The sequence below is a fragment of the Pezoporus wallicus genome, unplaced genomic scaffold, assembly GCF_028554395.1.
Source record: "Pezoporus wallicus isolate ANWC-B61680 ecotype Strahan unplaced genomic scaffold, APGP_CSIRO_Pwel_v1 contig_8088, whole genome shotgun sequence".
NCBI lineage: Eukaryota > Metazoa > Chordata > Aves > Psittaciformes > Psittacidae > Pezoporus > Pezoporus wallicus.
The window spans coordinates 115,378-184,432 of NW_026642341.1; the positions used below are offsets into that span (position 1 = coordinate 115,378).

Sequence of the window (69,055 nt, forward strand, 5' to 3'; positions counted from 1 at the left end):
TTGGGGTATGCATGGTTGCACCCATGAGGGTGAAGCCCTTGGGGCTCTGGCTGTCTCTGCTCTCCCCGAAGATGCTGCCCACCTGAGCCAACAGAGGCCGAGGTGGGACTGCTGCTGGTTCTGCCTCCAACCACAGCACGACAGCAGCAGTGCTTCTGGAGAGGTGCAGGGAGCACGGTGTCACTGCAGGGTGCAGCATCTCCCCAGGTCCCGTTAGGGTGCAGGGCAATTCCATCCACAGCAGATGCTCACACCTGGCCACCGGGGTGACACTGTGTGCCAGGGGAGCTACGTGAGCTCAGGAGCATGCACCTACCATGGAAGCACGCACCACAGGGCCAGAGGAAGTCCTGTCTCTTACAAGGCACTGAACAGACAGAACCTCTCCTAGCAGTTGAACAAGGCAGCCTCTTAAAGAGGGGATGGGGAAAGGACTGGAAAAGCAAAGCAATTAAAGGTAGAAATCAGACACCAGTGTTGGAAGGGGCTCTGAAAGAGCTTTTTTTGGGTTTAAACCAGACGTTTTGTAAATCTCTGGATCCAATCCTTTGGGGCTTGCTACCCACCCTTCTAATAAATATCATTTACCACCAACAATAAAGTCTCCCACATGAAAAAGCTTTCACTAACTAAAAACCTTCTACTGAAAAAGTTTGGCTGAGTTAGCTTGACAAAAATAAGGAGCTCTGACTCCTCTCCATAAATACATCAGCGGACAGACACCAAAACCTATTTAAGTTAAAGGACAATGTTGGCTCCAAAACAAACCAGGAACGAACCAGCCACGAATTAATTCAAACTAGAAATTTAAATAAAGATTCTAACCACTCAAAGGCAATGAATTTCTGGAATAGCCTTTCCAAGAGCAAAAGTGAAGGCAAGACATGGAACCAATTTTCAGCTGGGATTTGATTAGTTTGTGACAGAACGGTCTGACACAGCATTTGGCTGGAGTATCCAGCTCAAGAGTTTCCCTTCTAGACCTTGTTTTTTGTTAGAAAAGAATATTGAGAAGATCTTCAAGGAGTTGCATCACACAGCAACCACCCAAGACAAGATGGGCACATTAAAACTGTGCAGGTAGAGGGGAGCAGAAGGGTTAACTGCGCAATTTCCTTTGCTGTTTCACCAGAACTACTGCAGAAGGAATGGGGGAAATAAAATGGGGAAGGATAGGGAAGCCTGGAGCAAACACCTGAAGTTCCCAGTGCTGCTGCAGGAGGATCTATCATGTAGGGCGGCAAAGGGAAGCTTCCTGATTGCAGCAGAGCTGCTGCTGATCCCTTGGAGACAACAATCCTTAAACCTCTCACAGCAACGCTGAGTATTCTCTGCATTTGCTCGCTGAAGAACAGCTTGTTCTCTCTGAACAATGAAAAGATTCCAGGTCAGGATGGAAAAATTATGATGTGCTAGTTCTCAGTGATTAAAGGGAGACTTGGAGATTGAACAGCCTGCTACAGACAGTCTCCAGGAGCACAGGGGAAAGTATTCTAGCTGGCAAGGGAGAAATGACACCAAACTCCATCTCCTAGGATGCTTCTGTCTGGGAACCTGGTACTTACTGGAGAGTATGCAATGCTAAATCTAACCTATGCCTTAGGGATGAAAATCTCACTCAGCTCCCACTGGGCTTTAATACACAACTGGCAGTTTTCTTTTTAGACCCCTTTCCACACACACACACACACACACACACACACACCCCTGTGTGCCCACAAAGTGCTTCATTGCCAGGGCTTAAGGACCAGAAAGGGTGGAGAGGATATATGCAGCCATGCCAACCTTTAGAGAACAAACACCTTAACAGACAGATGAAAAAACCCAAGAAAAAAGAAAGAAATACTGTGCCATGATAGTCCATATCTAAGCAATGACCTTGTTTACACAACGTCTGAGATTTGTTACGCTTGTATAGGCAGCTGTAGGCATCGGTATATGAGTATGAAATCTGAAAGTCTGTCCACTGGAAAGCAACAAGAGCATCATCCTATTTCCTGGGTGCAGGCTGAGCCCCTGCCAGCTCTCAGCCATCTCCTGGGCTGGGCCACAAGAGCTCTGCACCAAGTTTTTGCACGCGTGCTCTCTCGTGTGCTGTGCTCAAAGGTCTCATTTATGGCAGTGCTTTACCACCACATCCTGCTCCTGAGGTCTGCATCAGCCTGGCCCATGGGTTTCTTCAAGACCAAAAGTTTCTTCTCAAGGGTAATAGCGGATCCTCCGGGGCTGGTGGTTTGAGTTCAGTCTGCCTCTGAAAAAGAACAGAGGGGTCAGAGATGCTGCAAGATGCAGAGGAGCCTGCTGGGTGGGCAGGAAGGGGTGCAAGAGTGCCTCGGGATGAGCAAAACTAGGAGGCTTGATGGAGTCAGCTGCAGAGAAAGGCTAGCCCCAGTCAGAGGGACCAGGAAACCCAAAATGCTCAAGGGAGCAGGGCTGGGCTGAGGGATGCAGCCTGCAGCAGTCTGAAGCCGTGCACCCTCGCTGAGCACCTCCTGCTTCTGTGCCACAGGGGGGTGGTGGGGATCACCTCACACTGGGTGGCATAAAGCCATGCTGAAGGGTGCTAGCAGGGGCATCTCTCTGCCATGGGCACAAAAACTGACCAAAGCCAGTCCTGCTGCAAAGCACATGGGGCAACACACATCCAGGCCTCTCAGCTGCAAGAAGGGCAGGGCCCCATTCAAACCCACGCACCATCTCCTTCAAATGAGACGGGGGAGGGAAGTAATGAATTTTAGTTGATGTTTGTAATGATTATCATTGTTTTTTAAGGCCTGCAGCCATGGCAGAGGTGTGTGGGAAGCTCCAAAGCAAGGCAGAGGGACTGGAGGAGGTCCCAGCTGCCCAGCAGGACAGCAAGGGGCTGCATGCATGGAGCAGGCGAGAGGCTGCAGAGCCCGCAGCAGGACAGGGTGAGCACTCAGCCATCCTCATATGGTGGGAGCCCGGCCAGGGAGGAAACAGCCCCCAGCGGCAGTCTGCAGAGCCCATGGAGGGCTTGGAATTCACCTCTCCTCATACACACACACACACACACATGCTTTCAGAAGTGAGCCCTGGAGGAGGGGTAGGGCCAGCAGCAGTACACACCAGCCTCCATCTCTCCCTCCTTGCAGCCTCCATCTCCACCACTGAGCGATGCCCCGCGGCAAACAAGGATGCTCACATCTGGAGAGCTGGCAGTGGGAAAGGGAAGGGAAGAGGCTCTTGCGGCACAGGCAGGGGTCACGGCTGCTGCCTGAGGCCAAGGGGAGGGTGGCAATGGACACAGCAGCCAGGCCCCTTCCTTCCCAAACACCAATCCCCTCCATAAATAGACCCAAGAGCCACCTGCCCCCGGGGCAGGTAGAGACCAGGCACTCCTGCTGGTTTTACTTTGGCTTACAATAAAGCAGGACTTGGCTTCTGAGTGGAGCCAGCATCCAGCAGCCAAGGCAGGCAACAGCACTTGGAGCACCTCACTGCACCCTCCTCATACTCCTTCCCTCACCCCCTCTTTCCCAGAGGGAATTCCTCCCCGTTTCCCCAGTTAAACCCCAAACGACAGACACTGAACCCTGCCCTAAAGCCTCAGTTCCCCACCGGAGAACACCCAGAGCCCCATCTGCGCCCACCCAACCTCTCACCGAGCCGCGCGGCGGGCGGTGGGCCCGGGGCATCGGGGGTCCCGGCGCTGCCTTCGCGGCCGCCCGGCTCCCAGCACTCGCTGCTCTCGGGCACCTCGGGGCCGGCTTCGCTCGGTGGCTTCCGGCTGCCCTTGCCGGCCGCGGGCTCCTCGGCGCCAGCCGCCCTGCCCTCCTCTTCTGCCTTCACCGCGAACCACAGCCGGAGCTGCTGCACGCCGAGCTGGGCGCGCTCGGCCAGGCCGGGCACGTCCTCCTCCCGCAGCGCCTTGTGCTGCTCATAGTACTCCTGCAGCACGTCGCGGGCGGCGGGGCTGAGCTCCGCCATGCCCGGCGGGAACACCCCACGCCTGTAGTTCTCGTACCACTTGAGCTGCCCGTTCTTGTAGCCGTAGCGGCTGTCCCCGAACCAGCGAATGACCTCTGCGCGCGGCAGGCCCGTCTGCGACACGATGGCGTCGTACTCCTGGTTGGTGGGCCGCTGGGTCTGCACGAACATCTGCTTCAGGAGGTGCCGCTGCTGCGCTGTCTTCTTGAAGTTGAGCTTGGGTTTGGGAGGGCTGGGTGCCAGGCTGCCCCCAACATCTCCCTTCTCGGTGCTGCCAGCCCCCACTGGCTCAGCTTTGTCGTTGGACTCGGTCACCCGCAGGTTCTTCAGGTTGATTTTGATGGGACTCACCTTCCGCTCCACGGAGTTGTTGCCGGAGGCATCGACGGAGCCGTTCTCCCCCGCAGCCTGCAGCTCATCCGAGGAGTCTTCCCCTTCCCCGCCACCGTTTTCCGCCTCCTCCTCCTCCTGCTGCACCGTCTCCTCCACCTTCTTGTTCTCCTCCGCCACCTTCTTCTTCCTCCTCTCCGAGAACCAGCTGTCGATCTCCCTCCGCGTCATCTTTGTTTCCCCCCGGAGCCGGTTCACCTCCTCCTCGGCGGGAAGGGGGTTCTGGGCAAAGCTGCTCTCCAGGGCCTTCAGCTGCTCCGGCGCCCGCTCCTTGTACTTGGTTGGTGTGAAGTCAGGCGCCTGGTGCCAGGCCTGCCGCCGCGGCGGGTGCTGCGGGGCAGCCGTGGGGCCCAGCTCAGCCCCCCTGGGCACGTCGAAGGGCGCCTCGGGCAGGGCATCTAGCGCGCTGTCCCCGGGGCAGCCGGCGCGCCCGCCTCTCACGTTCCTGTAGTGGTACCTCCTGTCGCTGAACCACTTCCGAATCTCCTTGGTGGACAGCCCCGTGAGCTTCGCCAGCCGCTCCACTTCAGCCTGCCCCGGGAACTGGTTCCGGCAGAAGCTGCCCTTCAGGGCCGAGAGCTGCTCGTGGGACTTCTTGTTTTTGAACACGTTAGGGTCCAGGAAGCTCTGCGAGGAGATGGCCGGGCAGGCGGTGAGCAGCGACTGCGCGCTGTTGACCACCTTCACCCCCGACGCGCTGCTGGAGCTCACGGTGCTGTGCTGCGCCGCCGGCTGCGGCTTGGGCACCGAACTCACCGCCAAGGTGAAGGAGGAGCTGGTGCCCTTCAAGCCGTTTGCCATGATGGGCTGCGTGACCAGCAGCCCCCCCGTCCCCTCCGGCTGCCCCACCACGTGGCCCGGTAGAGTCGCCTGAATGAGATGGGGGACGCTGCCGGGGTTCGCAACCAGCGGCGTGTTCAGAACGGTGATGGTGGGTTGTGGCACGGACTGAATAACGGTGTTGAACATCTTCTTCCTGGCATCTTCGATCTCCTCCGGGGACCAGCTGATGCCCTGCTTCAACCGCTGGGCAGTGAACCAGATCTTCAGCTGCTCTTCCGGGTACTTGGTCACCACGGTCAGGTAGCAGAGCTCGGCTTTGGTGGGGTAGGGGAACTTGTGGAAAGAGTTCTTCAGGAAGCTGTTGGAGTCCATGGCGGCGTTGTATGTTGGAATGCTGCTCAGGGGAATCATCACCTTGGGAAGGGACTTGGATGTAGGTAGCTGCTGATGCAATGGGGGCTGCTGCTGCAGGGACACAAGTTGTGCAACACCTGCCTGCAGAACAGGCACATTTCCTATGATGGAGCCATTCACTACATGAGATGATTTTGTTGAGCTTGCCGTGGGCTGGCTGACCGGCACGGACCCGTTGGGGAACGAATGCTCCCCGTCTTTCACCTCTGCCTCACTGCCCAACTGACTTGACATACTCTCCTTCAAGGTGTGGATTTTTTTGGCCTCGGGTTTACCCTTCATTATTTTCATGATGGGGGTTTTGGTAATGATAATTTCCGCCTGGCCATCCACCCCTTCCTCAGGGACCTCTCCTGGAACCTCGTGGCTGCTGGTGGTCTCACCGAGACTTTGCTCCACGGTTGTCCGGTTGTCCTGCTTAGCCACCCTCCAGACAAAGCTCGTTTCGCCGGCATGAGACTCCATGTTGTGGTGGGAGAGCCCCTCATAGCTGTTTGCAAGGAAGTTGCACGTGACACAGGCAAACGCAGGGTCTTTGCTGAATTCTGAGTGCTCAGAGTCCAAGTGCCCAAAGAAGTGCTGAACATCTTGAGATCCAAAGTCACAAGACTTGCAGATGTAAGTGTCGCTATCAGCAATGCCACGGTGCCCGTTAGACAGAGCTCCGTTATTAGTGCTGCTGGCACCAGCATCACCAGCTGCTGGCCCTTCCGCAGGAGCATCCTGTTGCTTTCCTTCCCTATCATCTTCTACAGCATCCAGTTCAGTCTCCTGAAGCACCAGTGTTTTCACTGGTATCATGCAGGGAGTTGTGGATTTTCTTTTGCTAGCCATCACTACAGTCGATCCAGATAATTAGTTTCCTTTCATGCACACGAAATTCAGATTGAAAAAGTGCTACTGCAAGTGCTCTGTGGTCTAGATTTCAGCAAACTCATGATGTCCCAAGGAGCCGATGCCAGATGTTGACAAATGCTCATATCTGCCGCTGAACCTGAGGACAAGGAGAGGAAGGACGGGGTTAGTTCCTTGCCATTAGACAAAGCACAACTGTCCTGGTATTTAACTGTTTCACTCAAAAAAAAATCATTTTCAGTCTCTTTTGATAGGAAAATTTAACTTGACCTTGGATTTACTGTATTTTCACACGTGCAACCTGTGAATTAGCTCTTTAGAAACCAACACACAAACACATCTCTTCTACAGCCTGCACCAAATTCCCATCTGAGGAGGAAACCCACCACAATCTCCCCACACCCTGCCCAGCCCAGATCCATCCCCGGTGTTCCCTGGGGCACAGCAGTGCCAGGCAGGGTCACCCTGGGAATGCTGCCTGCTTTCCACCAGGAAAACCTGGTGAAAACTCAACACATTCCCTGCAGAACATCTCCATTTCTTCACAACTGTACTTTTCCAAACATCCCGTCAGGAAGCTTCTCCCCAGCTCAAAGCACCGTGCCCACACCAAGGGCCTCTGCCTGCAGAGACACTGGGAGCCATGCTGCAGGGCGCCAGGGCCATCTACTTCTGCCCTCCCCACTCAGACAAAGCCTGCAGAGCATCTGGGAGCTTCCCTGCCCATCCCCTGCCACTTCACCACTGTTTCAAGAGCAGCTGCTGAGTCTTCACCTGGAGCTGCAAGAGGAACGGTCCCAGCACTCCATGGCAGCATCACACGTGTGTGCCAGCCTTCCGGCCTTCCCCTGCCACCTCCTCTGTAGCTCTTGGCATTCACACAACCCAGCACACTGGGGGTACCTCCTAAGGAAGTTCCATTTCTCTGTGACACAAGCCCATGCTGCTGCTCTGGGGGTGACCAGAGACCTCACATTAGAAAAACAGAGGAAAACAAGGAGGAAGAAAGGAATAATTCTTTTCCTTCTTTTTCCTGAAGCTAACATGGTTCTCAAACTGCTCCAGCCTTCAGAAAGCCAGGCCTGGCTGGGGCATTAGCCACAACTTTATCTGCAGCCTGATGCAGCTTCGCCATGTGCACAGAGGGCTCCGTGCCCCAGATCACAACACAAGGGCAGTGACGCTGGAGTCACTGCTCTGGTGACAGGGCAGGCAGCAACATCTCCTCCTTAACCTCTCTGTCAACGCAACCTTCTGTGCACCAACTCTGCTCTTCTCTCTTTTAAACACAGGGGTAAAATGGTATTTTCCCAGGTTGCAGTGTCACTTGGAAGCATATGGACACAGTGATTCATATTCCAAAGCCTCTGTGCCAGACTTTCCTGGGATTTACAGTAATAGCAATGGAGCTTCATGAAAGCACTCATAAAAACTTGAACTTACAAAAACCCCCAAGGCCAACTCCCTTCCTCCCAGCTGACTCAGGGGTAACTCCTATCAGTTACAGCACTTGTGCACCAGCAGCTTTCTCATCTCAGATATCCTGAGCTGATCTCATGCTCCCAGAAATGCAGATGGGGCAAATGACTTGGTGCTTATGCAATACCTCCTCTGCTTATCTGTGCCCATAGCTTTAACGGCAGGGGAATGTAAGGTCCTGATGCAAAAACATCACATGCAGGAAGTACAATTGGACCTCCCTAATTTCATTAGAATTTGGTTTTTAATTGTTCTGGAAGCTGACATCACTTTTTCCAGCGGGCAGAGCCTGGATGGTCAACTCCGGCCTCAGCAGCTCTCAGGCACCATTTAAAAGACTGATGGGAAAACGTGCACTTCCCGTTAATCCCAGTGCTGTGAATAGTGTTAGTCATCCCTGAACTTGGCACCAGAGCAGCCTGTTTGCTATGCTACAGCGTCAGGAAAGGCTACAAATTACAACTTTAATAAAAAATGCTAAGTTAAAAAGGTATTAAGGCTGGGAGCTGGATTTAGTGCGAATCTCAAGACCTGCTTTATGCCACCTTTCCATGACTAGTCTTTCCCTCTGCAGAGAGCCAGAAAGTTATTCATTAGCATTAACGAGTCAAATAGTTGGATGGCTCTGAATGGGCTTTGATATTCAGAGAGGACCAGCGTGCATTTGACACCAATCCCAAGCTCCTCATTTTTGATGCTACGTTAAATATTACAAAATCTAGCGGGGTACAATGACCTTTCCAACTCAAGTCAATTAGGGGAAAAAGCCAGTAAGACCAGCCTGAAGGCTACAAAATCCAGCCTGAAAGGCTGAAAGGAATTTCGTGTCAGGGAAGCAACGGTAAAAGAGAATTCACATTGAATTTGATTGTGCAGCTCTAACACTGGGCTCTCTGCAAGCTTTTTTGTTTCCATCAAGCTCCTGCTAGAGATCCAGCTCCAGATCCTCCATTCCTGAGAAAGCTCGAGTCCCAGACGGATCTTACTGAGGGTTTTTGGAGTTGCCTGATATCACAAAGATGATTTTTATCTGTCAACAGAGTGAATTTGATACAGAGCAGAGACACACACAGACCCCCATTGTGCCACATGGAGAGAGTGCCTCTCCGGGGCACGCCAGCACCATTATTGTGGGTAAATGTGAAGGGCCTGACCCACCTCCAGAGAACCTAAAAGCTGCATTTCATTTACCAGCACATTTGCATCAAGCTCTGAGCTCTCTCCAACATCTTGCCTTAAAAATGCAATCAAAGCTGCCCCAGCTCTCCTGCTGGGGCTCCAATATTAATGCCACCTGAGAGCACAGATTGCAGATTTAGCTGGAAGTGAATCACAGTGCCAATTTAGTGGGGAAAAAAAGGAGAATTAATCAAGTATACTGCTTGTCCATTTCATTTCCATAGAACAGTTGCATAACCCCATGTTTGGAGCATGTTTTATTCACTGCTTACCTTCTGGAATGCACTAATACTTTAATACACCACTAATATATAACAGAATGGATCATTCACTGATTCCTCCAGCATTGAAGTGAGTCTGGTTTAATGGACACGGTAAATTAATAGCAGAAAAATAAATCCATTAGCAAGCAGCCTTACACCAGAGCTCAGTGTAAACCACTGCAAACGCCTCAGACCTGTGTGAAGAACCTTATTCCCTAATATTTTACAATTAACTGGAGACCTGGCAGCCAGAAAGACAAAAGTATTGGACTTAAATTCATGGTTCCTGTTTGATTTACACTGTTAATTTGATAGTGAGGAAAGAGAGTAAACAGGTCTCATACCTAAAGCACCAGAACCGCCCCTGGGGCTGATGTGTGTTTGCTCATACAACAGCGACACAACTGTGCACACCCTGAGGCAGGGATGAGCAGCCCAGGTAATGGCTTGGGTTGGGTGGTGGTTCCCTGTCCTTGGTACGCAGCCCTGATCACCTGTCTGCACGGCTCCTGACTCAAAGCAGTTAAACCAAGCATGCTGATACAGATCTGCTCCCCGGGTAGGTGCAGCTTTACCACGCTGTGGCTGCAGGGACAGCCAGGTTGGTGCGGACACATCAGCTTCTCGAGGGTTGTGGCTCAGAAGAGGCAGAGCCCCAGCTGAGCTCGCTCCTGCACTGCCCAGGTCTGCATGCCTCTTCTCCATGTAGGAGGCCAGAGACCCAGCTCCAGCTTACAAACAAGCACAAGGAGCACCACAAGATGTGCTACCCCTGTTATAATAGTGATAATAGAGGAGGAAGATGGAACTGGAAAACGGAACATGTCCATGGTGGGTTTTGAATGTCTCCAGAGAGGAAAATTCCACACCCCTCTGGGCAGCCTGTGCCAGGGCTCTGACGCCCTCAGCATAAAGAAATTCTTTCTCATGTTGAGATGACACTTGTGTTTCAGTTTATGGCCATTGCTCCTTGTCCTGTCGCTGGGCACCACGGAAAAGAGTCTGGCACCATCCTTCTGTCACTTGTGTTTGAGATACTGATCTGCACTGATGAGATCCCATCTCAGTCTGCTTTTCCCTGGACTAGCCAGGCCCAGCTCCTGCAATCCCTCCTCATCAGAGAGATGCCCCTGACCCCTGAGCATCCCTGTGGCCCTAACATAGGGCCAGCATTTCTGCTGGAGACAGCCCAAAGCCTCCAACACTTCCACGAGCATTCCCCTCCTGCCATGCTCCTGTACCAACCCTCCTTCCTGTTCCCATGGTCCAGGTACACAGCACCAACCCCATGCAGAGCCGCTTCGCTTCCACTGAGGGGAACAATGCCCAAAGCGCTCAGAGAGAGCTCAGCAATGGCAGAAAATTCCCTTCTGCAGAGATTAACAAAGGGAGGTTTCGAAATCTGCGCTGCCGAGTCTGAACTTTCAGCTTTTTCCAGCTTGGCTGGATGCGACTGGTTTGTGTTTAAATGTTTCAGTGAATTAACCAGTGAGGTTGTTAATGCAAAACATTCACCAGTGCCGTGCCAAGGGCCCCGCTTACAACATTAATTCCTGTGACCTTCTGCAAACCTCGCCTAGAAACAGCCACCGGGCAGCACCATGGACCAGGCAGCCCTGCTCTGCCCCAGCCCAGCCAGCGCTGGGTGCTCAGCGCTCACCCAGGGCTGCGTGCTCCACCATGGCTCTGGTGTTCAATGCGGCTCTGCTGAGGAGTGAATGCTCAAACAGGAAAACATCAGCAATCAGCACCAAAATAGAAGTAAAATAACAGTTTTCGCAGCACTTTGGGTGCCTGCAAGGCAGGCAGACACACTCCCTAGTTCAGAGACAGTTAATGTTTCTGTCTTATACAAAGCCAAGCACAATATTGACACTTCAAAGAACAGAAGTTTAGGTTTTAAGCTGAAGCTCGGCAGGCCCCGGCTGATAGCAAAGTATAGGGGAGAAAGGGAAAAAAAGAAAAACAATCAAAACTGGGGATAAGAAGTTGATGTTTGAGAGTTTTTGCCTCTCCTCTTTAGGCTCTACCTCCAGCTAGGCCTGGAGATGCAGTTTTGGGAAGTCCACAGATCCCTTCCCAACTCCCCACGAGTAATCAGCAAGTAAAGGCCGGTAACTGGGAGATCCCTAGGGCCAGCAGGAAGGAGCGGTGCCCTTGGAGCACCTGACCCAAGGGCTGAGCCACCTTCCCCTTTCCCAATGCCAAGCTGGTGCCAGCTCAGCCTGGGGCTGGGAGCATTCACCTGGGTGCTGGCGAGAGGAGGAAGAGCAGGTCCACGCAGCAGCGAATCCAGGCACACGTGGGGCACAGCCCCACAACTGCCCCTGTGCCAGCCATGGGAATCCTGGGGCTCTTCCTCTTGCACTGCATTAGCATCTGTTCTGCATTTGGAGTCTGTTCATGAGAAGTCATGGAGGAGTTTCATCAGTTTTACTCATTTATTGCCAAAATGTGGCTGGTGTGGGCTGGCAGGAGAGAGGAAGGCTGGAGATTCTTGCACCTTCCAGGCTGAGGTGAGAACAGGCAAGGGCTTGTTTCCCAGCCAGGAAACCCAACCAGTTCTCATCTGGGTTTCATCACCATGGAACTGGAGTCACAGACTTTGGTTACAACAAAGGCACAAGGGGAGAAGGCATACAGCAGCATCACCGATAGGCTTTGAGGATGCAATCCCCTGACAGGAACAGTGTGGCTATTGCTAATCCATCCCAGGGACATGCTATGTAGATGGAAACACTGCAGTAACTCAGCAAAGACCTCTCCAGGCTACATCCCTGTGATTCAATATGGACAGACACAGTTAGAGGGAACAGCCCACCTCTTCAGAGCAAATCCCAGCTACCAGGGTGTGGACAGGACTTCTCTTGTAGCTGTACTAGCACAGCTCTGTAACAGAGAAGGAAAGGCAAGATCTGGCAGGGCTGAGCTCCTCTGTTCCTGGCCTGTGGCTGCGCATCCCAGTGTGCTGGAGTCCAGCATCCTCCCTGAATAACCCTGCAGAGCCTGCAGCTGGCAGGGAAGTCACGGGATGGGCCCATCTCCAGCAGCAGAACATCACCTCAGCTCCAAGGGCACATCTCTGCTCCATGTCCTAGGGCTGGCACCAGAGCCTGGTCCATAACCCAACACCAAGGCAGCAACACACTTAATTCCGCTGGAGTTTAACCCATACAGGGCTGCAAGTTAGTAAGATCCAACCCCCCCCCCCCAAGCAGATTGCTGTGGCACTAACTCTGCAGGCACTCAAAACTCAGGTGCTCTCACAAGAACAAGGAAAGCCACCAGCAACACAATAACCACCACACAAGAGGAGCCGCGCAGGCAAGAAAAGCCTTGTCACATCTCACTATTTCACACTGCACAAATGTACAAACACACACACAAGTTTCAGCAGTTTCGAGCTTCGAGCAGCATCACAGCCAACGTTTGTACTAAGGAACAATTTCTCTCTATGTCCACTGGTCAGGGTGCTTTGTAGCTTAAGCCTGGCTTTGAAAACCCGGGCACAGTATACAGGCAGGGGAAGCGGTTGACCGAACAATCGTATTCATTCTCCAGTCCTTGGCAAACCCACAGTAGAAAAGTGTCTTTTCCATTTAGGCCAGTTAAACAGAGCTATTCATTAAAATCTCACCCTTCTACAAACTGCTGTAGTTCTCCATTTAAAATCTGCCTTGAAGAGAAGACCTCTCTCCTCTGCACTGCAGCACAATGCTCCTCATCGCCCTGCTTCAAGCCATCGCCCATTGTGGAGCTGGGTGTTCAGATTGCTCTGGTGCTTCCATAACAGCAGCAACTGGCCCTTGCAGTGTTACCTGGGCAGGGCTGGTGCTCTGCCTCAGCACCGGGGACCGATGGTAATTACCTCCTTTTTATTTCCAGTGGAGCACAGAGCAGAGCACGATGGAAGGCCAGAAAGGGGCAGCTGAAACAGAACACGATTAGAGTATAAAAATAGGTCACTAGGATAATATAACCTTTAGACTATTGGCAAAGTGCCCCCCTTCGAGACAAGCCTGCGTGCTGTATTTCAGGAGAATGGCAGGAAGAAAAAACCTCCACACAACACACATCAAAACAAAACCACTGCTCATCCCTCGGAGCTTCGCGTGCTTCTGTTTGAACATCACTGACATTAATTCACTCCTTTTCCTCTGCTCTCATCCGTTTGATTGAGCACAAAATAAACGTTATGCAATCATACCATTAACATCTTCCAAAAAAATCCAAAATAATCTCTCTTGGCATAGAGGCTTCATTACAGATTTGCTCCGAGTTACACTACTTTAGCCAGGTTCATAGTCCCAGCATCCCAGGGACCCACCTCCATAGCTTCAAGCCTCACATTCTGTCCGTGTTGCAAAACATTCCTGGCATTCCACCAAAGGAAAAGGTCCAGCAGACAGATAATCATCTCTTGACGGAGCCAGCTCCGAGGTTAATGCTACCAGCAGAGCACACCATATAGCATTAATGGAGCTACAAGAAGTCCCTCAGCTCAGCGGTATCTGGGTCCCCCCATCACCTCGCACTCAGATGGTGAACACCAGCCGGGTGGTTTCTACCTGAACAGGACAGTATGAAGGCCTTCTGTGCCTTCTCTGGGAGGTTTCCTTCTTGCTTGCATTGCCAGGGATCTGTTTGTGACTGCAGCTCCACCAGAAGCACCTCCAACAGCCCCGCACAGGTCAGGGGTATCTGCCACACCACGTTCCGACTCGCTGCATGCCTTCTGATCCCACGCTTACAGCTTATTATCCACGTCACCGTTTAGGTAGGCAAGAGCAAAGGGCTGCATCTGCAGCTTTAGCAGATGGAGCATATTTTGGAATGCACATGAAAAGGGATGGGTTCAACCTAAAGTGTACTTTTTTGTATATTTATACGCTGAAATTGCTGAAATGGCTCCAAGCCATAAAGCTATTGGGGAGATCAGAGTGAAACTAGCAGTTCCCAACACAGAATGAGAACCAGAAGTAGATCTTGGCCCACATTACACCTCTGGCAAGGGAATTCGAGCCTTTTAAACCATCAGGAAATGCCTGGCGCAGTGGTGATGGGTCCACAGGTATGAGCACCTGATGGCACAGAGCACCCAAGCACCAGAGCCCACGGAGTTCCCGATGGCTGCAGCCTGCCTGGTCCCAGGGAGTCATTCTGGGGGTCTGAGCTTGTGTTTCTGAAGCACTTCTGCTCACAGCCCCCCTTCCAGGCCTGCACACCCACCTCTGTATGGGAGGCCCTGTCTGGAGACCATCACCCCAAATTCAGGCGCCACAGCTCTAGCTGCCACCACATTTAGCGTTAAAGGAAAACCAGCTTTGATACTAGCACCGAAACGATCCCGCTGCAGAACCACAAACCCAAAGCCTGACAGAGGGTCAGACAGCTTCTCACCGAGCATCCAAGTCCCCTGTGCTTGCTAAATTCAGGCGGATCCCCAGCTACCAAGCGGCCAGGGAAGGGGCAGACCCGCAGCAATTCCAGAGAAATAGTGTCCAGAGCTTTAAAACAAGATGTGGGTGGGAAAGACTAAGCCCAGCTACTAGCCCAGCTAGTAGCAGACAGCAAGCGCAGGGCACTGGAGCTTATCATCTGCAGCACAGACTGAGGCTAGGAGAGCTGCAGCCCCTTCCCGGCTGAGCCCTGCTGGATTACTTCATCCACCGTGCCCTTTGCAATATGCTGGCTTCAGGAGCTGCATTACATTCGGGCTTAGCAGCAGCTCCCATTCCCCCACTGCAGTTGGTATAACCAAAAAGACAACTGCAAAATACTTGGGCTGGAAGCAAGGAAACGGGGTTTGGCAGGTCGGGACCGTGGATGATTTTTTTTCCATCCCTGCGGATCCTGCTTCAGCGTCGTCCTTTCAGAGCCCGAGCGCAGGCGATGGCTTTTGCAGCTTACCGGGTCGGCTGGTTTATGGCAATGTTTTTCTGCTCACTGAACTGGCTCATTCTTTGAGCAGAACAAACTGTTCCACGTTGAGGCAGGAGTTGGCTGTGTTTTAACAAAGGATTTTTCCCTTCTGACAGTGTTTTGCAAAAGACCCAAAAAAAGGAGTTTGGAGCCAAGTTACAAAAGGTCAGGAGAGGCGAGTCAAGCACTGGGTGTAGTTCCTGTATGTCACAGCCAGTCAAGGAAATGGGTGGGGAGAAGAGGAATGGCATTTCGAGCTGCAAGAATATGTATAAAGTGATATTAATGAGGAATGGGCTTTTGAATGAGGACAGCGAGTATGCAGGCACTGTAATTTCTGCTTTACAAGAGCAGGCTTGTTAGGTAGGCTGAGGTCTCTGCAATCATTTACCCATGTGAAGTATGCATTTGAGAGCGTTCAAGTAGCACTAGTAGCAAGATAAAGGCTGTCTTATTTGCTTCCCCTCCCCAAGCTGATTTCAAGGAGCTGCCACACTCTCCTCTCCCCTCAGCCAAATGAATATTCAAAAGGCTTTTGCCAGTCAATCACCCACACAATGCTGGGGGAAAGAAACACTGTGCTGAGACCCCCTGTGTGGGACTGGCACCTCGTGCCCCTGCTCTGCTCCAGCATCCAGCATCCCAGCCACTGTAGGGTGCTTGGGAAGGGGGCTGCTGGGTGCCACATCTGCGCCTTTCCCATCCATGCAGCGGGACAACACTGCTGGAGCTGAGCTGCAAATGGAGGATGAGCATCCACCAGCCAGGGTCCCAGCCCTCCCCAGGACCTGAGGACAGATCTTCCCTCTCCCCTTCTAGAGGCTGGGACCACAGATGCTTTCAGCATTGGATGGACAGGTTCCTGGTGAGGCCACACTCCCTGTTCAGCACCAGGTAGGGTCAGGGTCTTTCTGCGCTATGCACGGTGCACAGGCAAACCAAGATGTCCAGCTCTGGCCTTGCAGATGTTGGAAGGAGGGGAGTCAAGGGGATCTGCACCAGCTGACAGTCATGCCCAATACTCAAGCTTTTCCAGGCCTCTGAAGATCCCTGAATAGAAAGAAACCACCCACCACTGGAACAGAGCCACTTTTGTGGCTGGAAGGGGCAGATGTTCAACCCCTTACAACAATGCAGCACAACACTTGAGACTGTGAGCAACGAATGCTGCATCCGCTTAAAACTGAAGAGGGAAATTAGGGACACCACCTAATTCTAGAACTACCATTTGGTCCTGATGCTTACAGTTCACATACCTACACTGCAAGAGTGGCACAGGGTTTTCTTCCATTGCCTTAAATAGGCAATACCATGGCCTAAAGCATTGAAACCACAAGAACTTCAGAAGCATAAGGTCAGACTGGCAAGCGCTCAGCTCCTTTGGCTGGAGCACCACCTTCCAACGCAGTCCAGCTCCTTTGCAGAACCTACATAAGTGATAGACTTCCAGAAGTCCCCACTTCCCGACAGGTCCTGCTGGCATAGAGTAGGGCAGACCATTAAGAGAGCTCAGAATCCCAACAGCTAACCCTTTGCTGAGATATGCCTGCTGAGAAGCCGAGCCTCAGAAGTCCTCCTCACCACACCAGCAGTAGGATGATATTTGAGAGCTGCCAAGAAGAGTGAGCATGGAGAACTACATCGCTCCTCCTTCCTTTCTCCAAAATACTCACCATTTCTTTTAGGACTGATAGGGAGAGAAGAACAGATTTGGGATTTCATTCTCCATGGGCAAGATCCAGGCATCCAAATCCGGCACCTGCCAGCCACGCACAGCCCTTGCCATTTGCTCTTTGCTTTGAAAACTGTATTTGTTCAGAGCCGTTTGTCAAGGCACCCTGCCCAGCAGAGTGCAGGGATACAGAGCAAAGATCAAGGGTTATTTGTGACATGCACTGTGCTCGTCAGGACTCGGCTCTTCCCCCAGCTGCTCAGTGACACTTGGAATGGGCTGTCCTTGCTGCAGAATCATGATGTTTTCAGTGGAAAACTCACCAAGCTCCGTGGGTCAGCTGTGAGCTGAAAGAATCCCAGTTATTTTCTGCTGGAAGCTAAAGGAATTTCCTTACTCTCACAAGTCAGACATTTAAAATCAGTTTCAAGCACAGTTGTGATAAACAAATCATGTTCTCCTTTCCTCTCCTGGTTTTCTGGGTGGTTGGGAAACCATGCCTGCTGGTCCAACCAGCCTATCCCTCAGCTGAATTCATTCACAAGGGGAACTGAGGAAACCCAGCAAAGCCAGATCCCTGCCTCCAGAGCTCTCCCCCTTTGACACTCAATCCCCAGGGACCTGATTCTTTGAACACCGTTTAACCCCCCCCCAAACCACCAAGTATTTGGCTTTTCCCCCCTTCCTGTGCAGGGCAGAAGGCTGGGAGTTGGGCTGTCCCCTTCCTACAAGGGACAGGGGAGCAGGACTTCAGCCCCCTGCCAACAGCCACCCAGCACAGTCCTTGGTGGCAGGAAGACGAGCTCACCAGCCCAGTCCACCAGCCCTCATCAACAGCTGGGACCAAAACAGCTTCCAGCAGACTGATGAAGAATGCAAGAGGCTGTCTGATGGCCCACATACAGGGTTTGGGGTTTTGGACTGAGGTCTCCAGCAAGTCTTTGTTCAAAATCACAGAATCCCAGCCTGGTTTGGGGTGGGAAGGGACCTTAAAGCTCATCCAGTTCCAACCCCTGCCACGGGCAGGGACACCTTCCACTAGAGCAGCTTGCTCCAAGCCCCTGTGTCCAACCTGGCCTTGAACACTGCCAGGGATGGGGCAGCCACAGCTTCTCTGGGCACCCTGTGCCAGCGCCTCAGCACCCTCCCAGGGAAGAGCTTCTGCCTCAGAGCTCATCTCAGTCTCCCCTCTGGCAGGTTCAAGCCATTCCCCTTGGCCTGTCCCTACATCCCTTGTCCCAAGCCCCTCTCCAGCTTTCCTGCAGCCCCTTCAGGCACTGGAGCTGCTCTCAGGTCTCCCCTTCCGGAGCCTTCTCTTGTCCAGGCTGACCCAGCCCAGCTCTCTCAGCCTGGCTCCAGAGCAGAGCTGCTCCAGCCCTCGCAGCATCTCCATGGTCTCCTCTGGACTCGCTCCAGCAGCTCCATGCCCCTCTCACGTTGCTGCCCCAGAGCTGGGTACAGGACAATACTGATGGACTCAGGAATTTGTGGATCACAAGGCCCTGATACGAGGAGATTCTTTTAAAGACTCCAAGAGTGCTGGGGAATGGCTCCCTTGCCATGTGTTACTCCACCCATGCACTGCCAGCAATTACTAAGCCTCCACTCTGTATTCAAAGCTCTATACAATGGAGTTTATTATTTTTAAGCCTTTCAGACATCAATGTAGTGAACTTAAGAGAGCTATTTGGAAGATTAAGATACAAACACCACCATATTATTCAATTTAACTCCAACACTGAACACTTATTTCTGTAAAGAGTCACAGCTAATGCCACATTTCCAATTGCCAACAGAGACAAATACTTACAGCTTCAAGTCACATTGCAGCACAGTCTGGTAAACCAAATTTAGGAAATAAGAACTAGGAAATTACTATCATTACGCAACTAATGCCCAATTACTGCCAAGCCATACTGAGCCTATCTCCAGGTCTTGGCCATAGGCTTCAAACACACACCCGTAGCAACTACAACCCAAGGAAAGCTCCACTTTCTGCATGTGCAACCAGGTGTGAAGTTACCCACACATCCCCAACAGCTCCATTAGCTGGTTTCTAAATACCTCATACATTCACACAAGTGCAAAGAGGGCTGTCAGCACCTCACCACCCCAGCTCCTTGCCTGTGAAGGACAGTCCCGCAGAGGAGAGCAGCTCCAGAAGAACCCAATCCATGAATGCAGACAGGTCCCAGGGCTTTCTGTCCCCCCTAACAGTAAATAGAGTTCACTGACAGCTGCTTGTTTTGCCCAAATCAGACATGCAGCAGGTGGCATAAAGGGGAGGAACGGGGAAAAGGATCTGTGCCAGGTTTGCTGTCATCTGGAGAGCCCAGTGCTGCATTTCACCCTCTTGAAATCACCCCACCTTTCACAAACCTCTGTGAGAGACAGACGAGGCAGGGTGCAGGATGAGCTGGGTGGGAACACCATTTTCCCATGGGAATAAGGGAACAATCCAGGAATGAACTAAGAATCAATAAAAAAAATACTAAAATATCAGTTTGCCCATCTGAAGGCTCATTTCACTGGAGCTGACTTCACTTGGAGCCTTTGGAGAAAAGCTGTCTTCAGGAATCTAGAACTTCCCATCCCTTTAACTGAACATGGAAAATTTGTCATTGCAGAGTGTACCATGGATAACAAATATTCCTGACTTCCACCACCAAAAGCAGCAGAGCCTATGTTATAACCTCAGAGAAACAGAAGCAAGAGCTCCTCCTCCTTTTTCAGACAGAAGTGAAGGGTGGTCTCATGACACCAGCCTAAATCATTCCTCCTCATCATCAGGACGAGTCCGTATCATCAACTCTGAGATAACTCAGAAAACAGCAGGATAAACTCAACTGCAAGAGGATGATAATGCAAAACTAACATTTATCCTGTGTCAGCAGGCAGGCTGCAAACACAGGAGTGGGAGGACCGGCTGGCTCGGGGGCTTGGGAATGGCACGATGAGCCTTTCATTCCTAGAGCAGCAGGCCAGACCACAGTCACAGTAGCAGAATGTGGTCCTCCAGGCACCTGCTTCCTTCCTGGGGCTGGGAGAGAGCAGGCTTGGAAGCATTTTAACACTACTGCACTGAAACGACAGCGTGTCACAGTGGATAAGGCTCAGGGCAGCAGAACTCCCTCCAAACACAAGCTCATCATCACCTGCAGCAGAGGATGAGGTGAAGCGATGTCTGCAGCATGGGGGAGATGTGTTCTCAGTCTGCAGACTCATCCCTGATCAAGCCACTTGCAGACAAGGCAGCTTCGCAGTGACACAAACAAGGGCAATGCTCTGCAGATCAATCCCACCAGTCCTTGGGTGAAGCTGCTCCCCAGGGGGCTGGCACCAGGCAGAGCAGCCGAGCAAGAGGGTTCATTAAAGGTCCCTGAAGTGTTCACACACCGCACAGACGAGGCTCTCAGTGCCATGGGTTAGTGGCGGCCTCGGCAGTGCTGGGGAGCGGTTGGACTGGATGAGCTTAAAGCTATTCTCCAACCTGGCTGACTCTATGATTAAGGGAGCTCTCCATGGGTTAACATAAAACGCTCCGTACCTCGCAGTGTGAGCTGGGGAGGTGGTTTCCAGCACTGCCCAAAGCACCGCAGAGCTCCGTGCTGCTGCTTTTGGGGTTCTCCTCAATCATCTGCTTCCACACGGAAAGGACTCAGCAGTCGCTGTGGGCAGCACCCAAAATTCATGGGCAGCTGCTCCCATCCGTACCCTTCATGCTCTATCCTAAAACAGGGCACACGCCTCATCACTGGCAAGTGCTGGTGAGTGGTGAAAAGCTGCTAGTGAAGAAGACACCCTCACCCATGGGACTACTCATGCTGCCACCCTGGGCAAGGTCCCCTGGCACTGCAGCTCCCCACCAGCCAAGTGCTGCTCGTAGGAGGATATTCAGGTTACAGCGAGCAATGCACCACTCACCGCCCCGGAGAGCATCCACGTGTTCTGAAACCGCTCACCAGGGATATCTGTGTTAGGAGATGGCTGCCAGCCTCCTCCTCGCTGCCTGGCATCTTCTCCTCATCCCTCCCTCCCCTGCCAGCAGTTATTCCCATGTTATTCTAGATTATCCCTGGGAGACACTTGCTGAGCCTCCCCCCAGAGCTCTGTGATCCTGCAAGAGACAACTCAGAAGGCGCTTGGAAGCTGCACGCTGTGTGATACACATGCGTGATCATACATAGGATGTGACCATATACATGCCTGCCCCAGCATACAGAGTGCCTTGAATGATTAAAACCCCCACAGCTTAGAGACTGGGGCTTTGGTGCTTGGGAAGGGCAGGACAGGGATGAAAGCAAAGCTGCTGTCCAAGAGGGATGCATTCCTCAGCTGCTGGGCCATGCCCCTTGCACAGGGGATACAAACATCATACAAGAGATATTCAGAGCAAAGCTGACAGCGCTGCCCCCAGGTTACACTCTGCTGCGTTGGTGAGCTCCTCCTCAACAGGCTGCACAAGTCACTGAACCCAGCTGCAGGACCAGGGGCAGACACAGGCATCTGTATTCTCATTAGTCCTGGGAAGCCAAACATTCCCCAGGAGCACTTTCACCAACGCACAAACACATCACAGCCCCATCTTCTGCCCCATCTCAAAGATGCTCATTTCCACCTGCTCAACCACAGCACTCCACACTGACTGGAGCTCTGTCACTGACATGGGGCAGGGGTCTCAGGTTCTCCCTGATCCAAAGGCTTATCCCATGGGAATAGCAAGGAGTCTCCACAGCACACTGTGGAAGCCAGAAAGCCTCATGACCCCCAGCTGTCTGCCTTTACAACTGGGAGGTTTCAGCATGTTTCAGGGATGCTGGGAAGCGTCTCTTGACATCTAGGAAGTGGTCAAAGGGGTGGTCAGCACTGCTACCCTCACTGGGAAGGAAGAACCAAAAGGGTGAGAAGTGAAACCATCTGCCCAAAGTGCATCACACCCCCGCTATGGAAAAGGGCACGGACTGCCTTCCCACTGCCAGACTCCTGGTTGGAAGGGAAATGCTCTCTGGTGTGCTCCAGAAAGGGAAATGAGGCACAGAGCAATTTTAAATAACTTGCCCAAGGTTACAGGAAGCTCACAGCAAAGCAAGTAACTGAACCCAGACTGAGCCCCAGTCACGGTACTTCATAGAACGGTTTGGGCTGGAGGGACCCTAAGGCTCATCCAGCTCCAACCCCTGCCATGGGCAGGGACCCCTTCCACTCGAGCAGCTTGCTCCAGGCCCCTGTGTCCAACCTGGCCTTGAACACTGCCAGGGATGGGGCAGCCACAGCTTCTCTGGGCACCCTGTGCCAGCGCCTCAGCACCCTCACAGGGAAGAGCTTCTGCCTAAGAGCTCAGCTCAGTCTCCCCTCTGGCAGGTTAAAGCCATTCCCCTTGGCCTGTCCCTACATCCCTTGTCCCAAGCCCCTCTCCAGCTTTCCTGCAGCCCCTTTAGGCACTGGAGCTGCTCTCAGGTCTCCCCTTCAGGAGCCCTCTCTTGTCCAGGCTGCCCCAGCCCAGCTCTCTCAGCCTGGCTCCAGAGCAGAGCTGCTCCAGCCCTCGCAGCATCTTTATCAGAGAACATCCTTTTAATGGGTCACCGTTAGCCAGAAACCCGCCCAGTTTGCATTCTAAAGCACTGCCAAGAGGTTCTGCTGAACTACATTGGCACAGAATTATTACAAGTTTCCTGCCCAAACTCAAAGGGTTATTTTGGAAATAAAATGACATGAGGCTTGCTCCACGGTTGGTGTTGCTGAGCAGACACCTCCCCAGTGCTGCACAGAGCTCAACTGCCAAGCGCTTGTAAGGCTCCAGGTCAAGCAGGGACATAAGAAGTTGTTTCTCCTCTGCAGTTAATGGCTTTGAGTTGAAGGGTGGCCTGCAGTGAATCAAAGTTCACCAGTTCCCAAGTTTCACGTTCCATTTGCATCTTCATTCATAAATACCTCTGCACGGAACAGAATACTGCAGCCTTAGCACTGGGCCATGCACCAAAAAGCCTTTCCCTTCGCATAAGGCCTCTCCTTGAGCATGGTGTTCATCAGTTTGTGTTGCTACAAAAACAACCAAATGGCCTTTATCCAGCTTTCATGGGCCATGGGCACAGTTCCTTTCCTTCCTAATGAAAACCTGCCTGCAGCATCCCTCAGCACTGGAGCCTTCCATACCTCAGGGTACCCTCACCACGCACAGCAGGCTGAAGGCATCTCAGTAGCATCCTGGCTGGGTGCTCCTGTGTGCCTGCAGTGTGGGGACACTGTCAGCAGTGACATCCCCCATGTACCCCAGTGCCTCCCTGGGGGGCCTCACCTCACTCACAGAGGAACAGCAGAGCCCAGGCTGCAGCATCCCCCCATGCCCCAGAGTGACTCCAGAAAGGGGAGAAGCTCTTGCAACTGGCAAACAGGAACAGCAAACCCAAACCCTTCTATAGACAGATGCAATTCTTCATGCAGAGTCAATCAGACCACATGCATGGCTATCGACAGCACTCAGATCACTTCCAGCTGATGACAAACAGTGAAAGTGTTGGGCAATAGGTGTGGAAAGGGCCATGCAGGATAGAATTTGCCTTTCACGCAATACAGTGTAGTGTGGGCTGAACTGGGGGGGAGTCAGTGCAGTCAGTGTAGGTCTAGCCAAGAAGTTTATGCAGTGTTTAAGCATCTGGGGGCCTCATCTTCCTGAGTACAAGCAATTTAATTTGTCACACACATGATATTGCATGAGTGCCCCAGGCAGCCAGGTCAGTCAGAAGAGTGCAAAGGGAGGGATGAGGGGAAGGGATGGAAGGGCATCAACAGAACAGTGTTTGAGGTGAAAGCTGGGGAGAGTTACACATACTGATTGGGAAGATAGGAGAATGAAAATGGGGGTAGAGCCCTGTGGTGAGACCCCAGAACAGCTCCACTGCTCCATGCTCAGGACTGTGGCTGCCTGCCTGGGGCATGGTGAGCACTGCTCAGTGCTCAGCCCAACCATCACCTTCCGAGGGAGCATCAGAAGCCACTGGCTCCATAGGGGCAGAGAAAAAAGGACAGAAAAGAGGGCATCAACAAGCAAACAATAAAAACAACCAAAAGGGAGAACTTCACCTCCAATAAGAGGAAAAAAACCCACTACCACCAAAAAAACCCAAACCCTAAGAAAGCCCAAGCACCTCTGAATTACATGGATAAGCACAGTTCTGCTGTCAAAGCCTCTGAGCAGGGAACGCTGTACTTTGTGCTCTGCTGCAGATTTGCAGGTAAACATTTGCTCCCAAGAAACATTTTTCTTCAGGTGGGGAAATGAAATACACCTTGTCCCCATCTCTTCCCTACTGGCTGCGCAGCTATTTGGTGGAATGGTTGGTGGCAGCAGTGAGGATGACAACCCTGCCCCAGCCCAGCTGGTTCTAAAGCTGCTCACTAGAAGACCTTTCTGCCACTCCTGAACACCCAATGCACATAAACCCTGGTGAGGAGAAGGCTCAGTGCTGCAGCTGGGACCCAAGGTTACATGCAGAGCACCCAGTGTTGTGAAAGCCTCACGTGCTTTCCACACCCCGGCTCCTGCCTTCACTAACAACACACCACTGATGGGGATGTACCCCTCAGCCTCTGCAGAACCACCTCCAGCAGTTACCAGCAACCACAGCTGATAACAAGAGCCCTACACACGGGGGCTGCAGGGGCGTGATATCAACTATAGCAAAAATTTGCTTGCCTTGACATCTTATTCCTGCTTCCTCACGTTGTGGGAGGGCCCAGGGGCCTCAGCCAAGCCAGCATCTGCCCTGTAAAGCTCAGGCTGGAGAAGTGCATTTGCACATGCGCGGCCATCTCTCTGTAGAGCCTGTCACCAGCAGCTCACGCCTTTACAAAATAAATAATTATTTATAGTATATTTATATATATATATATATATATATATTATATATATATTTATTATTTACATTATATTATTTTTATTAATTCATATTATAATATAATATATTTAGTTTAGGAATAAGTAATGGTCAGGTTTGTGGAGAGGAGGCGCAGCAGTGGGGCGGGAGGGCTACGGGGAGCTCCTGCACCAGTGCTGGAGCCAAGCCACCAGCCAGGCACCACAGACACTGGTGTCCCTGGGTGCTGAGCTCGGCCTCCCAGCAGCCCAAACACCCTGGTCACAGTGCTGTGCATGGAGCAGGACCTCTAAACCCCTGCAGGAACGGCTGTTAACCTGAACAGAATTCAGGTCTGAGATTGATTCATAGGAAGGATGAAATCAAGAGGTAAAAATAACACCTCTAACACACCAGTGACACCCCGAGCCCTCAATACAACACTCTATTTACAGGCCAGGAGCATTCCTCACTGCTCTTACCTTCATCTGAGTCAGTGGGTGCTTTGGAGGAGCCTGTCTGAAGGCAACAGCAGCCCAAGGAGCAGCCGAGCCCAAGAACTGGGACTGCAGGAGGAGAAGTTAAATCTCTGAAGAGAAAACTGAGCCCAGCTCACTGGGTTTTGGTCCAAAATTCAAGCGCTGAAAGTTGAAAACTGAAAACATTTCCTCCCCAAATGCACTAAATTCCTATTTTCCTATTTCAAAGCTTTCTACATGCTTCAGCATCCAAAACTGCGCTTCCCAAATGCACTGCAGGAATGGGGTGCTGTAAACAGTTTTACAAGGAAGGTTAACACACAGCATATTTTCCCCATTGCTTCAATACATCCTGCAAGCTTGGCAAGCAGGAAGTCTATTTAAACACAGAATTTATTATTATTTATTTATGATTTACTATTTATTGTTAATGAATTATTTACTATTTCTTACATATTATTCCTTATTTATTCATTATTTCAGCAAGCAGGAAAGAGTCTTTTAAAAATCTAAGGTGGGGAAGAATTAGCTCACCAAGACCATGAACAGGTTTGCTTTGCATTTTCAGCCCAAGAGGAGAGCAAGGCAGGAGATGCGCCTGCTGATGCACACAACAGCACCATCAGTTTAAAGCAAATGAACCGGGAGGGAGAGGGCATCAGAGGAGGGTGATGGGGAGAGAAAGCGGCCGAGGTCCTAAGAAGACACTGGAAAGCCTCCATGTGCCACACAGGACTATGACACACGCTGCTACAGAGCCATGAGTGGTCTCCGGTGCAAGCCCTTGAGTAATAAAGGACATGATTTCTGCAGATGCAATTCACAGGAATCCTTCCCACTCACCCAGTGACCCTCCACACAGAGCATCCTAATGCATCATCACCATCTTTCCATGGCAAATACCAAAGGATATGAAACTGAATTTCCTTCTCCCTTCTCTCCCTCCCAACAGAGCCTGACCCTGTTCACCAAGGCAGAGTGAAGCTACAACAGCTTTACCCTCTTCTTCCTACTGAATTCCCTGCCATGGTAACACAACCCAGGAGCAGCAACACTCACTGCCTTTGCAAGATCGCTGCCATGAGGGGTTTGAGGACCCACCTACTATGCCATTAATTGAGGCCAGCTCTCAGGAGGCCGAGGGTGCACATGGATCCCAGCACATCATGTGCTACACTAGGGTCCATCAGTTTATTCCTACCAATTTAACAGCCTGGATGTAGCCTGCACAACTGGAAATGTGTCAGGAAGCCTAGAGCAAACACAGAATCGTGCCATGGTTTGGGCTGGAAGGGACCTTAAAACTCATCCAGTTCCAACCCCCTGTCACATCCAGCCTGGCCTGGAATGTCTCCAGGGATGTTGCATAAATTGCTTCCTTCTTAGGGACACCTAGAGTAGAACCCCAGACCTGTACTCACCATGGGGCAGAGCAGGGCTCAAAGGTTAATGCAGCAAACCGCTGTATTAGCACTGATTTCAGGCATGGGGCTAGAACAGCCTTAATCCTGCAATCTCTGCCCAGGCTGCACAAGGAACATGGTCCATGGAGCACCCGGAGCCCGCGGTGGCGGCAGTGACCTACCTGCACGAGGGACCACATCCTCGGCCTGTCCTTCTCCAGCTCCTCTTCCACACTCCCAGGCATCTTTAAAGTGCGTCAGTTACCGCAGCTGCGCCGGGATTCAGGGCTGGAAGAAAGGACACACCACAAATCACTGCTGTGCCTCCAAAGGACGAGACCCTTGCTTAGGAAAGGACAGAAGTAAACCCAAACCACTGATCAGCTCTACGTGTCTCTCAGCTCATACTATTCACCCTGCCATGCTCCCACAGTGCATCCTCCCTGGAGCATCCCAAACCACACACCTTGAATATTCTTTTTGCCCACTCATTAAGCAAAAGACATCATTTATCAGAAGTTAACCAAGCTGGCCGAATTACCCACTGAATTGCTCCCCACCTGGTATAAAAGGACAAACCTCCTGGATACACCTCCCAGCTCCTGGTCCCACGAATGGAAACCTCCACTGGCCAAGGAAGTATTCAGAGCAGCAATCACAGCCCCTGAGCGACACCGCTGCAGCCGGGAGCTATACATAACCTGCAGCTCTGCTTGGAGCTGGGGGCTGCTTCTCTGCCCTTCATTTTCCTCTGCTGCCATCCAGTCCCCATTCCCTCATCCCGGAGAAGCAGCAGAGCCAGCCCCGAGGCATTTCATAATGCTAACCTTAACCACCAAAATGAATAACCAGCCAAGTGGATTTCTGGGATGAAGTTCAGAGCAGGGGAGAAAACAGCCCACTGGAAAACAAAGTCACCCTGGGAAAAGGTGAGCCAGAGAGTGAAAAACAGGAAAACGGGGTCGTGATTCCTCAGGAAAGGAAAACTTGCACTTGTTTGCTGCAAGCACGGCCAGCGACAGGTTCTGCTCCCCCAGCAGCACGTCCCAAGTGTCTGTGCTGCAGCCAGCACAAGTGCTCTTGTCCCCTAAGGTTCCCTCCTGCTGCTGTGCTGCAGAGGCTGGATCCTGCTCGCCATACCCTGCACACAACCAGCGAGTCCATTCGGTTCAAGTAAGTAACTTAAGAGATGGGAGAGCTCACAGAATCACCAGCACCGCTCAGCCCCTCCAAACCCCTGCAGGCACGAGGCTCCCACTCTGCCTGTACCCACACAGACCAAACCCCAGGGGATGAGAAAGAATAGAGGGGGGAGAAAAGGCAAAGGAACCGGGGGAGCGTTGAAGGATGTGCAAAGGTTTTCCCTCACTCAGGTGCCCCCACGCTCCCTGCTGCAGAGCCACTTGGGCAAAGCTCCCCCAGACCCACAGCACCGGCTGCTGCATGGCGTGTGCTGCATCCTGACTGCTGCACGGTATCTTCCCAGTTTAACTGACGGGAAACACAGCGAGCACAAAGCTGGGGAGAACTCAGACCCGAGTGTGGCAAATCCCAAGAAGAAAAGCTTCCAATGCCTGCTCGATGCCACAGCTTGTCCGTTTTCCTTGCTTTGCTTTTTTTCCTCCCCTGAACTGAAGGAAAGGCTTATTCTGAACCAATGGGGTTTCAACACACTTGGAAAGATCCCAGTGATGAATGCCTGGACCTTGACATAACAGGTGACAACGCTTCCTGTGCCAAAAAAAGTTTAACATATAATAAGAAACAAATATCAGACTGCTGATGGAGTGGGTTTTTATTCCAGCAGTTTGTGTAAATGTCCTGCAATGACTTACACAACACCAGCACCAAGCAGTGCTAACAGCACGGCCCCAGCTGCTTGTCTGCCATTCTCCCTCCACCACCTCTCCCTGCATTGTATGAGCTCTCTCTGCTATGGTAGGTTTAACATCATTGATATGGTTGAATCCTTTAAGGATTGAATCCTTTAAGGTTCAACCTTAGACCTTAAAGGTCAAATCATAGAATAGTTAGGGTTGGAAAGGACCTTAAGATCATCTTTTAAGGAGGCTTTACCAAACAAGACTGTGATTCTTGGAGTACCTAAACTTCCTTCAGGTATTAAAATCCCAGCATCTGAGAGCCACGATACACTCAGGTCCCGTCTCCCCATTCCCACTGCCTGCCAGGCCACCCATCGTCTTTACCATCCCTCTGCCATCCTCCCCACATCTTAGGGTTTCCTCAGGCTCGAGCCTGCAAACAGTTCCAGACCAGAGAATACATTCCCCAAGTATCAGACTTGACGCAGAGAAAAGGCATCCTCAGGTTAAAGCCTTGATGCCTGATCCAGCTGGGACAGCAGGCTCGGCAGGAGGAATGCCGTCCTGCCAGCAGCATCCCTGTGCAGGGACACACTGAGGGCCTGGGCATTTGAAAGTCAAAACCACTGCAAGGCCTCAAGAACAGAGATTATTCTGTTTCCCTTTCACCTGGCAGCCCCAGCTCAGATTGATTTCTGTTTTCATGGCTGTTTGTTCTCTTCTTGCGCTCTTTTGGGTTTGTTTTTATGACATGTCTGGAAAGGGAACAAGGCTGCCCCAGAACAAAGCCTCCTCGCAGAGCAAAGCCTGGTTCAACCTGATACTCCCAGAAGCAGACAAGGCAGCCCCATCCTGGCTCTCAGCACCCTGCCCTGTGGAGGCTGGGCTGAGGGAGAGCCAAGTGATACGGAAAAGACAAAAAGCACTGCCCTGCCCGCTGGTCCCCAAAGGGGATGCTCTTGGGGCTGCTTCACCTTTTCTTGCTGTTCCCAGGACTGGGAAATAGCTCAGCCATGGAGGTGCTCTGCCAGACACCAGCTTTGGCAGTGATGAGCACCTTCCTGTGGAGCCCACCTGGACCTTCCTGTCACCCATGGGACCTTCTGCACCAAAAGCCAAGAACATGGCAAGGGTTCCTCACCGTGCTCTGTGTCTCAACACCCACAACAGAACAAGTCTGGTCCTTCCCTTCAGTCAGAATCAGTCCAGTTTACAACAGCTCTGATCCAGCAGCTCTCATGGATGGGCTTGAAGTTGGAGCAGGTCCAGAGGAGGCCACAAGCATGATCAGGGGCTAGAGCAGCATGCTCTGGAGACAGGCTGAGAACACTGGGGCTGCTCAGCCGGGAGAAGAGAAGCTGGAGATCTCAGAGCAGCTTCCAGTGTCTGAAGGAGGCTACAAGGATGCTGGAGAGGGACTCTTCATCAGGGACTGTAGTGATAGGACAAGGAGTGATGGGTTCAAACTGAAGCAGGGGAAGTTCAGGCTGGAGATAAGGTACAAGTTCTTTATTGTGAGGGTGCTGAGGCGCTGGCACAGGGTGCCCAGAGAAGCTGTGGCTGCCCCATCCCTGGCAGTGTTCAAGGCCAGGTTGGACACAGGGGCTTGGAGCAAGCTGCTCTAGTGGAAGGGGTCCCTGCCCGTGGCAGGGGTTGGAGCTGGATGAGCTTTGAGGTCCCTTCTAACACAAACCAGGCTGGGATTCTATGATTAAAGAGGTTTATTATATCAAGCAAGGAACTAAAAGCTGATTTAAACCTTGAGACCAGAGTTGATTTCTGTGGACTTAACAGAAGAGGTGACATGCAGTGAACACTGATGTGCAGAACGAAGAACTCACCCCTTTATCTGGCCTTAGGTGGTGCACCAAGAGTGTGTGTGGAGCCCCATGGGATCTCCCGAGAGCACAGCAGAGACCGTCCTGCCCCGCGGCTCCGCTGGGTGTGGGAAGCGAGTTAAAATAGTTCCCATTCCCAAGGTACAATTAAAGGATGGACAAGTGGCCATTTAGGATCTCTAAAATGGCTGTTTCTGTTTCTCCAGTGCTTACAAAGAGCCAGGAACTTGCCTTTACTGATACTTCTTTAAAGAGCAGTGGCTGGACTAAAGGCAACGCTCACTCCCCTTTCTCTATCTCTTCCAACTCAAGCTCCAGTGTTCTGGAAAGGCTGTACCATCAAGAGGCAAGTCATGCAATTTAACATCCACAGCATTCCATTTTAGAATTAAAGAGCCTAAAACAGTTCTAGCCAACATCTGCCTTTGCAGAGGGGCAAGCAAGCTCATAGCATCTTTAATCCCTACAGTCTTTTTAAGTGACTGAAAATTGAAGCCCTAGAACATCATTTGTCATCTCTTGCTTATTCCAGACTGAAACAACCCTTCCGAGCCTCACCACTCCGTGCCAGTGCTGTAGGAAGGGAGCACAGGAAAGCACCGAGACAATTCCCACTTGCAGGAGGATAAACTGCACCTTCATCATGAGAAAATCACCACCAAGAAATATTCTAAAGACATTTCCAAGCCATTTTCACCTTCCAGCAGCTCCACAAGCTCCTCAGACTATCACATCCCGTTGTTACTATTGCCCAATATTGAATCTGAACTTTTTTCCCTACAATTTTAGGAACCACACCTCCTGCCCTATCCCCTGAGAATGCAGAAAGCAACCACCCCCCACCCTTTTATGCACCCCAAGACAGACATAGATAGATAGATAGATAGATAGATAGATAGATAGATAGATAGATAGATAGATAATTTTCTCTCCTCTCATCGAGAGCCAACAACTCAGGTTTGCTGAGTGGTTTCTGGACCTTCAGCAAACTCGTTACAACTCCCTGGACCTCCTCCAGAAGAGGACACCTTCCCAGCCTGCTGCACTACACCCCTATCCTACTCCAGGATCCTTATTTTCAGCTAAGGAGAGATGAAGTTTATGCTCAGTCTCCAAGAACTTGCAAGCAGATGGAGCCATGGTCCAAGTCACATCTACCTTCAGTCATTTTTTTCCCATCCAAACGAAAAGGAATTCTGGAATATTTTCATGAAGCTGCAAATTCCCATTGCAGTTTTATGCACTTTCAATCGTATTCAGCTGCACGTTGAATGAGGCACACACAGCACCCAGCATTACAGCTCCCACAGGCAAACCACAGCCAGCTTCTCGCTCCAGGAAACGGGAACATGGGAGCAGACTCCCACTCCTCTCATTTTTATTCCGCTGCCCACAAGGATGCTCTGAGGACCATGGGAACACAGACATCTACATTTCACTGCTCCTTGAGAGCAGGAACCATCCCTTGGTGCATGCTGGGGCGCGCTGACCATGCGGGTGATTACCCGGAGCACCGCTTCCCCTGCACCCCAGAACCCCAACCCGACAGCAGGACGTGGGAAGCTCCTGCACTGCCGGGAGGGTTCTGCATCGCTGGCTGCAGCTCCTGCTGTGAGCGGGGATATTCTGGGATGGGGAACTCTGTCAGCCCCTGGATCTGCTCTCCATGCCGAGTAACCTACGTGAACAGTCAATACGTTCAGTAACAGATCTGAGCAGGTTCTCTGCCAAGATCTCCAGCCTCATTCCATTACTGCTCCCAGTTATGGGAGCAAGGGGACAACAAAAGCAAAAATACAGTGGTTTTGTTCCAAGAATATCCCCTTTTGGCCAAGAAGTGCCCCTGGAACAGGCAGCACTGCTCTTCACTCACGTATAAAGGAGCCTGTGAGCCACCAGTGACAATGCTGTAATACAAGTTATTAATAGGAGGGACTCATCGCTTACACCTCCTGCTCTTACACAGCTCAGCTAAAGTCAAAGGATCCTGGGTTTTGTCAGGGCCAGGACCTTGCAAACTCCACACTTAGCAAAGAAAACCCACACTGACAGGTTTCTCACACTGTCCGCAAGATCTCTTTAAGGTGCTTTGCCATTTAAACTGTCAGCTTGAAATCTAATCATCATAAAAAATGAATAAAATATTATGTGTGACATTCACCGGCTGCCAAATTCCCCTGTCAGTTTTTACAGGATTATAATCACACTCCTCTTTTAATGTTTCATTCTCTTGCGTCTGGGCCAAAGAGATGGGAGACAGAGTAAATGGGTATTTAAGAACAGTGTGTAATGAACCAAACCAAACCTGAAAATAGAGCAAAGTGCTGCACCTGCCCTCCTTGGTGAGGGGATGCTCAGCAAGAGCTTCTTGGTGTCAAGCAACATAGATTCATAGAGTCACAGATTGGTTTGTGTTGGAAAGGACCTTAAAGCTCATCCAGCTCCACCCCCTGCCACGGGCAGGGACACCTTCCACTAGAGCAGCTTGCTCCAAGCCCCTCAGTCTCCCCTGTTTCAGTTTGAACCCATCACCCCTTGTCCTATCGCTCCAGTCCCTGATGCAGAGTCCCTCCCCAGCATCCGGTCCCTCTCCTCTGCTGCTCACAGACCTGCAGCAGCCTGGTCTCCTCCCAGGCCCTCCTACGTGAGGTGGATCAGACACACGGACCCGTCTCTGCTCATCCCACCGCAGATGAGCCGTGTCTGCACAAGCTGCCAGCTGGGTCCCACGGCGGCACCTGCAGGGCCTGGCTGGGGACAGTGGCACAGAACAAGGATCTTAGCATTTCTTAGTCAGGACGTCAATGCCTTTCCCCCCCCAGAACCCCTGCCCGGAGCACAGCACTGCCCTTTCGCACAGACACAACAACAAACCTGCCTACAAATGAAAGTAAAAACTTACTCGCCCAAATTAACGGCAAGTTTTGCAGCATGAGCACAAGAAAAACACTGGGTTTGGGTTTTTCTAGTCCACCTCCAAGCCACTTTTACTGCAGGACAGTGCTCCTTTATACAGCATTCTTCTGAAAGCCCTGCTCCCCCCACCAGCTACTGTTACAAATGGTGATAAAAGCTGTATTCAAGCAGGGTTTGGCACACAAACAGCACCCAAACCAGTACTGCCAAAACCTCACCACTTCATCATCAGCTTTGATTGTCTGGAGAAAGCAAAAGATGCTCTTGCTGGGGCCATCAGGTAGGAGAAGTGTCAGCTCCTGGGGTGTGAGACCCTCACTTCTCATCACGGGGAAAAGGGGGGAAAAAGACACAGTTCTGGAGTAAATCTCTGCAGCCCAGTGCAGCGTGATCCAGGCTGTCAAGGATCAGTGGCCCAGCAGGAGAACCCTCCCATGGGTTATCACTTGATCCGGTCCAGCTTCAGAAGCACCAGGGTTGAGCCAGTCCTCACGGACACATGTGGGAGCGGGGCCATGGGCGTCCTGTGGGGCTGGAAGCAGGGCTCTGGAGCTGGGCTGAGCAGGGAACCTGTCCCCCCACGGACAGGGGTTGTGTCCGTGATCCAGCCACGTAACTCGGACCAGAAGGAAGCAGGAGGTCTCACTCTGCTCCCCCTCATCCCCACATAGAATCAACCAGGCTGGAAAAGCCCTTTAAGCTCATCTGGTCCAACCATTCCCAGCACTGCCAAGGCCACCACTAACCCATGGCACTGAGACCTCATCTCCACAGTGCGTGAACACTTGCAGGGACGGTGACTGCAGCCCTGCCCTGGGCAGCCTGTTCCAATGCCTGAGCACCCTTGGGGAAGGAATTGTTCCTCAGCTCCATCTAAACCTGCCCTGGTGCAGCTTGAGGCCGTTTCCTCTTGTCCCATCCCTTGTTCCTTGGAAGAGGAATAAGCATACCCCTGCCCTTGCCCCTGAGGTCTCTCCTCACCCCTTAGCACGTGCCAGAGCTCCGGAAGAGCCTCTGCAACAGCAGAAAGCTGTCCCTGTTATCCCACAGCATCAGCTAAGTCTCTGGAAGAAGGGCTGAGCCCACAAGTGCATAACACCTATAGGGTACCTCTACCCGCCCCAACACTGAACACAGCTCTTCTCTCCTGCTGCTTTCCTCCTGTGCCAGGAACAAACCGCAGCCAAACTGGATCCAGCAGCCACGGCACAAGGGAAAAGAAGCATCTCAGCAATGAATAGATTTCAGCTGGAATCTCCCAGGAGACAGGATTAAAATGAAGGGGGGAGAAATAAATAAACGGAGGAGAAAAGGATCAAGTTGCTGGTATCAGCCTCGAACACACTGCAGCGGCTCCCGGTCTGGATACCCGGAGATAACCTAACACAGGGTGGTAGGGGGAGGGTGCCCACATACCCCTCTGTGCCCAAGAATTCCTGTTTTCCAGGCTCTCCCTGTAACCACGAAGCTCTGGAGGTCTGTTTCACTTTAACAAGCCAAGATTTTCACTGAAGTCCCCGGTTCTGAGCGCTGGGCCCTGGTCAGACACCAGGAGGTGATGAGCTGCCACCAGCCAAACCCTTTGCAACCAGCTCATCTGGGCTCTGGATTTGGGAATTCTCACCAATGCATCTGGGAGGGGTTTCCCAAAAGGCAGAGCTCATCCGCACAGCTGTATGAAGCAGCAGCAGCAAGCACAGCTCTACAGTACTCTATAAATACATCACTATGCACCACGCGCACCAGGCCCAGCTCTAAGTCTGGTTCACTCATCAGCCACAGAAAATAGAACTATTCTCTGGTTTTCAGTGCGCTATTCCCAAGCTGATCCCCAGAACCTATGGAGCCACTGAGCTATAATTAGAGGTTCATTATAAAGGGTGTTTGGGACGCCTGTCAGCACAGAAGGACACTCTGTATTTAAGGTGCCCTCAGCACACGTAGCAGCCACAGGCTGTTTCTTGGCTTTCATCAAAAGCCAGCCACCTTGTTTACTCACCTCGAGTGACTTTCCTCCGTCTCTGCTTCTTTGCAAGAGAATCCATTTTAATGGCATTGGAAGAAAGCAAAGGAGACAAGGCCCCCAGTGAGATGGTTTCACTGAGATCCTGATCCAAAGCTCGTGATGCGATTACCAGCCGAATCTTGCTTTTCCCAAATGGCAACAAAACTGGATTGGGCGCAGGACGTGCGCATCCACCGCCTGGTTATTGCAGCACTGTTGACATTAGCTTTCATTTTTAGCTGAACATGAAGTGTGGAGGGGAAACAAAACAATACCATGCGTCTTTGAGCCCATCTCTAACATGGAGAAATATTCAAAGAGAACACATCATAAACCCTGCCAGTGATCACTGAAGCCCCAGGGCTGGCCTGACTTCTTGTATTCATCATAACCTCTGAAAACATCACTGTGTGCTGAGCCTTTGGGAGGGGAGGACCCAGGAGCCCCCACCAGGGATGATGCTCCTGGGACCTGGCTCCCTCCTGGCTCCCACACCATGGGGTGCTGAAATGGGGATCACCAGCTTCATGCCAGAGCCCATCACAGGCACCTCTGATTGCCCGAGTCTTGCCAATACCTCAACTGAAACACTGCTCCATCAAACACACCGGGATCTCTCACCTTTACAACACAGCATGATATGCTCATAGGAACGCTTGTAGGGCCAAGGTTTGAGCAGCCCATTCCCTGTATTTGTAAAGGCAGCAGTTTTAGGCCTCCAAGCACTGAGCCGTAGCACACCTTAGCAAATGCTGCTGGAATTAAGTTTAAACTGGAATGAAAAAGCATCTCTGAAGTGGTTCAACACCCGGCAGCAGCATCAGCTCTGCCCCGCTGCTGGAAAGGGAGTCCTGAGGGTGAGGTGGCCACAGCCAGGAGATGACCCAGGGCTGCTCTAGGAGGGGAAGACCACCACTGGGAGGTAAATCACCTCTGCTAATGCTGAATGTGAACACGGGTGTGTAATGACACCACTGCCAGGTGGAGCTCTGCAGGGGGACCCTCCTGGTGCTGTTGGACAGGACCCCAAGGAGGTACCAAGGCAGAGAGAGGATTTCTCTGACCACCCACCTCGGAGCCACAAAACAGCAGCAGACGAAGGCAGGGCAGAAACGGCCCCGGATCCCTGTGGCAAAACAGTACCCAGCTCCTGGATGTTCCTAAATCACCCCTTCCCCCATGCTGCTTTCCACCCATCCCTTCAAAGCACAGCACAGCATTTGGGAGCTGGATGGATGCACAATAAACACAGAAACTAATTTCACTATTAACGGCTTCCAGTGGACTTATTTTTGCATCCTGCAGCAAAGCACCACTGCAGGGGAATGTTTTATTCTCCCAGCACACTATTTACTGTCACACACCTACAGAAAATTATGGATATCTGACTTACCATTTCTATCCCCCCCCCCCAAAAAAAAACCCAAACAAGTGAAATGGAGCTTCTCAGTTGCAAAATTAGCAATACTTTGTGTGTGCAGTTCAGTTTCAAGCACATCCCTCCTCTCTGTTTTCTAATCCATGGAGAACAGCTTCCCTGCACACACCATTTCTCACTACACTGAGCTGGAGGGAAATTGAAGAGTTCCTCCCCACCCCGTCCTCTGTTTAATGGGAGCTGTGATTATTGAAATGAATTCGGGAAGCAGGCAGCATTCACCAATCAGCTCAGCAGTTCGGGGTTTCTTCATTTGCTGGTTACATGCTAATTATTGTACTGGTGGGATTATTTCCCATTCACATTTGGAATTCACAATGCAGTCGGGAATTGATTAAATTAGAAGAAAACAGACCAAAACCATAAAGAAATCAACCAGTGACATTTTTAATTCAACATCTTTTGCTTCCTTTTCTGAGTCTCACTTCTACAAAGACGTGACAAACTTGACCCCAGCAGCACAGATATGGAAGCATTCCTGAGTGCTTATGGGCAGAGCAGTGATGGCATCTCTAGAGCAGACATTTTGGGCACACAGTGCAACCCGTCCATGTTCAGCAGTACCTCTGCTGTTTATCCCATCCTTCGCTGCCTCTCACCAACCACCTCACTCCCTTTTCCATTCACTGGCATCTGTAATCAAGAAGGAAAACCTCCCCACGTGGGGGAAACAAGCCCCCATTCCCAAGCCCAGCACTCCAGCAATGCCAGAACACCTATGCTGGGACAGGAACTGGGGTTTGCCCGAGCAGTGAGCAGAGGTGGCAACGGCAGATGCAGCTCTGATGGACTTGGGTGGCTTCATCCTTGCCCCATAAGAGCGAGAGGGACAGCAACACCAGCTCACAACGCCTCACAAGGGACCACTCTCTCCGGCTATCAGGTCTACCCGCTGAGCACAGGTCCCCCCATGGACCCCCTCTTCTGAAGGTCCCCATCAGAGAGGCTCCTCCATGGAACTCAAACACTATCACCACCTCACGTCACCCGGGTGAGCCCATGGGCCAGTACTGCCAAGAGCAGGGCTTTGAGCACACAAGGGACACGGTGCTCACCTTGCAGCATGATTTATTTTGTGGTTACCCTGAATGCAAAGGCTCCTTCTCCCCCACCCGCTCAGCTCCAATCATCCCCTTGAAAACTACAATTAAAACCAAGCAAACAAACAAAAATCCCAACCAAACCCTCTCCTGGCTGCCAGAGAGGATCAAAGGAGAAGCATGAAAGCTTTAAAGTCCCTTTGAACAGCCCAGTGTCCCGCTCCCCACCCGCTGCTGGGCACCCACAGCCGCCCCGAGGCCTCCCCAGGTGACAAGAAAAGGGAACCTCCTGCAGCACCAAAGAGAGCCAAAACCACCCAGAAAACATGCGGGTATCCCCAGAGCAGGGAATAGGATTTAAAACCCCATCTAAAGGACATGCCTGATGAAGCAGTGGCATGGATGGAGCTTGGGAAGGGTAGGTCCAGGTGGGCACAGCAGGGACTATTGACAGGTTTTGCACAATTAATCCCCAGCACACAAAGGATCTCTTCCAAAGCACCTTCATTTCTAGAGCTTTTATAAGCACTCCCACGATGGCCAGCACCAGATTCCCAAATCTCCATTTTGGAAAACACTGCTCAGCACCACGAGTCAGTGCTGGGGGAGCAGCACACCACCACGACAAGTATCGACGATGGAGGGGCACCAAGCAGAAAGCAAAGGACCACAGACCTGCAGTGGTTGCTACATCACTCTCGGTCTCCATCCTCCTGCCTGCAAAGCAGCATGGCAATGCTAGACACTGGAGCAGGGAGCTCAAGCTGCTGTTTAAACATCTGCTGCACTTCCCAGTGCACACAGGACTGGAGCCCAACAGGCAGGTTATGGTCTTAATGAAATATCCACACTCATCCCATTGCTCCAAGTCCAGACCACAGGCCTGCTTCCCCTCTGCTAGTATGGCTGATGGGGTTTGTGCTCACATTTGGGGTGTTAAATGAGCTCTGCCTCTATAAAACAGAGACACTTGTCTTAAATCTCTTCTGACATGGAAATGATTCCCAGCAAAGAAAGAGCAAGCGGCATACGTTTCAGGAGAGGATCTTCTGAACCAGAGCCAGAAGGCACAACAGAGGCTGCAAGAGAAAACCCACTAACACAGGAGGATGAAATGGTCCTTTGTGCTGCTGGTACCCCAAGACAGGACCTGGGGGCACCGTCAAGAAGGTGTCCAGCCTTTGAAGCCTGCCCTGAGCACAAGCACGAGGTACCAGCCATGTGGTTGGATCCTTAATGCAGAAGTCCAAGACCCCAGTTCATTAAACATGCTACACATCACTAAGCATGAAAGACAACTTCATTTCAAACATCCTCTTAAAGTACATTCCAAGTACCCCAATGTGCTACAGCTACAACCCTTGCTACTCCTACACAGAGGAGATCTGGAGATGAAGTCTCAGGATCAATGATCCAAGCCCTCAAGTCTAATTTTGGACCTCTAAAATGAAACTCCTGATTTTTACCATTTTAAGAGTAGACAAGAAGCTTCAATCCCCCTTTGAGGACAAACATACAAATATGCTTAAAAAGAAACAAAGGAGGGAAAAACGAAATGATGACCCGCTCAAGTATTTGTGCAATACTGGCCTGACACCTTAGGGGAATAAATATTTGCCTGACCTGTTTCCAAAGGAGAAGTTGCTCTAAGTTCCATGAAACCCTCTTTATTTATCGAAGCAGGAGCAGAGCATGCGCAAGCATCCCACACTGAGCAGGACTCCAGGAACAGCCAGCTCCCTTCTCATGGGAACAAACCCATCCCCTTTATACCTCTGGGACACAAAAAGTCAGCCCAAAACCACCATCAAGAGACCTGTTCAGGAGAGGAAGAGTTAAAGGGACCGACACAGAGAGCAGAGAGCCCCTTGCCTTGCTGGAAGCCCCTTTCAGCTGATTCATCTGCCTCTTGCTTGCTGTTCAAACCTGTCCCACCCAGCTCTTCAGCACGGATGCTCTGCCAGCCAAATGCCAGAGCTCATTCCCCACCCTGCTGCTGGCATGGCCCTCTCAAGCATCTCTATTGAAAGAGAAAAACCCCCAGAGCTCTTCCCCTTGCCCTGAGCAACAAGCAGGGGAGTCCCATCACCCAGACTGGATTGGCTGAGCATTACTGGGCAGGAGCGCTTGGGTGGAGCGAGAATGGAAACTTTTGCAACCTTAACATCATGTATTTGATTTGGGTTTATTTTCCCCAAGCAAGTGCTAAAACATATGGTGGGGACTGGCTGGAGCAGGGAGAGCAGGCTCGCCTTCAGTAGGAGGAACATTATGAAAGCCATCACTGCAACTGGATGCCCAGTTTAGAAGCTTTCTGCTCCAATATAAAACTAAAAAGGAAACAACAGGAATAAGGAGTGGAGAGCACACAGATAAGCAGGGACCTCAGTTAAATGTCTGCATAGGAAAAGGAGAGGGCATCCTCACAGTGTCCCTCAGGAAGGGGAAGGAGAAACCACCAAGTCTCTGAAGGCCTAAGAACATCCTGCACACGGAGATGAGCCACGGCCTGGGGACAACCCAACCTCTCCTGCCCTACTCCTGTGCCATGTGTCATCACCAGCCTCTCCAGCCCCACTGCAGCCCACCACGGCTCCTCCAGCCACTGCCCTTCACACAAACTCGCTCCTTTCCCATTTCAAACACTGTTATTTAGCACATTTGTCAGGAAAAAAAGAGAGAAAACAAACAAACAAAGAAGGGGGGAAGTACAAGACACTTTTTTGTTCGCTTTTTAATTGGAACCATCACCCCTCTCCTACTCAACAAAGCAGAAAAGCCATCACAGCAGCAAGAGGGAGAGATGCTGCAAGCCTTCAGCACAAACACCATCAAGCAAGATCTTCTCCAAAGTAGCCTCCGTGGAAGGACTACACTCATGCCACTGGGAACACGTGCCCAAGTGACAAGCATCGTCATCCTGGGCTCCTGTTTAGTTAATGCAAAGAGAGAGGCACCTCAGAGTGACTGAGAGTCTGCATGGGACAAATCACGCTCCAGATGGATGAGCAGGGTGGGGGGATCTGGACTCGGCTCTGGGCTCCTGCTCTCCCAAGCCAATGCCTCCATTCTGGGCCATGCCAGCTCCCTACAGGAACAAGGGTGGCAATAACGTACACGAACCATGAGCAAACCAAAGGCCACTGAATCTCCTGCAGGGTTCATCAGTGCTCAAGATGCTGCCCCACGTCTGGAACTAGCAAGTGACACATGGATAAGATGGCCTCACATGGAGCAGCAGCTCCCTCACACCTGGCATCCCAGAGAAGGCTCCCATGGGAGCGAGCCAGGGCCGTGCCCTGCCAATGATGCTGCCTCCATATCCATCCCACCACACAAACAGGGAAAGGCTTGACAAGGGATAGACACAGATCCACATCCCGGGTTGGACCACAATCCCAAACTGTGGATGATTCCAGGAGCTACGAGACAAGCTGCTTTTACACAGTAACACCATAGTAACCAAGGGGGATGGTAAAGTTGCATACACAAGGGCACCACAGTTTTGGAAGGGGAGAAGAGGTGGTCTAAATAGAAGGAAAACCTTCCTGTGGGGAGAGGGGACACACAGGAGAACAAGAGCCATGCTCCCATTTAAATCTCGGACAGCAATTCCCACCTGGCTTGCCTTCTGCAGGCTTCCCTACTCTGGGCTGCCACATTCATCCCTGCATGTCCCCAGTGAAAGCCAGCAGCCCTATGGGGGTCTTATTGATGGAGATGTGCTCTAGGGCCTCAAACACACCTACTATGACTTTCTCACCATGGCAGGAACTGTGGGGGCTGAGCCGCCTCAGAGCCCAGTGCCATTCCCCAACCCAGCTACAACACAATGAACACAAGCTACAGATTCGGCTGCATCTGAAGCAAAACGCAACCAACAGCCTCCTCCTTCCCACCCCCACAGGTGGGTCAGGACTCCAGAAGTGTGTGGGCATCCCTGTGCTGCGAGTTACTGGGATTAGCCAAGAGGAAACAATGAACAGACTGGAACAGTCTGCTCCCTCTTCACAGTTACACCACCCGAGTTGTAAAATACATCAAGGTCACGGCCCCAACCTAGTTAATAGAAGTGATCATTAAATTGCTGTTTTCTTCTACGGCAAATAAAATGCTTCTCATCTTCTGGGTGGGTTTTTTTTTTCCCTACTCATCTTTTAAAGAGAAATCAGCTTAGAATAAGCTGTTGCACGTAACGGAGTAGACTTCTGGCTCCCTATCCGTGGAGGATCGTTCCTCAGGACTCTGTGACTGGGCTGGGGACTGCAGCTGGGTGGTGGTCAGGGAGAAGAGCAGCGAGAACCCCTGCGCAGGCCAGAGCCACCTTCCCATGCCAGGAGAGGTGAAAGCCAACAGCGGCCAGGCAGAGCTGCTCCTCAGGGAGCAGAAATGGGAAAACAGCTCAGGCAGGGCTTGCGTGCAGGTTTGTCCCAGGTACACAAGGAGCCCCATCACCACATCACCCATCACCTGCTTCTCCCCAGAAGTTTCCCATCTCGTAACCAGCATGGAGGAGGTCTCTTGGGAAAACCCCTCACGGCTCCAGTTCTGAGGACACAGACGAAGCACGTCCCGAACGCGGGGATGGAGTTCAGAGCCCTGGCCATGAGCTGAAGTCCCCCCTCCTCGGAGCCGCTGTCCGTCCAACCCAGGCTGTGCCCCAGGCGCGTCCCCGCTCCCCACACCGGACCCATGCCCCCGTTACCGGCAGGTCCCGGCTCCCCGGCGCCCGGCACAGGCCCGGCTGCTACCGCAGCGGCTGGCACGGCCAGGGCAGGACTTTATCAGGCCAGAGAGGTGCGAGATGAAACCACCGGCCCCGGCCAGGCGAGGGGGGCACCGGAGGGAAGCCGGGACAGATCGATCCCAGGCTCCTTCCCGGATCTGGCGTCGAGCCCCAGCTCCGACACCCGTCCCCTGGGCAGCCCCGGCCGCGGCACCCGGCAGCAGCGCCGCTCCCCCACCGGCTGAGCGAAGGGGACGATGCCGCCCGCGCCCGTCCCGGTGCGTCCTGAGGCCGGGCGCGTTAAACCCGACGGCAGCACCCACAGACCCACACCCGTGACAACCCCGACCGCCACCGAGCCGGGTCCCCGCAGCACGCAGGGCTGGGAAAGGGAATTTTCTCCCTCTGAAGACCCAGACTAAAGGAGAACCCAGCGCAGACGGCGCCGAGGGAGCGGCCGGCGGGTGCCGGCGCTCGGGCACAGCTCGCCCAGCGGAGGGGCCGCCCGGGCTCTGCTCATTCTCTTTCAGTGTAAACTGGTGAATAGCGGCGGACCCGATCGCGGCGCGGCGCAGGGCGACACGCGTGTCCCGACCCCCGGCGGGCGCCCGGAGCTGCGGGGTGCGGGATCGCCTCGCACCCGCCCGGGTCCGCGGTGCCGGGGCAGGTCCGGCGGGATAGGGACCGCGGCGGCTCGGCGCACTCACCCGCGACAGGTCCCCGGCTGGCTCGGTGCGGCGGAGGCCCCGGCCCCGGCGGCGAGCTCGGGGCGGGCGGGGCGGGCGGCGCTGTGGGGCCGGCGGGCGGGCGCCGCCGAGCACAGGCATCGGGAGGGGGGCGGGCGGGCGCGACACACACCGGCATCAGCCGGGACCCATCGCCGGGCGGGGAAAGGCGGGGCCTGACGTCACCTCACTGAGGCGGGGCGGGCCGCGCGCTTGCGCGCCAGTCAGCCGGGGCGGGCTTCGGGAGCGCGGGCTTCGGGAGCGCGGGCTTCGGGAGCGCGGGCTTCGGGAGCGCGGGCTTCGGGAGCGCGGGCTTCGGGAGCGCGGGCTTCGGGAGCGCGGGCTTCGGGAGCGCGGGCTTCGGGAGCGCGGGCTTCGGGAGCGCGGGCTTCGGGAGCGCGGGCTTCGGGAGCGCGGGCTTCGGGAGCGCGGGCTTCGGGAGCGCGGGCTTCGGGAGCGCGGGCTTCGGGAGCGCGGGCTTCGGGAGCGCGGGCTTCGGGAGCGCGCAGTTAGCGCGGGGAGGGCGAGGCGGGGGCGGGCGGGCGCGGGGAGCGCGGGGCCTGCCAGGTCCGTCGGGGCCTCGAGCGGGACGCGAGGAGCAGATCTGGCAGGGTGCAGGTGCTGAGGCACTGGCACAGGGTGCCCAGAGAAGCTGTGGCTGCCCCATCCCTGGCAGTGTTCGAGGCCAGGTTGGACACAGGGGCTTGGAGCAAGCTGCTCTAGTGGAAGGGGTTGGAGCTGATGAGCTTTAAGGTCCCTCCCAACACAAACCATTCCACTGTAGGTCAGGGATCAAGCAGAGACCAGATATCTTTTAAATGAAACGTGGCTTGGCAGCATCATCTGTCTTGAAACGAGACACCAGCTTTGGACGGGAGATGATTTTCCAGCTGCCCGGCTGTGCACGTCATCCCGCTTTCCCTGCATCCAGAGCTGATGGTTAGGCTTTTACATCACTGTAAATACGATGTCGCTCACCTAAAGCCATTGGCTTTGCAGCATGGTCCCACCCGGGTCAGCAGCAGCAGGGACAAAAAGGCTGCAGGTCCTCAGAGTGCTCTGAGTTCAGACACTCCATTTTCCATCAGCCCCAGTGCTCGGGCCTGTTGGCTCTCCTGGGTTTGGAGCATGGCTATATCTCATTGCAAGCCCTGGGAATTGCAGCTCTTCAGGTTTTCTTTTAAAGAAATTAGTGTTCACAGAGGAAATGTGGACTTCTAACAGGTCAGAAACGGGGATCCAGATCAGCAGAGCATGTCTGTGAGCCAGTACAAATGGTTTTCAACCTGTGGCTTTTTTGGTGCTTGTGATGGGTGACTGAGGGTGGCATTTTCTCCTCTCCAGGCAAGTGGCTTTCCCACCCGCTCCATCACATGCCAGGCCTAACCTGACCTGTCTGGGAATAGGAAAGGAAAAAAACACCACTGTTCCTGATGTATTCCTGGCTCCAGTCAGAGCACCTGGACCTGCAGGAATTGCCCCCATTCCCAAGGGAGCAGGCCACCTGAGCCTTGTTCCCCGTGACTTTCACAGGGTGGGAATTTCACCCCATCCAGCTGTGCTGGCTCCGTGTTTCTGCCTCTCCTGTTTTGCTGAATTGCCCCTTTCACAAGCCTCTGGAGTTCTGTGTTGGTCCAGCAAAGGAGATGGCAGCCGCTGCCCTGCCAGCCCTCGCCAGCTCCTGCAAGAGCTTGTCTCTGCTGAGAGAAGGGGCCGTGGTAACAGAGAAGCTCTTTCACATCCCAGCCTGTGGCTGGGATTCCCTGGAGGGGCACGGTGGAGGGATGATGGTTGGGAATTGTACCCGTTGGGTTCATTGTGTCCCAGCCCTGGGGTCTGCAGGATGCAAACCAGTGCCCTGGGTGAGACCTGCTCCAGTGGCATCACAGAGCAAAGGACAGATCTGAGGTGGCACAGCTGGAGGTGGTCGGGCTCCAGGCTGCAGCACTGGTGCCAGCCCATGCTCCTCGGGGACCATGGCCATGCCTGGGCACCCACAAGAGCTGCTTCCCATCCAGATCCACTGAAGGCAGAGCTCTTGGGCACACGAAGCTGCTGGGAGCAGGCTGCCTGCCTTAGCTGCCTTGTCACAGCCTTTGGGAAGTCCCCAAGGGCCTGGACCTCATGTCCCAGCCGTGCTTGGTGCTGTATGGGCACAGGGGGATCTCCATGCCTGCCACTGCCAGCAACCTCAGCCGTATGGCACAGCTGAGGGCAGGGAGGCACAGGGAGGTAATGGGGCTTGCCTGGGGATGAGCTCTGGTGTTTCTGCCGTCAACCCATGGGCTGTGAGCAGCCTGGGTGGTTTGGTCCCTTCTCTTCAGGGGATAAAGCAGTCCCAAGCAGCCACGCTCTGGCACTTCCCTGCTGTCCTGGAGGAACATCAGCTCCATGACGGATGGGTGGAAGAGCCCCGTGCCCACACCAGCAGAAGACCCTACCTTCCCCAAGCACCACCAGCTCTCCTGCAGACCAGCAGCTGTGAGCACTCCAAAACCCCTTCACAGCAGGTTGGGGTCAGGGCAGAGCCCACACCAGCCACATCCCTCCTCCTGGAGAGTCCTGGTCCAGGGGGAGCCAATGCACTGTTTGGGGGGCACAAACACCCCCCCTTCCTGCCTCAGTTTCTCACTGGAGCCCCCCAGCTGTCCCTGCATCGCTGCCCCACTGCTGCCAGGCCCACTGAGGTCTGCAGAGCTTCACTTGAAGCCTCTGCTTTGTTTTGCCTTTCTTTCAGCTCCTGCTTTCTCTTCTCATCCCACTGGAGATAATGCAGAGCAGGGGAGTCCCTGGGGCTTGGCCACCCACTCCCTCCCTTTATGTCTTGTTAAAGACTTCCCTGCTGGGCTTTGCTTTTGTGGTGCCTCTAAAGTGATGCTGTCTGCTGCTTTGTGTCCCAAAGCTTTCCTAAGGCTGGAGGGGTGGAAGGGGCATAAAAACTCACCCAAAAAGACAGGAAGCCACAATGATAGAGGTGGGGAGGTGATATGGGGCTGCTGGGTGAAGGACATCCTGGGGCAATGTGGGACAGGGAGGGCTCGATGCTGGGATAAGGCAGCACTCTGGTCGGGGGGGGGGGGGGGGGGGGGCAGGTCTGTGGAGCCCCAGGGTGGGTGCAGAGGGTAGAGCAAGGCTCCCTGTGGCACAGCAGCAGATGTGGGTGGGGGGTTCTGCAGGAGGGCACGGACATTCCCTGTGTCCCAGCCAGGGCTGCCTTCCCCGCCTTGCTCAGGGCAGGGGCTGGCTGGTGTGAGGTCCCAGAGCCCTGGTGTGCTCCTGGCCTCCGGCTGTGCAGTGACAACTCACCCACATTCACGCTCCCAAAGGCTGCCGTTATTGAGCAGCAGCTAAAATTAGAGCCCCCAGAACCTTGGTGCAGCCTCGTTCCTCCCTAGCAGCACCCTTCGTGTTCCTCCCTGACTGAGCCTGGCCAAGGTGCACCCAATCTTACATCAAGGGCCAATTAAGTGAGCAACACAGCAACTACCACCCTACATGGTCCTAATGACACGATAGCAATCCCTATAGACCTCAGGGAGAGGGGTTTTGGACTAAGGGCCTGTAGGGACAGGACAAGGGGGAATGGCTTTAACCTGCCAGAGGGGAGATCGAGATGAGCTCTTCTTCCCTCCGAGGGCAGAGCTTTCCCAGAGCCGTGTGCTCAGCCTGTTCCAGCACGTTTTCCAGGGGGCTCAGTCCCAAGAGCCCGTGCTTTGTGTAGTTTGTGCCCTGAGGGGTTAAGCTCTGGGAGATCTGGTCTGGAAAAGGGAAGGACTGCGTTTAGGAATTCCGGCCCGGTGGGTCAGGCAGCGGGATGCTGGGCTGGGGGGGGAGGAAGGGGCTCCATCACTGCCAGCAGCTGCGGCTCCGCAGGGAGCAAACGGGCGGGCAACGGGACATAAGCGCTGCCTGGAGCGAGCCCGGCTGCTGCCCAGGTCCGCCCCGCGGGAGGCAGGGCCGCGCTCCGTGCCTTGGGAGCCCGCCCCTGGCTCAGGTGAGAGGAAGGAAGCGGCAGGTACGGGAGGAGGAGCGGAGCGGGGTGGGTCCTGCCCCGTGGTGCAGCGAATGCTGAGGTTCAGGAGCCGGGAAGGTCCCGGTCAGTTGGAAGCACAGGGAAGGGTGCGCTGCTGCGGGGGGGCCGGCTCGCTGGTGCTGAGGAAGTACCTGGCTTGTTCCGGGAGGGGGGTTAGCTGCCCTGGGTGGGAACTGTGGAAACCTTCCCTTTGCCCTCTGTGAGAGCTGCGTGGTGAAGGGCTGGGATCACCCTGGGGTTGAGGGTGGGGATGCCCCGTTCCTCTGCAGGGTTTATTTGTTGACCGTGGGTTGGTGTCCTCGGGGTGGCCTGAAAACCTTTTCTGCTACCCTGTCCACCTATTGATGTCCGTTCACAGGAACTTGTTCTTTGTGCCCCTGATGGACCTGCTCCATCCATGGTGGGGCTGGGGGCTGCAGGGAGGAGTCTGAGCCTCTTCTCTCCGTTTCTCCAGCTGTCCTGGGTGAAGCCCACAGGGACTTAAGCCAAAAGCTGTACCAGAGCCATCCTGTCCCCTGAGCACAAATCAGCAGTGTGCAGAGGTTTGGGGATGGGGCTGCTGCTCACTGAGGCCATGGGACGTGAAGTTCCTGTGGGAATGCTGGCCCTGCAGAGGGGATGAAGCCCTGTCATGAGGCTGTGTGTGCTGCTGAGGGACACTCCACATCACCATGAAGGTGCTGCTGAGCATAGGGCTGTTCCTGAGGGCTCTTCCCAAGCCCACACGCCAACACCACAGGCTGTGTGGCTTTATCTGCCCAGGATGCTCTCTATGCACTTTCCAGGTCTGGGTCTGTCCCAGTTGGGAGCCCACCAGCGCTGCCCTGGGGGCACTGGGGCCAGCCCGACTGTTCCCTCTCTCCCTGCAGCGAGGAGCTCTGTGCTGTGTGCTCCAGGCCCTGCAGCTGGAACGCTGCCTTGTCCCGGGAAAGCTGGGCTCAGCAGGTTGGTGAGTGGCCCCGCTCACAGCAGAGCTGCTGAAGCTTCGGGAACAGGCTCGCACTTCCCTGCATCCTGCCCTAGGGAGCCTCTGGGCTTTGGGCTGTTCCTGGCTGTCAGGGAGAGGTGTGGGGGGGCAGAGCGTGGGGCAGGGACATGCAGACCACGTTCCAGGAGGGATGGCTGGGAACAGGACGAGGCTGAGCTTGTGCAAAACGGGCCAGAGAAGCCGGGTTGTCCTCATCCCTCTGGGTAAGGAACCATCTCTCACCAGCCACCCCTTGGGTTGGGTGTGCGCCAGGGGCTGTGCTGAGAGCCCCCGGGACACTGCCGTCGGCTGACCGTGCTGCTGGCACAAGAGGCTTCCTTTGGCTCACCCATGGTCTTTCTGAAGTGCTCATCCTGTGTCCTCATCCCCTCCTTGAGGCAAGGTGGGCTGCGGACCTCGGGAAGCTGCGTGGTTCCCAGCCCCTGGTGTGATGTGCTGACACCAAGACTGTTGTCCTGCTGATCCCAAGTGCTGAGCTAATGGCATCTCTCCTCCAAGCTGGAGGCAATAACTTGTGCTCTGGCTTCTCCCCCGTTTCCTGTGCTCACAGCCTTTGGCTGATCTTCTGCAAGGCCCTTTATGTGTGTGCCTCAGTTTCCCTAGGGAAACTTGCCTGTCCCCATGGTGGGGCTGAGTCTGCAGCTATGAGATGACTTCTCATGTCCTCACCTTGCATTTAGCTGCTGGAGCCCTCTTCCCCACCCGAGTCTGTCCCTGTCTCTCGTTGCAGTCTCAAACCATGAACTACGTGGGGCAGCTTGCTGAGACCGTCTTTGTCACGGTGCAGGAGCTGTACCGGGGCCTGAACCCCACCACACTGACGGGCTGCATCGACGTGGTGGTGGTGAGGCAGCCCGATAACTCCTTCCAGTGCTCCCCATTCCACGTGCGCTTCAGGAAGCTGGGCCTGCTGCGCTCCAGGGAGAAGGTGGTGAGTGGTGTCTGCCCCGGGACTGGGCTTCTGCTCACCCAGTATCTCCCATAACCCGGGGGTTATGTGGGTTATGCGTTTGAGGGGAATGGGAGCCCCGCTCAAAGCGGGGCTTGCCAGTGTTTGGAGGGGAGCCTGGCTGGCTGTTAGGCCCATCAGCAATCCCAACCCATCTGCTCACTTGGGAAATGCCTTCCTGCTCACTGATGGGTGACAGACAGGCTGCTTCTGCCCCTTGCTAGGTCGACATTGAAATCAATGGGGAGCCTGTAGACCTGCACATGAAGCTGGGTGACAATGGAGAGGCTTTCTTTGTCCAGGAGTCAGAGGAGAGTGAGGCTGGTGATGAAGAGCTGCTGCTGGTATGTGTCCTGCTGTGACCACCTGGAAGTGCAGGGTTGAGGTGGAAGGAGCAGCTTTGGATTGCTCCTCTTCCCTAGGGTAACTGCATTATCCCACTGATGCTCTGTGTGTCCAGACAGGTTCCTACGCAAAGGACATTGCAGGCAGTGTGGTGGATCTGAACAGTGGAGCGCCCTGAGGGCCTGAGTATCTGAATCTTAGTCTGGTCTCCATCAATGGGCATGGCTGCTGGCCAACCAGGCAGACACCTCGGATCTTGGCCTCTTGGGGATCTTGTGACAGGGATGGGAGGAAGCCAGAGGCTGTGGCAGGCTGCCCACTCCACTGGGAAGCAGGATGAGACTGGCTGTGGCTTCCAGAGCTCTTGGCAGCTCCCTCCCATGCGGACTTGTGGTCGCTGCTGGCTTGGGCTGGGTTTGAGAGCAGGGAGAGGGCTCTAGAGCTGAATCCCAGCTGCAGTCTTTGTAATTCTGGTCCTGTGGTGCCATCTCCTGCCTGCCTCTCCTTGCCCATGTTAAAGATGTCTTCAGCACGTGGCTGGATACCCCAAGTTGTTTGTGGCTTGGGTTTCGGTTTGTGGCTTGGGTGTTTTGTGTGTCAACCATGGTACCATCCCCGTCCCCCCCTCCCAGTTGTACATACAGAACGTTTCCTTTCAGGTCTAGCCACAAACCCACCCCCAAATTGAGAGCTCCATAGAATTATCTAGGTTGGAAAAGGCCTTTAAGGTCACCAAGTCCAACCATGATGTTGGTTGTGCTGGTGGAACACGTTGCATAGGCAAGAGCCGTGAGCGGCCAGGCTGGGAAGCAGGGTGCTGGTGCTGATGGGCTCTCCCATCCCTGCTGCAGGGCAGCATCCCTTCCCACCTCTGCACGTCACCCATCCCCATGGAGCAGAGCCTGGAGGAGGGATCCTCATGGACAGGAGGACACCAGCACTGAAGTGACCTTGCACAAGAGGAGGCGACACAGGAGAAAGCCCAGGAGGAAGGAAGGGTCAGAATCACTGTTAGAAGGCTGCGAGGAGACCAGAAGTGGAATGTCCATGGAGGAGCCATGTGAGCTGCCAGCCCCAAGGTGATCATCACTTGCTGGTGCCCGGCAGAACTGAAACATGAAGAAAGTGTTTCCAAGTTGGACCCAGACTCCTGTGGAGCAGAAAGCCAGTGGAAATGGGAAGTTGGGGGTTGCCAGCTTTCCAGGAGAGACCTGGTGCCTGTGAGCAGCATCACGGACTTCTTTCCCTCTTTGCAGTGATTCAGTGTATTTCTCCTTTGCTGATCTCCCTGAAGAAGGAACCATGTCACTGCAGTCCCTGGAGATGCACCCTTACTCTGATGGGAGCTGGCCTCTGTGGACAGGTAATGGGCAGAGCCAAGTCACCTTGGCTTTGGTGACAGCAGGGCACCAAAAGGGACTTGAGAGCGGCAGGAGAGGGGGCCCCTTATGGTGTGGCTAGAAGAAAGCTGAGAGCCCCCAAGTGACACTTCTGGCCATGGTCACAGACACAAGGGGCCTGTGTGTACAGGGCTTTGCTGCTGACCTGCATAGCACTGCTTCCTCGGACCTCAGCTTAAGGAGTCACAGCCTGGTTTGTGTTGGAAGGGATCTTAGAGCTCCTCCAGCTCCAACCCCTGCCACGGGCAGGGACCCCTTCCACTAGAGCAGCTTGCTCCAAGCCCCTGTGTCCAACCTGCCCTTGAGCACTGCCAGGGATGGGGCAGCCACAGCTTCTCTGGGCACCCTGTGCCAGCGCCTCAGCACCCTCACAGGGAAGAGCTTCTGCCTAAGAGCTCATCTCAGTCTCCCCTGTTTCAGTTTGAACCCGTTAGGGTTCAACCCACAGGACTGCTCATTTGTGACAGCCTCAGGGCAGAAGTGACTCTATAGGAAAGCAGCCTTACAGGGCTCTTGGCCCTCAACGTCCTTGCAGTGAAAGCATAGGGCTGTAGAGTAGATGAGGTCTCACATTGCCTTTTCTTCTTGCAGCCCCCCCATGAGCCATCCGTCCTCTCCTAGAAGCGATTCTGAGCTGGAGATCAGACCCCAGGAGAGCTTCCCTCTGGGGACTGAGTCCCACATGCAGTGGACCTGGGGAAGGCTCCCTCAGGTGAGTCCCTGCTCTCGCCCTTGTCCAGCAGCCGGTGGCAGGGCTGCAGAGAGTGGAGGAGGCTGTGACCAGGCAGCCTTGGAGGTGTCCTCTAAGCAGGACTGATGCTTTGGTCAACTTCCCGTCCTCAAACCTGTTCTTCTTTCCTTAGGTGAATAGATCCGAACGGGTTGAACCAGCCAAGTCCACCAAGAGCATTGCTACTGCAGAAACCACAATCTCTGTGGCACTGGCCCCAGAGGATGAGGTAACCCATCTTGTTGCCACCTCTGAAGGTCTGGGAGCAGATCTGTGCCCAGCAGGACCTCAGGCCATACCCCATTCTGCTGCTGTGTCTGTTATGGAGCCAACACCTGCACCACGGCATGGGAACAGCTTCCCCAAGGAGCAGGATGTCCCCAGGGCTGTGAGGGCAGAGACCTTGTTGGACATCCCCTTGCCCCCACGGGCGGGAGGCAGGAGCGTGGTGCCCGAAGTTCAGCCAGATGCTGCTGTGGGGCAGGTGAACTTGGAGTGCCCTGAGCCCCATCTGGGAAGCCAGAGGAGACAAGGTGGGTGGTGAGGGGGTGACTGGTGCTGCTGGGAGCCTGCGGGTGGACCTGACCTGAATGGAGGGCTGGGGTCTTCACTCAGTGTAACTTCCCCAGCACTGGGCACTCAAGGTGTGCTGTGTGTGCTTTGCCCTCTCCTTGTGCTGCCAGCTCCTATGTTTTGAAGAGACATTCGTCAGCTCCCCTCCTTTCAGTGGATCCCCAGGAAGGTTTCTTGCCTTATTTCCTGAGGTTCATGCTTGGATGCCTCTGCTTTTTGCATGTTTGGAAGATTTCTCAGCAGTGTAGACCATACCTTAACTTGAAGTGCCCAGCAGCACCTGGCTGGGCTTGTGTCTTCATCCCAACCCTGCCAAGCAAGGTGGAAAATCACACAGAGCAAAGGATGATTCCCTTGACAGTGTATTTAAGGAATTTTATCCTTGTTTCCTGTTCTAACCAACCTCACTCTTCCAGGCAGCATAATTTGAGAATGAAATTGTCTCCCTGAAGAAGAGACACTTGGGATTCCTCACTGGACAAAGAGGGACATCACAAAGCATTATCTTGCATGGTGCTAACTTCAAACAGCACCTCCATGTTGTCACAGCAGATCATAGGCAGGAGTCTGCCCTGTCCTTTGTGTCCTCTTGGCAAGTGGTCTCATGTCAGTGCAGGTGTCTTGTGGTACTTCTGTTGCTGTTGATTTAAGGCAGCTTTTCCAATAAGAAATGAGATGCTCTCTTTAAATGATGTACAAATGTGCTGTTAGCTTCCTTGATAGGTGGTAAGGTGGTTGGAAAGGAGTTTCAGCTAAGCTCTCTCCCTTCTGTCTGTGCCTCGAGGAGCCATCAGCATTCCCCCCGTGGCTCCTAGTGAGTTTTACCCGGCTGAGGAGCAGGCAGCTCGCTGTCTCCCCAGGAGGTGAGGGCTGTCCCTGGTGGCAGAGCTCAGACCCTGAGCAGTGCCCCTGCAGCAGGGGTGTCCAAAGCTGTTGCCGGTGCTGCCATTGTTTTGCTCTCTTGCAGTGACCCAGAGCTCAGTTCAAAGCCCGTGGCAGCCCCCAGCAGCGCTGTTTGTGCCCAGCTGCCCCTCCATGTGCCTGCTGAGAGCCCCGCGGCCGCCCTGTCCCGGTGCGGAGGGCTGGGGGGCAGCAGGCAGCTCTCTCACGGTAGGTGGGAGCAGAGGGGGGACCTGCTGCCCCCATGTTGTGCACCAGTGGTGTGACACAGCCTCTGTCCCGCCAGGGAAGTTCATGGAGCGTGTGGTCTCCTACCAGCAGTTTGCTGAGAACCCGGGGCTCATCAATGACCCGAACCTGGTGATACTGCTCAACAAGGAGTGAGTGCCTCTCGTTTCCTGCTGCTTCATCCCGACACCACCAGCGCGATCCCTACAGAAACACTCCAGCAGGAGTGGGACTCCATCCCAGACAGTGGTTATATCACAGTAGTTGTGGCAAGGGACCCTCTGGCCACACTGCAGGGTGGTGATCTGGAAACGGCCCTTGCTCCAGGAGTGGTGATGTTTCCACCCCTCTTGCTTCTTCCAGGTATTACAACTGGGCAGTGGCTGCTCCCATGGTCCTGTCCCTGCAGGCTTTCCAGAGGAACATTCCTGAGGTCAGTGGCACAATCCATTTACTGGCCATGCTTTTCGGCAGGGCTTGAATTGTTGTAGTGGGGCTGCAAGAAGCCAAGCTGCCCATGTGGGGCTTTGTGGGCAGAGCTGATCATTCCTCGAGTCCAGCAAACCCTGAAGTCTGTCCTTCAGAGGGACCTCCAGGTGTCTTTTAGGGTGGTCTTGGCCTGTTGGCAGCTGAGCCTCCCTGGGCTGAGGGCTGCCTTCATCCCCTGTTCACAGAGCACCGTTGACCAGCTGGTGAAGGAAAAGATGCCCAGGAAAGGCAGCAGGTGGTGGCTCTCCTGGAGGAGGAGAGAATTCTCATTGGAGGAGGTGTGTTTGAGCAGTGGCTGTGGTGCCCATGTCCCAGGGGAGGAGCGCAGCAGGGTCCTGGGCATGGCCTGAGGCTGGGTACCAGGGCAGCCAGACCTCTTGGCAAGGTGGCTTGTGAAGGTTGCTGCTGTCCCCTCGGGTCTGTTAATGGCTGGGCAGCAGGACAGTGCCTGGTAATGTGGTGGCATGGACCTTGTGATGGTGCCACGTGCCCTTCATGCCGCAGCCCACCCGCCATATGTGTGTGCTGGTCTCCCTGTGCAGCCACAGCACCAGGTTGTGGCTCTTCCATGGAGCAGTGTCCTCATGAAGTCAAGGGGATTCATTGCCACCTCTTCCCTGGTATCGCTGCTCCAAGTGGCAGTAAAGCAAGGCAGCTCCTGCGCTTGGCACGGGGGTGCTCATGACACCACTCTGCCTGCAGGAGCAGCTGAGGCCAGGGAAAGCCAATGTGGGGATGCTGCAGCCTGTCTCTGCTCAGCAGAGGTGAGTGCCTCCACCCCAAGTTGCCTTTAGGAGTCTCTGCATGCTGCTGGTCTCTTCTCCTCCTAAATGACCAGATATTCCCATGTCTGTAGCTTGTGTGAGGGCAGAAAGCTCTGTTAAGGCTCTGGCTGACCCTGGTCCAACCAAGCTCCTCCATGGCTACTTCCTGGGTGGGTTGTCCTGGGCATGCTCCAGATCTCTCCTGGTGCTCACAGGGAAAGCTGTGGTCTGCAGAGTGAAGCCACCATGCTCTTCCCTTTGTATAGGCAGGAAGAGGGGTCATCCTGTGATGAAGAGCCCCTGTGCCCCGGGGACATATTAGCAATGGATGCTCCTGAACAGAAATCTCTGCCAACCTACAAGAAATCCCTGCGGCTGTCCTCTGAGCAAATAGTATGTACTCCACTGCTCCTTCAGTGCTTGTGTGGTGGGGTGAGACAACCCTCAGACAGGGATTTCTCTACTCCCGACTCGTGTTTTTATAGGGCACCCATGTATTTTGCTGTGGGTGGCTACCCTGCAGAGGTTTAAGGTCTCTGGTCTGTCTGGGTGGCAGTCTGGCCCATGACAAGCCTTGGGCTGGCATGAACCCGTGCTGAAGTACTGCTTTGTTCCTCCTGCGCCCCAGGGAAGGCTGAACCTGCAGGATGGCCCTAACGAGGTGGCGTTCAGCGTGACAACCCAGTACCAGGGCACGTGCCGCTGTGAGGCCACCATCTACCTGTGGAACTGGGACGACAAGGTGGTGATCTCTGACATCGATGGCACCATCACCAAGTAAAGGGCTCTCCTCTCCCCACACATCCCTGCTCCTGATGTTAGGGAACATGTCCTTGCTAGGCTTGTGCGTGCAGCCAGGAGAGACCACAGACCTGTCCTGGTGGGGATGGGTACCCCACCGGCTTGGATCAGCCTAACCTGGTCTCATTCCCTTCTAGGTCAGATGCTCTTGGGCACATTTTGCCGCATCTGGGAAAGGACTGGACTCACCATGGGATTGCTAAGCTCTTCCATAAAATCCACCTGTAGGTGTTGGATCAGGTGAAGCCAGGGAGAAGCGGGAGGATGGTGAAGGAGAGGCTGGGTGGAGATGGAGCGGTTTGGGTTGAAAGGTCCTTAAAGCCCTTCCAGCTCCACCCCTGCCGTGGGCACGGGCACCTTCCGTGGGCTGCAGGAGCTGCGCCCGCACGCGGCGGACCCCAGCCCGAGTCCCCTCGGCCGTGGCCGCTAGGAGGCACTGTGGGCCCGCGGGTGGGGACCCGCCATGGGCAGGAGCCCTGGGGCCGAGCCGTGAGGCAGGCGGGGACCGGGCTCGGGCCGGGTCCCTGTAGGGTCGCGCTGTGCCTGAAGCCGCCCGCTGCTGAAGGGGTGAGCGGGGTCGGGCTGAACAGGTTGGACCTCCTCGTGTTCGGAGGCGCAGGAGGCTGCCCTGCCCGAGGGCACGGCTCCGAGGGCTCCCTGCTCTCCCTCTAGGAATGGCTACAAGTTCCTTTACTGCTCAGCCCGAGCCATCGGCATGGCGCACATCACCAAAGGCTACCTCAAATGGGTCAACGAGCAGGGCTGTGCGCTCCCCAAGGGCCCCATCCTGCTCGCCCCCAGCAGCCTCTTCTCTGCCTTCCGCAGGTACCACATCCTGTCCTGCCAGCCCTGCATCCCATGTCCCTGGGGATGTCACCCCTTACCCCAGGTTGATGCTGAGGGATGTCACTGCCTTGAACTGTTTCTGCCCTCCCTGAGCTGCCTGGGAAGCTCCTCATGCACAAAGCCTCTCTTGCCCTTCCCATCACTTGTCTGGCCCCGGGCAGCCTGGCTGCCTCCAGTCCTGAGCAGCTGATGCCAACTGACCTCTGCTCTGTGCTTCAGGGAGGTGATTGAGAAGAAGCCGGAGGCGTTCAAGATCGCCTGCTTGAAGGGCATCCAGAACCTGTTTGCCACCCAGCCGCCCTTCTATGCGGCTTTTGGGAACAGAGCCAACGTGAGCGGGTCTCGTGGGGAGAAGGGAGGGCTGGGGCTGGGGCAGTGGTGCCTTCCTGCAGCTCTCATGCCTCGCTGGCCTGCCTTGGGCAGGATGTCTATGCTTACAAGCAGGTTGGCCTGCCAGGGAGCCGCATATTCACAGTCAACCCCAAGGGAGAGCTGATCCAGGAGCTCGCAAAGAACCACAAGTCAACGTAAGCAGTGGGCCTGGTCCTCGGCATCTTTGGGTTAACCTGGCTTTAGCCCTGAGAAGCATCTTCTGGGGTAGAAAACAAAGCCCCAGTGACCTCAATGCAACTTCTCTCTTGCCCCCCTAGGTACGAGCGGCTGTCGGAGCTGGTGGAGCTCATCTTCCCTCCTCTGGGCCAGAGCGGGAGCATGGCTCTGGTGTGCCCAGAGTACAGCCACTTTGCCTACTGGAGACCCCCACTGCCTGCTGTTGACTTGGATGCCTTCTCCTGACCTTGTTGCCTGTGGAGACCTGACCCAGGGCTCTCCTGTGCATCCTCTGCCAGGATGGGATGCTCCAGATGCCTCTGCTCATCCCTGCTTGCTGCTCAGGCACTTTGCACTTCTCGCAGGGGTCATGTTCTGCACTAGAAACACCCAATAGGGGCCCAGAGAGCTCTGACTCTACACAACCTGCATTTACTAAAATTAAACTCCTGTAAGCTGGGTCCCTGCTTAATGTTCTTAACACCTTTAAAGCCTGGCTCTTCATTAAAAGTGGTGGTGGGTCACTCACTGTCTTATTGAGTATAACTTGCTATCTCCAGTATGACCAGTGTTCCCACCAATCCAACTACCTGCAGATTGAACGCTGGTGAAGTGAAGCTGTCTCGTGGCTTAACAGCTTGTTAAGGTGGCTGGAAGCTGTTTGGGGTTTGGGTGTTCTTCAGTACTAGCAATTACCCTGTGCTGCCTCTTGTGTGCTGTAGCCCTGTGCATGGAGGTGGGAGCCAGGCTCTGTGACCTTCTACAGCTGCGGCTGAGTTTGTGTCCTCTGACCTGCCAGGAGCATCATCCTGGTGGAGATGAGGGCAGGACCTGCTCCAGCTTCCTTGGCCTGTGGAGCCAGGGCACTAGAAAAGGATTTTTCTTTCTTTTCCCTCTTCTGCCTTCAGGTACTGGTGCAGACCTGATTTCCTACAGAAAGCAAAGCCTGGCTTTACGTGCGTGGGGTGAATCTCCTGATGCAGTCTCCTGCTAGGGCAGGAGCTTGTTCCTGTGCCCTGAAGTGGAGCATTCAAGGAATGCTTGGCTGCCTTAAAGTGGGTTTGGGTGGGACACAACCAGCCTGTACTGGGTGAGGGACCTGTCCAAGCATGGTGCCCTGCTCTGGGAGCTCTCAGCTGTGACTGCATAAACTGACCCAGCCTGGCCATCCCCGTTCTTTATCACTGGTGTGAGTGTAAATCTACTCTGCCTGCCCTGTGGTGCAGCTCTGCTCTCCTGCAAGCCCCACACATCACTGTGATCTGCAAACCTCAGCAAGAAATACTTTATTTTTGTCTTTTCCAGTACAAACACATTTTCAGCTTTAAAAATCTGAACAAATGTACAAAGTTTTAAACACAATAAAACACAGCCTTCTACCAGCATCACTTGGCAACTGCCTCGGAGCACTGCCTGTGCAAGGACAGCCCCATGAGCACCATCTCCTTTCCTCTCTGCAAGCAAAACCACAATAAAAATGCCCTATTTTTAGGAAGTTCCTTCACTTTTTAAACACGAATAGCTGAGAACTGCAATACAAACTGTCCATAGCTTCAAGTGACTCGTCAGGTATAGTCCAAATATAGCACCATTTTCCGGAAGGTCAGACTTCTTCCTTGTCCTGGGTTTGTTATGGCCAGTCCTGGCCTCTCTCTGCTGGAGGCAGCCAATGCTGTTGAGCTGCTCTGCCCCAGCCCTGGGAAGGGGGAGCCTGGCCCTTGGCTTGCCCTTCTCTTTGGTTGTTCTCTTTGCAGTCTGTTTTCTCCCTGTTGTGAGAGGATGGGGATGGGGCTTGGGCAGGGTTAGGGTTAATCCAGTGGGATGAGGGTTGGCTTGAGCCTCCTTCCTGGACTGGGGAAAAAGCCTTGGGTTTTGTTGTCCACAAGCAGGTTGTGCAGGATGCCCAAAGGCAGCTGGAAGCTGCCCCTTTGCTGGAGAAGTGTTCGGTAGCTGCAGCACGGCTCCAAATCAGCCAAGCCCAGAGCACCAGGAGTGGATTCAGGTGCTCGGAGCATCTGGCAGCGTTCTGAGCTGGTGGGGATAAGTGAGCGGTGGGAGACCAGGTCCCCTCTCCATCTCACACAGCTCGACCATGATCCCTTGGCAGGAGAAAGAGCTTCTACCGCATCAGGGTAACACGATGTGGCCACAGTGATCCCCGCTGCCCTCGCCAGCCTGGAAGCATCTGATCCAGGGAGTTCATCCAGTTTCTATGGAGGAGAAAAGGCATCCAGATAAATCTCTGCTTTGTGCTGATCAGAGCACAGAGCTGCTCCTTTATCGGGTGGTGCAGCCTGGAGAGGCGGATGAGCACCGGGTGGAAGCTGAAGGCCAAGCTGGTGTGGAAGGGTCCATGAGCTGCAGTGCTGAGCTGATAGAAAATCATGTTCCTCTGCTATAAAGTGCCAGAGCTGGTCAGAGGGAGGCTCTTTCATTTCGTCTTCATCCTTTCTGGTAGTGAAGTCCATGTTGGCTGAACACCAGGGGACATCCACACCTCTTCCTGGGAGAGGTGGCTTTTGTGAGCCCCAGCCACACAGTCCAGGCTCCTGCTCCATAGGGCAAGGCTGGAGTTGCTCGGGAACATGTTCAGTGTTTTCCAGCCTGCCTGTTTGTGGCAAAAACAGCCAAGCTGGCTGTGTAAATCACGTCTTCATCCCCAGGCTGAGCTGAGGTCTCAAGATGTCTTCTCAAGGGTACCCTGCTCCGCACTGGTGCGGGTCCCGAGGGCTGCTGGCATCCCAGTGAGCTCAGAGGAACATGAGAGGATGCAGACTCCTGCTCTGCACAGACAGAGCCTCACACTCAGCCCCTGGAGCTGCTGCAGCTCTCCTGCCCTGCCACGAGATGGGGAAAACCATGTTCACAGTTTCAGTGATAAAACAGGAGAGAAGCAGAGCTGGAGGACAGGACTGCTCCGTGCCCAGCTCCTGCAGGGGTTTGTGGACACATGTCTCCTGAGGGAAGACACAGGTTTTCCATAACCCTTCGTATCAGCCCCAGGTGTAAGCAGTGAGCAGAGCACAGTGGGATTGCGGGACATGGATATCCTGAGGGACAGGTTTTAGCTGCTCAATTGGTTCTTCAAAATACAGCAAGGGACATGTGGACAGCAAGAGGAGACTGTAATCAGATGAGAACCGTAGCAAGTGATTGTTCAAAAATATACATACACATACCGTACATCTATATATGCGTGTGTTTTCCGAAGGCAGATCCTCACATGCTCCGTAAGGAGCATGCACAGTGTAGATGGATTTATGGCACGCAAGGTGGGCTGCTGTCTCAGAAGGGGAAAGCAGCTCCCAGGGGATGTGTGGGCACATGTGTTCTCTGAGATCCATAATTCCTGTGGTGAGTTTTGCTCCCTGTAAGGAGCCCTGGCTCTGCTCAGTCCCTTCATTAAGATGCAGGTGGTCTTCAGGTCAGAGAACCTCTATTCCTCAGCTGGTAACTACAGGGGTTTAGTCTTCAAGAAGTGGTAAATCCACACAAACAAAATAAACATCCTCCCCTTTCTGCTTCCTGCTTCCTCCTGAATTGTCCTTCTGGGGTCATCAGCCCAGGAGCCAAAGCAATGCCCCAGCCAGAGCAGTGATGCTGCTGCACCAGGGTCAGGGCTGGCGGGTACCAATGGGCACATTATGGAGGAGTGGGGCAGACAGGATTAAAAATAAAGGGGTTGTAGCAGCTTTTAATTTATCTTTTAATTTAAAAACATATCCCAAGAGCTGTCGTCACGTTGGAGCAAGTCTGTGTGATGGAAGTTAATCCCGTCCTTCACAGGGAGGAGAAGGAAGAAGCACGTGGCAACGCAGCTAATGCTGCTTCCCCTGCGCCTGCTCTTCCAAGTGGCCAACCTGCTCAGCCAGCTCGGAGACCTTGGCCTGGCAGTCCATCAGGTTGTCCTTCAGTCCCGTTATTTCCTGAGAGTGGGCAGCCAGAGTCCCGTTCATGTGGTCCATGTAGTCCCACAGGCTGCCCGTGTGTTTCTCCAGTTCATCCCTGACGCCATCCAGGCTTCCCGTGATGGCTCCCAGCCTGCCACAGGTGCTCTCCACCCGGGCCACCCGGTCATCAAAGTGAGCAATCTCCTTCTGCAGGTCACGGGCCACGTTCTTGCAGGAGCTCAGGTCGTTGATGATCCTGGCTTTGAGTCGCTCCAGGTCTCCCTTGAGGTTGAGGACGCGTCGGTTGCTGAAGAACAGTTGGGAGCCTTGGTCATTGACTTTCTCCTGGATGGAGTGGACCTCATCCTCAATCTTCCGCTCGTGCTCATCCAGGGAGGAATTGACGTGTGTCACGGTGTCCGAGTACTGGGAGACGGAGTCCTTGAGCCCCGTCAGGGACTTGCTCACGGTGTTCAGGTTGATCTTCAGCAGGGTGATCTCCCCTTGCAAAGCCCCCGATGCTTCCTCCTCGATCCGCCGCTGGATCTCCAGGATGGTGGCGTTCAGCTTGCGCAGGAGGTCGTAGTTGCTGTCCATGCGCAGGAGCAGGTCCTGGTTCTTGTTCTGGCAGTCCTCGATCTCGGTGCGGAAGGTCTCCACGTCTTTGGAGGCGGAGCTGCAGCCCAGGGAACAAGTGCTCTCCAGCGTGACGAGGCGATTCTGCAGCACCTCCAGTGCCTCGTCTGTCTGTTTCCTCATGCTGGCGAGCTCCCCCTCCAGCACGGGCACCACCGCACCGTCCATTCCCATGGGAGAGCTCACATTGTTCAGCTCCCCCACGATGGTCATGAACCTGTCCTCCAGGGTCTGCACTTTGTCGTCAAAGGCAGTCCTCATACCGTCCACCTCTGCCATCACTGTGCCTCTCATGCTGTCCTCTATACCAGAACAGCAGCTCCCTGTTTCTCTCTCTGTAGCATTGAGTCTGGCTTCCAGGTCTTCAAAGCGCCCTTCAAAAAGGTTCCCTAGGGTGACAGTGGAGATTTCTCCATCCAGCCGGGAGTGCAAGTTCTTCTGGGACTCGGAGATGCTGTGGAGGCCTTTCTCAAGGATGTTCATGCGATCGGTGAGGTAGTCCAGGTTGCTGCAGCAGCTTTCCACCACTGTCAGCCCTTGGATCTGGGTCTCCAGCTGGGAGATCTCTTTCTTGATCTCGAGCTCCTTCCCGTCCAGCGTCTGCTGCAGCCGCAGGTTGGCAGCTTTCTCCTCCTCGCACTGCTGCCGCACCTCCTGGATCCGGAAATCACACGTGCTCTGGAGCTTGCCCAGCTTCTTCTCGAAGCCGTCGAGCAGCTCCCCGCGCAGGTTGCTCAGCCTCGTGTCCACGTACTCCTCCAGCAGGTCGATGGAGGTGAGGGGCGAGGGCCGGGCTGACTCCAGCAGATGCTTGATCTGCCCGTCATGGTCCAGCACCATGCCGCGCACCTCCTGCAGCAGATCCGCCTTGGTCTTCAGCACGTCGCTCACCTCCGCCACCTTGGTCAGGATGTCCCCCACGGGAGGGAACGCGGCGATGTCGGCTCTGTCCGCCGCATCCACCAGGCCGTCGGGAATGATGCCGAAGCCCACCGAGGAGTCCGGTGTGCCAGGGCTGTTCATCAGCGAGCCGATCATCCTGGTGGTGTCCTCCTGGATGGCGAGGCGCAGGCGGTCGCCCAGCCCGCTCACCATGGTGTGCAGGCTGTCGTAGGACTGCGAAAGGCGCCTCACCTCCTCCTCCAGCCGATCCAGGCGGTCCCCGAAGAGCCCCGGCAGCTTCCTGCCTGCACAGGGAAAGGAACAGAGACAGTCAGGGCTGGTGTTCCTTCAACTTCCCTCCTTGGCTACCTCCTAGATGAGAGTCCTTTCCCATACTAACATTAGCTCCTGCATCCCTCTCAGTGCCATGCTAGAGAGCTATCAGCCCACCCTTCCTCTTTTTCTCTACATCTCTTCTTAAGCTGATCAGGAAACCCTCTTCCTCCTTGGGATCAAACCCTCTGTTCAACAGCAGGTGATGAGAGCAGCCTGGGGGAGCTTTGTCTTGAGACACACTCTGTTGACCCCAAAAATTAATGGGAAATGCTTTAAAGCAATGAGGGAAATTTTGCAGCTGCACATTTTGAAACAAATGACATTTAAGAAGCAAGTGATCCTCGAAGCAATCAGTGCCAGATCTCGGATCAGAGAGCACGTCATCCACTGATGGTTTGCCTAATTCATGTCCTGTGCTGGAACAGCACAGACAGAACCAGGAGGTGTGAGAGCATGCGGTGGCGTGGTAACCTGGCGATGTGAAGCAGGAGCGAGATCTCACCATAGTGACTCTTCTTTGAGCCTGGAAACAGGTCAGGGTGGCTTTTGGGATAGGGAGGAAGCCCGGGGATTGGAAACATCTTCTGCCCAGGAGGCACCTTGGGGCTGGGCTGCTGGGGCAGGAGGCCAGGTTGGTCCGTGGGGCTGTCGTGGCACCCTTCTCCCATGAAGCCGGGGCAGCACCTCCAGGCCAGCTCAGTCACTGTCTTGTACCCAATCTTGTATTTGGGCCTGAAGAAGGTGCGGTACCTTTCCAGGAGATTTGACCAAGAGAGAAATCAGTTTAGAGAAGCAACCTCAATGTCAAGCAATAGAGAAGAGGGGGGTCATGGTTCCTGTTGGGTGCAGTGGAAAGCCTAGCTGAGACCCTTGTCCTGCACCTGCAGACCATGACCCACCTCCTCCAAGAGCTCTTGCTACACCATAGGTCAGTGTAGCAGCGCAGTGCCTGGCCAGGGGCACAGCTCATCACACCACAACGACAGAATCTGTGCCCACCCTCTCCAGGAGTGGACCACGAGGTCTGACAGCACATGGCGAGAGAACAGTCCTCCCCAGCAGGCTGGCAACGCAGACAGACCAGCCTGAGAACCAGCCCGGGGTGAGGAGGGACTGTCTGAGCAGAGCTGTTAGTCCTGAACCTGTGGATTCTGGTGAGGTGCTTTGCTTGGAATTGGTTTTAACCTCAGACCCCCGTTGTTTGGAAAATCACAAATGTTTTTATTGCTTTGATCTCTGGCCCCATAGATGACCACTGTGACAGATGACACAGTCTGGCCCAAGAGAGCACAAGATTGTAGATTCCCGGACTGGTTTGTGCCAACACAAAACTCAAAGCTCCTCCAGTTCCAACCCTTGCCACGGGCAGGGATCCCTTCCACTAGAGCAGCTTGCTCCAAGCCCCTGTGTCCAACCTGGCCTTGAACACTGCCAGGGATGGGGCAGCCACAGCTTCTCTGGGCACCCTGTGCCAGCGCCTCAGCACCCTCCCAGGGAAGAGCTTCTGCCTAAGAGCTCATCTCAGTCTCCCCTCTGGCAGGTTCAAGCCATTCCCCTTGGCCTGTCCCTACATCCCTTGTCCCAAGCCCCTCTCCAGGTTTCCTGCAGCCCCTTCAGGCACTGGAGCTGCTCTCAGGTCTCCCCTTCAGGAGCCTTCTCTTGTCCAGGCTGACCCAGCCCAGCTCTCTCAGCCTGGCTCCAGAGCAGAGCTGCTCCAGCCCTCGCAGCATCTCCGTGGCCTCCTCATGTGCACACTGAAGCCAGGTCATGGGGAGCTTCTCCTCACCCAGCACCCCCAAGTCCTTCTCCTCAGGGCTGGGATGAAATGATTTGTGAGCCGATGCCCCAAGTGTGTGGAAGAGACATTTCCCTCTCATGTGTGATGCAGCATCTGAGGCTGTGCAGAAAACTCAGCTGTGGGTCCAGAAAACACCCTGTTTTCACCCCAGTTTTGTTTGAAGGGCTGGAGGGGCCAAGCAGCAGACACTGCAGAGATGGGAGCTGCTTTGGGGATCTCCTTCACAGGTACCAGCAACTGCAGGATGTCCTCAAGTCCCCAGATGCTGCTTAAACACTTGTGATGGGAAGAAGGGACTTTCAAAGCTCACCCAGTCCAACCCCCTGCAATGAGCACAGGGACATCTTCAGCTAGATCAGAGTGCCCAGAACCACATCCAGCCTGGCCTGGAATGGCTGCAGGGATGCACCTCACCAGCTTCCCATGGCTTCCTGATTTACTTCTGATAAGGGACAGATCTCCCTGCCTCTCCTGACAGATCCCATCCTGCTTCCTCCCAGCACCCCTGCCCTGCACTGACTGCCTCAGCCAGGAAAAGCCCTTCAGCTCCTTTCGCTGTGCTCTGAAGAGCAGGGTTCATGGTCAGATGGGTGGCACCCGAGGAGAGCTGTGGCCTGGTGGGAAGGGAGCCATGCTCCAGGGTCCCCCATACTCACAGCACTTTCCCTGGGCACTTGGGTCCCCAGCTGCACTTGTGGTACTCAGCCTTGATGTAGCTCTCGGCGCCGTCCTGCAGCACGCACGTCACATTGCGCTGCACCACGTAGGCACAGTAGCTCCTGTGGGGAAGCCCAGGGAGACACCATCAGCCTGGCACACAGCAGCACCCGGCTGTGCCACCCATCCCAGGCAGCTCTGCGTGACCCTGCTGCTGGACCCCCCAGCCCAGCCCACACACTGGGAACAGGGACAGCAGAGGGGCCTGGGGAGAGCAGGGAGTGGGGATGGAACAGGGTCCCCAGTGCCAGCCTGCTGCTGGGTGCCTGGGCTGGCTTTTGAACTGGGTCCCAGCACCCAGCTCCAAGCCTCCCTGGAGCCGGCACTGCCCAATCCCACCAGCCCCCGTGGTTCCATCCCCAGCAACGCGGAGGAGCTTCTTCCTCAGCCCTTGGGGGCCCAGGCACCTCTCCTCTGGGTTAAGGGGTGCAGCTGTGTTGGTGCTGGAAGCAGGCTGAGCACCCTCACCTCTGAGGTGCTGCTCTGCATGGGAGGCTGGGTGCTGAGGGCAGCTGCTGCTCTCACAGTCTTGGCCACGTTGCTACCAGTGCACAGGTCACCCAGAGCCTCAGAGCTGGGCTGTGCTGGGCACATCATGGCCTGGGAGGACACAACAGAACCCCACCTGCAGCAGAGGTTATGGGAACAGCATGCCAGAAACAGCTCCAGCAGCATCTGGCAGGGGCGATCTGTCCTTCTGGGGTGCTGCCAGCCCAGGAGCCTTTGGACCTTGCTGTGGGTACTGTCACACTGGGCCGTGTGTGATGCTACAGTGAGCACAGGAAGAGGAGGTGGGGGCTGGCTGCTCTGTGGGGCTGCAGCAACGCACCTCCCTCCACCAGGGAGGCAGGAACAAACCAGGCTCCAAGTGGGATGGAGGCTGGGAACTTCCTCAGATCCCTTGGGTGGAGCGGAGTCTCTTCCCTCTTGCCATGGAGCAGCCAGCTCCATGCACACTGAACTCTCCAGAGCCAAGCAGCAGACCCAGGCGCTGAGGATGAGGTGGCTGGGAGGAAGGCTGCGTGGGAAGGGTGCAGGAGCGCTGGTGGGACAGATGGAGCTAGAAGCTGCTTCAGCTGAAGGCAGCGCTGCTGCAGGAGCAGATGGACGTGGCCCACAGGGGCAGAGACAGCAGGGATGTGAGGTGAGGGAGGGATTAAGGCCACAGGGACGTGGCAGACGGCAGAGCGGGAGGAGAGGCGGCTGCAGGCACACAGAGCGGGGCTCAGGCAGGAGCAGATGGGCCGGCGCGGGGTGCTCAGTGACGCGGGAGGACCCGGCTCCCTCTGCGGTCAGTGCGGCTCAGCCGGGAAGCAGCTGCAGCTCCCTGGCATCACCATGGCACGGCCTGGGAGCAGCCCTGGGACCGACCAGAGGAAGGAGCTGCAGGGCCGCAGCGCAGCTCTCACGGGCTTAGCAGGACGATGGCGCAGCGGCACTGAGACACCTCTGCCAGGTAGAGGTGAGGGGAGGGACCAGGACAACCGCGACAGAGCAGAGCTGCCTGGGGTGAAGGACTGAGGTGCCCCCTGCCTGGGGGAGCGAGTGTGCACGTGTGTGTGTGTGTGCGCGTGTGGATGTGCACGTGTGTGTGAGTGCATGTGTGTGTGTGTGTGCACGTGTGTGTGAGTGTGCGTGTGTGTGAGTGCATGTGTGTGTGTGTGCGTGTGGATGTGCACGTGTGTGTGAGTGCATGTGTGTGTGTGTGTGTGTGTGTGTGTGTATGTGCACGTGTGTGTGAGTGCACATGTGTGTGTGCATGTGGATGTGCATGTGTGTGTGAGTGCACGTGTGTGTGTGTGTGAGTGCACGTGTGTGTGTGAGTGCACGTGTGTGTGTGCGTGTGGATGTGCACGTGTGTGTGAGTGTACGTGTGTGTGTGTGTGCATGTGGATGTGCACGTGTGTGTGAGTGCACGTGTGTGTGTGTGTGCATGTGTGTGTGTGTGTGCATGTGGATGTGCACGTGTGTGTGTGTGTGCGTGTGGATGTGCACGTGTGTGTGAGTGCACGTGTGTGTGTGCATGTGGATGTGCACGTGTGTGTGAGTGCACGTGTGTGTGTGTGCATGTGGATGTGCACGTGTGTGTGAGTGCATGTGTGTGTGTGTAAATGTGGATGTGCACGTGTGTGTGAGTGCATGTGTGTGTGTGCATGTGGATGTGCACGTGTGTGTGTGTGTGCATGTGGATGTCCACGTGTGTGTGCGTGTGGATGTGCACGTGTGTGTGTGTGCATATGGATGTGCACGTGTGTGTGTGTGCATGTGGATGTGCATGTGTGTGTGTGCGTATGGATGTGCATGTGTGTGTGTGTGCATATGGATGTGGATGTGCACGTGTGTGTGTGCATATGGATGTGCACGTGTGTGTGTGCATGTGGATGTGCACATGTGTGTGAATGCATGTGGATGTGCACGTGTGTGTGTGTGCGTATGGATGTGCACGTGTGTGTGCATATGGATGTGCACGTGTGTGTGTGCATGTGGATGTGCACGTGTGTGTGTGTGTGTATGGATGTGCACGTGTGTGTGTGTGTGCATGTGGCTGTGCACAAGTGTGTGTGCACACGGGGGGGGGTGTGTGTGCAGCCCTCCCACCATCACCCTCTGGGGACAGAGCAGCAGGGCTCTGGCTCATCTTGAGTGCCGAAAGAGGTGAAGCAGAGCCAAGCAATGATGGCAAACATGTGAAGACAAAGTACAGCCCCTGCCCATGCCAAGACCCACCATAAGCCCTCCATTGCCCCCAGTCAGGCTCCTCTGGCTCCTCTGCCTGTTGGAGCTCCCTCCATGAAGCAGCAAGGTGTGAGCAGGCTTATCCTCCCTCCAACACCCGGCTCTCTCTGCTACCTCCCAGCAGGGACCCCCCATCCCACACCCGCAGTGCATCCCCCTGGGAGCAGCACCAGCACCTCTGCCCCAGCCCTTGCTGAGGGCCGTCTTTGCTCCCCTGGGATGGGCACTCCTGGCATTCCCAGCCTGCCCAGATGCAGGGGAGAGGCTGCCAGGCTCAGAGCGTGTGCAGGGATCCGTGCTGCTCCCGGCACTTCCAAAAGTGAGTCATTTATCTGAGCACGGGGCCACAGAGAGCACAGGCGATCCACTTTTCTGAGCTGGAGGGAAGGGAGATCATGTGTGAGTGTGCATGTGGAAACTTAGAATCACTGTCTATCCAGAGATCCAGGACCCGCTCACAGACTGTAAACCCCTTCTGCAAGTAAGCTGGTAGCCTACATGGGCAGACCTACTGGCCGCTGCTGATGAACACTGCCTACCTGCGGCTACTTGGGGAGGGTGGTTCTGGCTCTCTCTCCCCCTCAGAAGCCCCTTTCCCTCTCACCCACCTGAGCTGCAGTTTTATAGCTCCAGCCCGATGCTTTAGGAGTGAGCAGCTGGAAAATGTTACGGGGTTTAGAAAGCTCCTGCTGGCACTGCCAGTATTGTTCGTCTCAATGTTACTTTATTCATTTCAGCTTGTTCATAACACCACATCCTCCCCTTCCCAAAGCAGCCCTGCAGAAACGGTTCTAGCGAACAAGGGGGGTGGGAAGTGTTCTCCGCAACCCCCCCCCCCCCACCCCGTAACAGCCCTTTTGCAATTGAATGGAAAAAGCCTATAGTGAGTGTATAAAGCCCACATTCCTCCTCTGCTGAGTTTTCCAGGTTACTTAAAAACCTATTTGATCTCCACTGAATCTGTGCTTTATAAGCAAATGAGCAAATTCCCTCCAAACCAATCCGTGTTTCCATGCGGAGGTCTGAGCACAGCCACCCCCCCGCGCATCCCCCCCATGCCCATCATGTCCTGCAGAACAGGTACACGCACCTACCCCCGTTAACACACACGGGCACCCCCCTGTCCCCCGCAGGACCGCAGCGCACCCGACCTCCCCCCCCGCACACGGTCCGCCCCGTCCAGCGCTGAGCCCCCCCCGTCCTGCCCTGCCCACCTGCCCCCGGCACCGGGACGGGGACCGCTCCCCAGCAAGGGCTGCCCTCGGGGGCCGCTGCCCACTGCCGGTACCGCGGGTGCGATACCCACCGCGG

The 69,055-nt window shown here is 54.4% G+C and overlaps 3 protein-coding genes across 7 annotated transcripts in view; 1 reads left to right on the forward strand and 2 right to left on the reverse strand.

Moving 5' to 3' along the window:
- Positions 1-201: 201 nt before the first annotated feature.
- ZHX3 (zinc fingers and homeoboxes 3) lies at positions 202-43,237 on the reverse strand. Of its 5 annotated transcripts, none has more exons than XM_057428936.1 (4): positions 43,137-43,237; positions 26,826-26,931; positions 3,627-6,532; positions 202-2,251 (listed from the first exon to the last, which is right to left on the reverse strand). In XM_057428936.1, the coding sequence occupies exons 3-4, from the start codon at positions 6,370-6,372 to the stop codon at positions 2,241-2,243; spliced, it is 2,757 nt and encodes a 918-aa protein (XP_057284919.1). In that variant the 5' UTR covers positions 6,373-6,532; positions 26,826-26,931; positions 43,137-43,237; the 3' UTR covers positions 202-2,240. The 5 variants fall into 5 exon arrangements, with proteins under 5 accessions (XP_057284919.1, XP_057284918.1, XP_057284923.1 ...); XM_057428935.1 differs by lacking the exon at positions 43,137-43,237 and adding an exon at positions 27,223-27,689; XM_057428940.1 differs by lacking the exon at positions 43,137-43,237 and adding an exon at positions 27,223-27,664 and having other exon boundaries at positions 3,989-6,532.
- A 5,668-nt stretch (positions 43,238-48,905) lies between these two features.
- LOC130609697 (phosphatidate phosphatase LPIN3-like) lies at positions 48,906-57,273 on the forward strand. The gene is given in 21 exon segments (XM_057428915.1): positions 48,906-49,106; positions 49,349-49,444; positions 50,321-50,379; positions 50,381-50,548; positions 50,726-50,811; positions 50,814-50,832; positions 51,461-51,581; positions 51,733-52,132; positions 52,957-53,035; positions 53,140-53,282; positions 53,359-53,452; positions 53,664-53,733; positions 53,975-54,067; positions 54,492-54,553; positions 54,820-54,946; positions 55,182-55,330; positions 55,492-55,578; positions 56,027-56,179; positions 56,420-56,531; positions 56,624-56,727; positions 56,851-57,273. Coding segments are annotated over 21 exon segments (2,559 nt in total). The 5' UTR covers positions 48,906-48,914; the 3' UTR covers positions 56,996-57,273.
- Positions 57,274-60,027: 2,754 nt separating this feature from the next.
- EMILIN3 (elastin microfibril interfacer 3) overlaps positions 60,028-69,055 on the reverse strand; it is a 9,387-nt gene continuing 359 nt past the window's right edge. Inside the window, exons 2-4 of the mRNA XM_057428932.1 lie at positions 64,948-65,070; positions 62,996-63,243; positions 60,028-62,462 (exon numbers count right to left, since the gene is read on the reverse strand). Of these exons, the coding sequence (XP_057284915.1) occupies positions 60,568-62,462; positions 62,996-63,243; positions 64,948-65,070 (2,266 nt within the window). The 3' untranslated portion in view covers positions 60,028-60,567. The remainder of the gene's footprint in view (positions 62,463-62,995; positions 63,244-64,947; positions 65,071-69,055) is intronic.

Bases quoted from the DNA above. Each gene is read 5' to 3' on its own strand.
- ZHX3 (XM_057428936.1), bottom strand. From the start codon at position 6,372: ATGGCTAGCAAAAGAAAATCCACAACTCCCTGCATGATACCAGTGAAA.